This window comes from Medicago sativa, chromosome 6 (genome assembly GCF_051527215.1).
Source record: "Medicago sativa cultivar Bolivia chromosome 6, Bolivia_mono, whole genome shotgun sequence".
Lineage (NCBI taxonomy): Eukaryota > Viridiplantae > Streptophyta > Magnoliopsida > Fabales > Fabaceae > Medicago > Medicago sativa.
The window spans coordinates 96,560,193-96,632,281 of record NC_140754.1 but is presented as its reverse complement, the minus strand read 5'-3'; the positions used below and the strand labels follow the sequence as shown (position 1 = coordinate 96,632,281).

At 32.5% G+C, this 72,089-nt stretch overlaps 5 protein-coding genes, 1 long non-coding RNA gene and 3 pseudogenes across 7 annotated transcripts in view; 6 read left to right on the top strand and 3 right to left on the bottom strand.

The window, feature by feature from the left end:
• LOC146918617 (4-coumarate--CoA ligase-like 6) overlaps positions 1 to 3,654 on the top strand; it is a 3,825-nt gene extending 171 nt beyond the window's left edge. The window contains exons 1-6 of the mRNA XM_085720252.1: positions 1 to 947; positions 1,549 to 1,738; positions 2,398 to 2,543; positions 2,655 to 2,722; positions 2,856 to 2,958; positions 3,076 to 3,654. The exon at positions 1 to 947 is cut by the window's left edge and continues 171 nt beyond it. Of these exons, the coding sequence (XP_085576378.1) occupies positions 1 to 947; positions 1,549 to 1,738; positions 2,398 to 2,543; positions 2,655 to 2,722; positions 2,856 to 2,958; positions 3,076 to 3,189 (1,568 nt within the window). The 3' untranslated portion in view covers positions 3,190 to 3,654. The remainder of the gene's footprint in view (positions 948 to 1,548; positions 1,739 to 2,397; positions 2,544 to 2,654; positions 2,723 to 2,855; positions 2,959 to 3,075) is intronic.
• Positions 3,655 to 4,011: 357 nt separating this feature from the next.
• LOC146918616 (uncharacterized) lies at positions 4,012 to 5,163 on the bottom strand. The gene has a single exon (XM_085722074.1). It carries the CDS (start codon positions 5,161 to 5,163, stop codon positions 4,012 to 4,014), a length of 1,152 nt encoding a protein of 383 aa, XP_085578200.1.
• A 13,228-nt stretch (positions 5,164 to 18,391) lies between these two features.
• LOC146918615 (aspartic proteinase CDR1 pseudogene) lies at positions 18,392 to 19,836 on the bottom strand (annotated as a pseudogene).
• Positions 19,837 to 31,525: 11,689 nt separating this feature from the next.
• On the top strand, positions 31,526 to 34,903 carry LOC146918614 (uncharacterized). The gene is made up of 2 exons (XR_015014350.1): positions 31,526 to 32,015; positions 34,614 to 34,903. It is a non-coding gene; the product is annotated as an uncharacterized LOC146918614 (long non-coding RNA).
• A 3,868-nt stretch (positions 34,904 to 38,771) lies between these two features.
• GGT4 (gamma-glutamyl transpeptidase 4) lies at positions 38,772 to 43,012 on the top strand. Its single transcript, XM_085720250.1, has 7 exons — positions 38,772 to 38,956; positions 39,959 to 40,296; positions 40,959 to 41,477; positions 41,596 to 41,831; positions 41,942 to 42,206; positions 42,340 to 42,477; positions 42,561 to 43,012. The coding sequence occupies exons 1-7, from the start codon at positions 38,854 to 38,856 to the stop codon at positions 42,831 to 42,833; spliced, it is 1,872 nt and encodes a 623-aa protein (XP_085576376.1). The 5' UTR covers positions 38,772 to 38,853; the 3' UTR covers positions 42,834 to 43,012.
• Positions 43,013 to 44,450: 1,438 nt separating this feature from the next.
• LOC146918612 (uncharacterized) lies at positions 44,451 to 45,355 on the top strand. The gene is made up of 2 exons (XM_085720251.1): positions 44,451 to 44,690; positions 44,797 to 45,355. Exons 1-2 carry the CDS (start codon positions 44,451 to 44,453, stop codon positions 45,193 to 45,195), a joined length of 639 nt encoding a protein of 212 aa, XP_085576377.1. The 3' UTR covers positions 45,196 to 45,355.
• Positions 45,356 to 48,875: 3,520 nt separating this feature from the next.
• Positions 48,876 to 50,487, bottom strand: LOC146918611 (F-box/kelch-repeat protein At3g23880-like; annotated as a pseudogene). The gene is made up of 2 exons (XR_015016283.1): positions 49,212 to 50,487; positions 48,876 to 49,059 (listed from the first exon to the last, which is right to left on the bottom strand). The product of XR_015016283.1 is annotated as an F-box/kelch-repeat protein At3g23880-like (transcript).
• A 15,547-nt stretch (positions 50,488 to 66,034) lies between these two features.
• Positions 66,035 to 67,991, top strand: LOC146918610 (F-box protein CPR1-like). The gene has a single exon (XM_085717460.1). The coding sequence runs from the start codon at positions 66,751 to 66,753 to the stop codon at positions 67,972 to 67,974; it is 1,224 nt and encodes a 407-aa protein (XP_085573586.1). The 5' UTR covers positions 66,035 to 66,750; the 3' UTR covers positions 67,975 to 67,991.
• Positions 67,992 to 69,042: 1,051 nt separating this feature from the next.
• LOC146918609 (uncharacterized) lies at positions 69,043 to 71,306 on the top strand (annotated as a pseudogene).
• The last annotated feature ends 783 nt before the right edge of the window (positions 71,307 to 72,089 follow it).

Genomic DNA, 72,089 nt, shown 5'->3' with positions numbered 1-72,089 from the left:
TTCCAACTGACCCTTTTCTTGACATTGTTTCCTTCATTTTTTCACACCCTCATGATGGGGTTTTAGCCCTTATTGATTCTTCATCTGGGTCTTCCATTTCTCACTCAAAGTTGTTACCTTTAGTCAAATCCATGGCTTCTGCTTTACACAAAATGGGTGTTTCACAAGGTGATGTTGTTTTGCTTCTACTTCCAAATTCAATTTATTACCCTGTTATACTATTGGCTGTTCTGTATTTAGGTGCTGTTTTTACACCATTGAATCCTCTTAGTAGTGTTGGCGAAATTCGTAAACAGGTTCAAGAGTGTGGTGTGAGTTTTGCTTTTACTATACCTGAAAATGTCAAGAAACTAGAGCTATTAGGTGGCATTAATCCCATTATTGCTGTGCCAGAAAATGAGAAGGATTTGAGGAATGAGTGTTTCTCAAGTTTTTTTAACCTTCTTTATGGTAAATTTGATTTGCCTCAAAGGGTAGTTATTAAACAGGAAGATACTGCTGGTATATTGTATTCATCTGGGACTACAGGTGTGAGCAAAGGAGTTGTTTTAACTCATAGAAATCTTATTTCTATGGTTGAGCTTTTTGTGAGATTTGAAGCTTCTCAATATGATTACTCTTGTTCCAAGTGTGTGTTTCTAGCTGTTTTGCCAATGTTTCATGTGTATGGTTTATCGCTCTTTGCTGCGGGATTATTGTCGTTGGGCTCTACAGTCATTGTAATGAGGAAATTTGACATTGATGAGGTTATTAGGGTGATTGACAAATATAATGTTACACACTTTCCTGTTGTTCCACCGATGTTGTCGGCATTGACAATGAAGGCAAAGGGTGTTAATGGAAGTAAGTTGCAGAGTTTGAGACAGGTCTCTTGCGGTGCAGCGCTTTTGAGCATAGGAGTTATTAGTAGTTTTGTCCATGCTTTCCCTAACGTTGATTTTATACAGGTAAAGAACCTTTGAATAGAATAGTCTTAATTAGAGAATGCAAGTAATGCTCCATCGTTTATATGATTGCTTGAGTTAATAGTTATTTTTCTTTGTTATTGTTGGTAGTAGCTAAATGCTGATTATTTCATTTAATTATGAGAGAACGTGTGAGCTTTAAAAATTTAATAGCAACTGTTATATAGGGCCTGTTTGGCTAAACAACTTATTTGGTGCTTATAGCATAAGCGCTTATCATAATAAGCACTTCTATATACACATACATAAGCTATTTCTATAGCAAAAAATAAAATAAAGTAAAATTGTTTTTGTATATGTTAAAAGTCGTTTTCATAAGCTATCTTGGATAACTTATAAAAATAAGCTGAACAGAACTAAGGAAAAATGTCAAAAAAGCTATTTTCATAAGTTCTCCCAAACAGTCTCGCAAAACTTATGCCAGTAGACAAGCTCAAACAATTTGTTTTCATAATACTCTTTTTGTGCCATTGATGTTCACATCCACAACAAATTCTAGATCATAAAAGTTGAACTTTATTTGTTTATGATAATAATGTTGTTTTCCTAGATTATTAATAGCTGTAAGATTGTTTCTTTTCAGGGTTATGGAATGACTGAGTCGACTGCAGTGGGAACACGTGGCTTCAATACTGAAAAGATTCACAACTATTCGTCAATAGGGTTGTTGGCTCCAAACACGGAGGCAAAAGTGGTAGACTGGAACAATGGTACTTTTTTGCCCCCAGGCAGCTGCGGTGAGCTTTGGTTGAGAGGGCCTTCTATTATGAGAGGTAAAAAATCTGTATTTTTCTGAATAGATATTAAAAAGTAAAACACGGGAGTAATATAAAGGTCTTGTCTATAGTAGCCAATCTTACCCTAGATTTGCATGAGGTTGATTCAATGGCTGGAACCTGAACGTTAGTCACACCACTGCAGCAACTCAAACCTTTATGTCAAAACTACCTCCCCTTTACTATATTTGCTCTATATTTGTTATCGCTTAACTAAAGGCCTGTGTCCTTGAGAAATATCATGTTAGTTTAGTAGACATTTTATTCTTCTAGAGTGATGCTATACACTCATCTGTTGTTGTAGTGCAACTATTGACGCGAATTCAGTTGAAAGATACATATACATCTCCTTATCAGTGTTGTAGTGCAACTATTGACGCGAATTCAGTTGAAAGATACATATACATCTCCTTATCAGTAAAATGTTAATGAAAGTTTTCTTTCAATTTAGTTTAGATAGCGAACAACAACAATCAAGGCCTTTTTTCACTAGATGGGAAAACTGAAGTAAATTTCTCTTGGAGTCAACTGTTTCATTGCTATAATAACTTTTGTTTCTGCCTTATTCCTTAGCCTACCTGTACCTTCTTTTTTCTTGTCTTGCTGCTATTTGTCCAATTAAAATTGTTAATCAAACTCTTTCCTTTAATTCTCAGGATACTTGAATAATGAGGAAGCTACTATATCAACAATTGATAAAGATGGTTGGTTACATACAGGAGATATTGTTTATTTTGATCAGGATGGATATTTACATTTGGCTGATCGCTTGAAAGACATTATCAAATACAAGGGATTTCAGGTATCTACTTTTAGGTTTATTAAATTTTATAAAGAAAAGTGATGATAGATTAACGAGAAATGCAGAATTTTACTGAAACAAACACTTTGTATGACACATGATCTGTTACAGATTGCTCCTGCTGATCTAGAAGCTGTGTTGATTTTGCATCCTGAAATAGTCGATGCAGCCGTTACAGCGTAAGTATATGAACACTTCATTTATGTCTTCGCTTCTACAATCTATAGAAAATGCAGTCATTCCTAATCTTCTAAAGTGCCTCTTTGGACATTTGATTATAACCTCAAATGTTACATCATTTTTCCATATTAGTGCCGAAGATGAAGAAACTGGGGAAATTCCAGTCGCATTTGTTGTCAAGAAGGTTGGAAGTGTACTTTCTCCGAAGCATGTGGTCGATTATGTTGCTGAGCAGGTTCTTCTTTTGATTGGACAGACATGATTTTTATGATATTTGAATTGATATTACTACTTGAATCAATGTCATGCTTTTCACATTTTAACCCTTTATTTTATTTTTTTCTTCTGGCAGGTTGCTCCATACAAGAAGGTCCGGAAGGTGTTCTTCACCGACAAGATACCAAGGTCTCCGATTGGGAAGATCCTCCGAAAGCAGCTCAGGCATTGCTTGACTTCTAAACTCTAGGGCATTTTTTTAATGCGTATAATGAAAAATTACCAAAGAAAGACAATACATGGCGGGTTACCATAACATGAAATTGGTGGACTATTGAATTTTTTAGTACATGCATCATGAGTACATCTTTTTAAAGGAATGAAGAACATCGTGTCTAAATATTAAGATACCAAAATTTCTATTCTGCACATTTTATTTATTTACTTATCAATGACAGAGACTATAGAAAGTTCAAAAACCAGAAGGAAAAAAAAAACCATCAATTACTCTGCCCCGTACACCTTTAGTCAGTTATAGTAAGAGATCCTTGTAAATGCACTAGAGAAATTACTTTTGAACTCTTGATGCATGGAAGCTCACAAGAATAGTTATGTGTAAAATTATAAACACAACAATATTATTTGTGCCTGTTGTGTCATACTTTTCAATTCAGTGGTTAAGATTTTTGGTGGTGGAAGGTGCTTTCACTTGAAATCTTTGATAAGGTTATTATTAGAAGTTAATACCTTATTTTTCTTCAGGCAAAGAAACGTCCCAAGTAATCAAAACAAATGATATGACACTAATAACAGAATCATTCAGGATTCAGCAGTGTAATAAAAGGAACAAGGATCACTCGTACTTGAAACAATCAATTCTGAGTCGTTGGTTTACAATACTTGGAAAATTTCTGTCGGTACAACTGCGTTCAAATTAGCTATTGAAACAAGATGTCAAGGAGTTAGAGTCAAACCTGCTAGCCAATAAGGAAAAGAACACGCTAGGGCACAACAGTCACTTGAACCACAAGTTATTAGGAACCCTAATGACAAAATCAGTTGTAACTAACTCTTAGAGTTTGTTATGATGAAAAATAGATATAAACATATAACAAATAATTATAGAATTATATCCTTCATCAGCTTGAGAGTTGGCTTCTGATTCTCTGGCATGAGCAGCTACCAGACCAGCCAAGATTTCAGGATTGTTCTCTCGAAGAATGGAAGGGAAATTCTTAATACAATCTGAATTAGTAATGGACTTTTCCATCCAATTCTCATCACTAGGGGGTTTGCTGATGATCTTCATAGCATACAAGGTCTTGCTGTTTAAGATCTTGTCAGATGTTGTAATCTTAAAGCAGCTGTCAGAAGCTCGTTTATATTTCCTCAAGATCTCCAACAGCCTTCCTTGGTGGAAGATCTCAGATAGAAGCTTTGCACAAGGTACTTGCTTCCTTCCCTTGTTAATTCCTTCCTTGATAGCCAAGCACAGATGATGCATGATGTATCTAGGAATGTTTATCATATCAAAAGTGGCCATGAAGTACAGAGCCAGTTGATGATCCTGATTAGGTTGATCAGCTCCTCCTCCTCTTTGAAAGAAGCAATTAGCGCAAAACTTCAAAAGCAGCCTGTGACAATCCTCCATTTCAGTAGTCTTAGCCTTTGGGTTTCCTTCGCAGAACAATCTTACGTAGCTTTCTAACAGGACATCATCCTTGACATCCCATTGAAATCTACCTTTAGCAGAAACTCTGCATTCTTTTGAAATGGCTTTTTCAGTGATGGTAACTGGAATACCCATCACAGCTGATCTTATCTCCATGTCTCCAAAAGGTTCCAAACCCATCTCTTCTCTAGTCTTCCCTTTCAGACTAGGATCTCTCTCTACAACCTGCTCTTCTTCTAACTTAGCAGCTTCACAGTCGTAGACTTCCGCCCTTAACCAAAAATCCTTTACTAGATTCTCATATGTTGGTCCATTAAACATACGGAAGTAGCCATATAGCTTTTGAGGTTTGACGTAGGCTTCCATGTTCACCTTGTATCTCTCAAGAGAGGTGAAGTCAACTGGTTTCTTTATTTGAATCTTTAGAGATTCAACCGGAATGGTCATGGTCTTTGGTTTGATTACAAATCCTGGTTCTGGAGCACCATGTTGTTGTTGCATGCTTGAAGTAGATTGTGGAATGTCTTGTGGATTGGAGCTTGATGACGCCATTGAATGATGATGATGATGATTTAGGGTTCTAAGGTTGAAGATTGCGCTTACTTCGCAAGAATAGGTTTGAAAGAAAAGTGTTTGTTGTGAAGTGAGTAGTGTGTGAATTGTCAATGTGTTAAAAGTAAAAACGATTGCAATTCAGTAAAGAGACAAACAAACATAACATTAATGACAATTGGGGCGCGTGAAAGTATTTTCAAAGCTATTAAATCATCATTGCCCTTTTAAGTTATACACCAATACAGACAGGCCACGTCAGAAGTTCTCAGAGTAACTGCCAAGTTAGTGGGCCATTATTTACCAAATAAAGTAACCTCCAGCGTTTCCACTAACTCAGCTATTCAGGAGCATAAAATCCAGCTTCTGAACTTCAGATGCTGACGTCATCATCAGAAGTGTATTTTCCTCAGAACCTCAATAAAGAGCTTCTGATGGACCATAGCTTCTGAACTGGCTTCAGAACCTAAAATCCTATTCAGGAGCAAGCAATCTTTTAATCAGACACAAAGTGCATGTTCAAATTTTTTCTTATAAAATCAAATCTTTCAACAGTTAAAGGCTTAGTAAATATATCAGCCCATTGATTCTCAGTATCAATGAATTGTATATCTAAAATTCCTTTCTGAACATAATCTCTGATAAAATGGTGTTTGATTTCAATATGCTTAGCTCTTGAATGCAAAATTGGATTTTTAGACAAACAAATAGCAGCAGTATTATCACAATAAATGGGAATATTGTTAAGAATAATCTGATAGTCTTCCAACTGATGTTTCATCCAAAGTAGTTGTGTACAACAACTTGCAGCTGAAATGTATTCTGCTTCTGCTGTAGACATATCAATAGTTGTTTGTCTTTTGCTAGCCCAGGATATAAAATTATCACCCAGAAATTGACAATTGCCACTGGTTGACTTTCTTTCAACCCTATCACCAGCATAATCAGCATCATAGAATCTAATTAGCTTATAATCTAAGGATTTCCTATAAAGGAGTCCAAGATTAGTTGTTCCCTTCAAATACCTGAAGATTCTCTTGACAGCAGTCATATGAGATTCTCTAGGATCTGATTGGAATCTTGCACACAAGCATACACTGAATAAAATATCTGGCCTAGATGCAGTGAGGTATAACAAAGAACCAATCATACCTCTGTACAACTTTTGATCTACTTTAGCTCCTTCATCTTTTTTGCTTAAGGTGCACGTAGGATGCATTGAAGTGTTCATAACTTTACAATCTTCAAGCTTGAACTTCTTCAGAAGCTCCTTTGTATACTTTGATTGATGAACATAAACTCCATCTTTACATTGATTGATTTGAATGCCCAGGAAGAACTTCAGCTCTCCCATCATGCTCATTTCAAATTCATCCTGCATTAACTTAGAAAATTCCTTGCAAAGAGATGCATTAGTAGAACCAAATATTATATCATCAACATATATTTGCACAACAAGAATATATTTCCCAAGGGTCCTTCTGAAGAGTGTTGTGTCAACCTGTCTTCTTTTAAAATCATTTTTGATTAAGAAATTACTTAGTCTATCATACCAAGCTCTGGGAGCTTGTTTCAAGCCATATAGTGATTTCTTAAGTTTAAAAACATGTTCAAGATACTTAAGATCCTCAAAATCAGGAGGTTGTTTGACAAACACTTCTTCTTCAATGACACCATTAAGAAATGCACTCTTGACATCCATTTGATATAATATTATGCCATGATTAACTGCATAGGAAGGAAGTAACCTGATTGCTTCCAATCTTGCAATTGGAGCAAATGTTTCAGTATAGTCAATGCCTTCTTGTTGACTATAACCTTGTGCAACAAGTCTTGCTTTGTTTCTTGTTACTTCTCCTTGCTCATTCAACTTGTTTCTGAATACCCATTTTGTTCCAATAATGTTCTTGTGCTGAGGTTTGGGTACCAGATCCCACACATCATTTCTTTGAAATTGATTAAGCTCTTCTTGCATAGCTAAGATCCATCCATCATCTGAAAGTGCTTCATCAACTGTTGTAGGTTCAATCATTGATATTAGTCCAATCATTGAATCTTCCTGTCTGAAGTATGATCTTGTTCTTCTTGGACTATCTTTGTTTCCAATGATTAGCTCCTCAGGATGTGAACTCAGGATGTGAAGACTTGTGCTTGAATGTGTTTCTGGGAGGATCTGCTTGATCTGAGCCATCTTGTGCTTCATCAGAAACAGCTTCATCTTGAGCTTCTGATGTGGGTTCAACTTCTGGACTATCTTCAGATTCAGCTATCTGATCAGGTTCTGGAGTACTTTCAGGAACCTGTATCTCTGCAAAACTTTCATCTTGCTTTAAAGTTTTATCTTCAAGCTCTTTGTCATCAAATTTAACGTGCATAGATTCTTCAACACAAAGTGTTTCTGAATTATACACTCTGTATGCCTTTGACCTTTCAGAGTAACCTAAGAAGATTCCTCTTTGGGCCTTGGCATCAAATTTCTTTAGGTAGAGCTTGTTATTCAGAATGTAACATGTAGATCCAAATTGATGAAAGTAAGAGATATTGGGTTTTCTTCCTTTAAAGAGTTCATATGTTGTTTTCTCCAAAATAGGTCTGATATAGATCCTGTTCTGGACATAACATGCCGTATTCACTGCTTCTGCCCAAAAATGTTTTGCTAAACTGTTTTCATGAATCATGGTTCTGGCCATTTCTTGTAAAGTTCTATTCTTTCTTTCTACAACCCCATTTTGTTGTGGAGTTCTAGGAGAAGAGAATTCATGGACAATTCAATGTTTTTCACAAAAAGCTTCAAATGACTCGTTTTCAAACTCTCCACCATGATCACTTCTGATTTTCAAAATCTTAGTTTCCTTTTCAGATTGAATTTGAGTGCAGAAACTACTGAATACATCACAAGCAACATCTTTACTCTTTAGGAATTTTACCCAAGTCTATCTACTGTAATCATCAACAATAACCAATTCATATTTACTTCCATATAAGGATGCAGTGCTAACTGGTCCAAATAAATCAATATGAAGTAGTTCCAAGGGTTTGGAGGTTGAAACAATGTCTTTAGATTTAAAAGATGATTTCACAATTTTCCCTCTCTGGCATGCACCACAAAGTGCATCTGAATGATAGTCAATGTCTGGAAGGCCTTTGACAAGTTGTAACTTGCTGAGCTTAGAGATTAATCTCCAGTTAGCATGTCCCAACCTTCTGTGCCACATCCATTTCTTATCATTCACTGACAGAAGGCAAATCACCTTCTGGTCAGCCAGTTCAGAAAAATTGATTTTGTAGACATTTTCTACCCTCTTTCCCTTGAACACAATGGATTTGTCTTCTTTGTTGATTACAGTACAGTTGGCTTTTTCAAATAACACATCATAACCATTGTCACAAAATTGACTAATGCTCAAAAGGTTATGTTCAAGACCATCTACCAACCAAACATTATTAATTGAGGTAGAGGAATTACCAATAGTTCCTGTACCTATGATCTTGCCAGACTGGTTGCCTCCAAACTTCACATTTCCCCCCTCTTTCATTGTTAGGCTGAGGAACATGGATTTCTCTCCTGTCATGTGTCTTGAGCAACCGTTGTCTAGGTACCATGATTTTTGTTTCTCCTTTGCTCTTAGACATACCTGCAATATTGACATTTTCAGATTTAGGTACCCATTGTCTTACGCGTCCTCTCAGGTTAGTACTAGAAGTTTTACTCTTCACTTCTTGTACCTTGTGCTGTGAGTTGGGTTGCTTCTGGTTAACCATCATTTTAGGTTTAACAACCTTTGGTTTTGGTACTTCAGAAGCAGTAACTGTCTTCTTCTGAAACTTAGACTTCAAAACCTCAGATTTTGGTTTCACCAGACTCTGAGGAACAGGTTCTGATCTCTTTAGAATCCTGATCTTTGAAGTCTTGGAATCAGAGTTGATCATAGCCTTTGGCTTAGAGTTCTTTGGCTTTGAAGTAATCTTAGCCTTAGAGCCAGAAGCTTCAGGTTTTGATTGAACAACAATTTCCAACTCAGCACCTTCAGGTACAAAGAAGGTTTTCAATCCTTCCCTGATACATTCACAACATGCTTTGAGATTGATTTCATTAGGTTTCCCTCCTGAAAAACCAATCCCTCTGCCACTGTTTCTGTAAATGCTGTAAATCATTGAAGCAACTCTGCTTCTGTCAATACCATACATGATAAAATCTTCAAGAGCAATTTCATGGTTGCTTAAAGGTTTTTTAGTACACTTTTCTTGTAGCTTCTGACACAAGAACCTAAGCTTATCTTCGTAAGTTTTACAAATGAAGTCAAAGCCCCTAAGTCCTTCTTCAGAAGCTTTCAGATCCAATAGAGTTGATTTTTGCTGTTTTACTAAATCAGCATATTTTTCTTTTAAATCCTTCAACTCATTGGTTCTTACTTCAAAATGTGTAAGAAGTTCTTTAAGTGATTCAACAATTTCATCTCTGGGAATTTTAGAATATACCTCGTTTTCATCTTCAGAATCTGATTCTGATCCAGCTTCTGAAGTTGTTGTAGCTACTAGCCCAACAGCTATCTTTTCACTTTCATCAGCTTCGTCTTTATCAGATCCAGATTCACTTTCCAAATCATCCCAGGTTGCCATTAAACTCTGCTTAATCTGCTTCTTGAATTTGCTTGGTTTGAATGTTGACTTCTTTGACTTGTCCTTTGACTTTTCCTTCTGAAGATCAGGGCAATCAGCAATAAAATGTCCAGGCTTCTTACAGTTGAAGCATCCCTTCTGATCTTCTTTCCTTGAGCTTCCTGAGTTACCCCTTCTGGTCAGAAACTTTCTGTTCTTCTTGGCCAGATACTGAAGTCTGTTAGAGAGCATAGCCATCTCAGCAACATCTTCTTCAGAGTCTGAACCAGATGGTTCTTCTTCTTCTTCAGATTCAACTACTTTGAGAGCTTTTGATGACTTGCCTTTGGATGGAAGGGCTATTGATTTACTCTTCTTAGTAGACTCATGTTCATTAAGACTTAACTCATGAACTTTGAGAGAACTAACAAGATCTTCGACACTTAAAGTGTTTAAATCTTTAGCTTCCTCAATGACAGTCACTTTTGGTCTCCATCTAACAGGCAAACTTCTGAGTATCTTGCTCACATGATCAGAAGCAACATAACTCTTCTTCAGTATTTGTAGTCCAGAGACTAAGGTTTGAAACCTTGAGTACATCTCCTCAATCGTTTCATCATCCTTCATCTTGAACAACTCATACTGATGAACCAACATAAGAGCGTTTGCTTCTTTGACCTTCTTGCTACCTTCATAGTTTGAACAGAGAGAAGCAAACATAGCTTTAGCAGTCGACTTGTCACTCATCTTCATATACTCTGCTTTAGGAATAGCAGTGACAAGTGCTCCTCTGATAATATGATGCTTCTTGTAGAGTTTCTTCAACTCAAGAGTATGTTTCTTTCTATCAACAGCAGCTCCTTCTTCATCAAGAACCAAGTCACCAACACCATCTTCAAGTATATCTCATAGTTCTTCATCTAAACTCTTGATATAACTGTAGAAGTTGGTTTTCCACCAAGAAAATTCTTCAGCATTTCCATTGAACTTTGGAATCTTTCCAACACTGGATTTCTTACTGTCACTGTAATCATAAGCCACAGTATGATGACTACGACCAGGAGTAGGAATAGGAGATTCACCAGACATGTTTTTCTCAGATCTTTTTCTGTTACACTGTTAAGTGTTGAGACAACATACCAAGGCTCTGATACCAATTGAAGGTGAGAAAAACACAAGAAGGGGGGGGGGGGGGGTTGAATTGTGTTAGACGATTCTCTGTTTTCTCTAAAACTCAGAACACTTAGGTTCAGAAGCTTGAAGAACTGCTTCTGAAGAAAGTGGTCAGGAGCGTATGCAGCGGAATAAAGACAGAGAGAAAGGAAAGAAGAAAGACACAAAACAATTATACTGGTTCCTTCCACAATCCGGAAGTAGTCCAGTCCCCCTTGCACTTCCAAGGAGATTTCACTAGAATGTAATATCTGATTACAATTGCTCAAGCACACAGCAAGAGACTTCCTTTGCTCAAGCACACTTCACAAGAGTCTTCCTATGCTCAAGAACACAATCAAGAGACTTCTATGCTCAAGCACAACTGCAAGAGACTTCTAAACAAACAAGATTACAAAAATAATGTTTGAGGTTGAACACTTGATATACAATCAGAGGTGCTCACAATACAATCAGATACAGACTCTAAGACTTAAGAATTTCTAAGATAAGAACTTTGAGAAACAGAAATTCTAAGTGAATGCAGAACAATTTCAGCAGAGGTTTGACACTTGTAAAAATGTTGAGAGTCTTTCGTTCAACATTACCAAATCTCTAAGTCTTCACTCCTTTATATAGAGGTGTGAAAGAGACGTTGTGAAATTGCCAGCACATCAAAAGAGTCGTTGTTGAAGCTTGATCTTTCACCAATGATCTTTTGCCTGATTTGGTTGTTGTCCTATGAAGAACCAATTTGAAATCCATTCCCATTGTGAAGGAACGTCTTTGCAGGCATAGCTGTTATTCTGGAGCTGTTTTCTTGTCTTGTGGTGTGGACACAAAACAGAGTAGTGGAGAAGGTGGTTGTACAGTTCGTACATAGTACAATGTCAACGCTTTTTGAAGATAAGCTTCCAATGCCTTCAAATCTTCACCAAAATGACCGTTGCAAAGTTCCACTAGTCTTCTGCAGTGTTTTCGAATTCAATAGACAGCTTTTGAAGTGTTGATCCTTGAATCTTCAGCTTGTGGTGATAATTAGCTTCTGATGAGCTTCAGCTTCTGATGAAGTCGCTTCTGAACTATCCACTTCTGATGAACTTCAGCTTCTGATGACTTTCAGCTTCTGATGACGTCATCCATCTTCAGGACCACTTTTGTCTTTAGGAGCACATTGTCTTCAGGAGCACTTGGTCTTCACGAGCACTTCTCTTCAGTCGCTTTAAAGCTTTCTTTTCTTGATTCCTTAGCTCTCTTTTTGTTCTTCAGAACCTTTATATGATGTACATTTTTAACTATGGTCCTGTACACTTGAACAAAAATTAGCTAGTCCAATTTACAATTTTTAATACCTTGTTATCATCAAAACTCTTTAAGGTTCATTATTAAACACATTTTGTTCCAACAGGTAGTTCATAAAGATCCCTTTGTACTTTCAATTAATTTACTTAAAAAGTCATAATACTACCCATCATATAAGTTTTTTTTTCTAATGTTCTTATACTTTTTTTTTATATTTAGTTCAGAGTTCTCTTATGTGATTTTGTCTTTGCTCTCTCTCTTACTCTATCATCTATGAAAACCCATTTTTGTTTTAAGTTCTTAAGCATCATTATGTTTCCTATGTTAAGGTTGACAACAAATATATTATAGGCATGATATTAAAGTATGGAATAAATATACTCCTATAAGATAGCTTAATTAACATTTGCATCCCATGGGATGGCCTTTTCTCCTTGATTGTGCATGTAACACAAAGACGTTATGTTAGTGATGATGAATAACGAGCCAAAAAAGCCAAAACAAAATGACATAGATGTTTATGTACGTCCATTTGGAAAATGATATTGATGAGTATTCCAATCAAAAAAAATTAGCTTTGAAAAATGTAATTTTGCATCATCAATTCCTTCCAGCATACGAGAACTTATTTAGGTAAGTGTTAAGGGACATAAAAGTGTGTCACATTTGTGAAGAAGACTTGTATTAACAACAACTAAAATATGGAAGAAAATTTCTCTGTCTTAGGCATAAAAGTTTTCGCAGATGCGATATCTGATATCATAGGTTGACAAGACGTACAAAGAATTGTTTGAACGTTCATTTTAACTTTCTTACCATGTGTATAAGATTTATGTTAGGTCTACAAGGTAAAAGGGTATAACAAATATTTACCCCAAACCTGTCATAAGTTGTGAAAGCAAGAAAAAAAATAAGAGAGTTAAAGTCTCTTGACCGTCACGTCTTGATGTAGTAACTACTACATCTGTCTGGCTATTCGTGGAATTTCACCTAAAAACATTCAACATGACGTTAATAGACTATGCTTATTCTTCAATTCTATTTGTAGCAAAGTCATTGATCCTCAAAAGTCGGATGAGTTGTAATATGAGGTTGTTAGTATCATGTGTCAATTGGAGCTGTATTTACTCTTTGATTTTTTGATACCATTGTTCACTTAATTATTCATCTAGTAAAGAAGATTAGAGTGTGCGGTCCTGCTTATTTAAGGTGGATGTATCCAGTTGAGCAATATATGAAAACCTTGAAAGAGTGTTCAGAGAATCCACATTATCCTTTATCGTCTAGGGGGCTTCTATGGTGCAGTTAGAAAACTGACTTTTTTGAAAAAAGTTATTTTGTTTAGTCAATAGTATAATTGTCGATGTCATGTCAGCTAGTGTCCTGCTGGTGGACCACTATAAAACTAAATTTTACCTTATTACATACCAGTCCTCTTACAAAATATTAAGAAGAATTTCAATCTTAGTGCATAAATGGAAATCCATGTTTAATTTTTATTTAATCAAGGATACAATTGCAATAAGTAAAGATATAATGACATACCTTATGGGCAAATGTGCAATACACCATATAATCTGACGTGACATTGATTAAATACACAAATGCTCAATGATTGACCATTTAACTTCACCAAAAAGTCATTCTCATGACTTCGCTATAGAATTTTCCAATCGGTCTATTGTTGAAAGGTGTACATCAGATAAGATAAGAAACTATTGAGTTTTGTTCAAACTACATGTCAGGAGTAAATGATTTATGGCTGCACATTTCTTGTCATGATAGAGGATGTGAAGGTATGGATACTAAAGGTAAAGTCATTATAAGCAATGATGGGGGTGCTTCAAGAACACTTGTGCGTGTCTATATATCAAGCAACAATCCTGATGTTGAAAAATCAATCCAGATGTCTAGTCTTACATTTATGCTTGCAAAAACATTTTTGAAACAAAAGAACCCTCGAGTGAAAGATATATGGTTACCAAAAGAATCCCGATGTGTGGATCAATTTTAACAATGAGTTATGATGGTACAATATTTTAGGTATGTATGATTATGAATGTGTTCTTTCTTGTAATTATGTGCTAGTAAATATGTAGAAGAAGGTTATCTACTTGATTGTCATGTGTACTACACTGTTGAATAAGTTAAGAAAGTGGTTATCGATGTATTTTATGTGAACGTTTTAATTGTGTGAATGGAGTAAATGATTACTATGAAGTTATGTTGAAATGTATGCTATATGATATCTATAGGTATACTCTTAAGTATGAAAATTGTAGTAAGTGAGAATATTAGGATTTATTCTTGTAAGGTGAACTCTTCATCTATATACGACAGACACTACAACATTTTGACTCTACCGCAACATCTATATTCTTGTAGTAAATTAGAAGCAATTGGTTACAGAAATTCGAGACTTATTATATCAATGTATACTGCATAGTTAAACACTCATAAAAAAAGAAAATGAACACAATAACCAATACATATCAATGCAAACAAGGATATTACAAATTAATATTAGGAACACATACAAGCATTCAAGAATCAATATATTGACCATCATCATACTAAGATATGATATATATGGAAAAATTAACTATAAATATTAATGTTCTTATAAAATTCTTGCATGAAGTATAGCATGAAATCATTCATCACAATTATCTAAAATTTCTCAAATTATGCAATTTTAACAGTTTTTTTTTTTAAATAGAAAGGAAAAGACACGTGCAAGAAAATTATTGAAATACTTAAAATTAAAAGTAGACTTACAAAACCATCATACATTCAAATTGCTTATTTAGCTTCTTCAACATCTTTCATTATAACAATTGTGAATCCATTGCTCTTGTTTATGACTGGATCATAATCAACCTATGTAATTCAATCAAACAAACACAAAAATAAAAACAATGAAAAAGAACATGATATCATGATCATATGAATTAGATTAATTAGTGCAAAGATAATGAGAAGAAGAAAATTTATAGGAATATAGCCTCCAAGATAATATGATTGATAAGCGAAGATCAGGATACTATTTACGAAGTTAACCTATCTCAAATCTTTTCCAACGAGATTACCATTTAGAAAATCTAGTCTATATAACATTAAAGTGTTTAGTTTAAGTCATTCAGTTACTCACACTTAGTGACTTAAACAAGGCGATTAAGGTTAAAAGTATATAAGTTATTTGTTTTTGAGATTTAATGATTAACATTTTGAAATATTTTTGTACCAAAAAAAAAAAAACATTTTGAAATATTTTCTGTTTAGTACTCTAGTATGACTAGAAACTTTAAATTATTTATTAAATTTTATGTTACTGAGTTTTTACTTACTATGTTTTTTTGTTGTTGTTACGTTTTCAGATATAGAAATGCAAATTTGAGGATTGAGGGGTATACGTAGCTGGTCAACCGTCAATGGTTCGGTCAGAGCCGGATCACGTCTAGAGTTTTAGGACTTTGATGTCATATGTTATTGTACAATTTTTTTTTTTTATATAAGTTGTGAACTTTTCGTTAAAGTCTTTTAAAGTGATTCAAAACTCATATTGAAAAAATATTCCATTCAAATTTTTAATCTAAATTTAGGTGTTACAATTCTTTCTTGTGAGCCGCCGCCCCTGTTTTGCAACTCCAGTTTCTTCTCCTTCATCCACCAAAAAGATTACACATTCATTTTTTTGTTTTTTTTAATGGCAATATAGATATAGATAGATAGAAAAACCGCATGAGTTATAACAATATACAAAAGGGGAGCCAACAAACAACTCTCCACCAAACCTCCACAAAAGGAACAACACAAAACCCCACAGGCGGGGCCAGGGCGAACCCAAAGAGAGGAAGCCCCCAAAAAGAACAAAAGCACCAAAAGAAACAAGAATGCACCAAAAGCCGATAGCCAACCAAAGCAGCAAGCCCAACAAACACCTGCAAGCACAAAGAACAACAAGAAAAACCCCAAGGCCACACCAGAAAGGAAAGGGAGATACAACCCCACCAAACCCAACAGGAAGCCCCAAGCAAACAACCACCACAAAACCCTACCGACTCAAACACAGGACGGGTTGCACCTCCCACTCATAGAGAGAGTAGGGACTGGCAGAGCACTTAGCCTGGAACCACTTCCAAGCTAAGAGTTTAACTCTATCCACCACTGGCTCCTCACGGAGTAAACCACCAGCAAAAATTAGGTCGTTCCGGGACGCCCAAATGGTCCAAATAACAGCATGTCAAACAAGAAGCAAACCTAACTTAACTTTCCTCCCCCTCCTAACCCCGTAAAGCCTGAAACTGCTGGGGGAGCCCCAGAGACATCACTAACTCCCAACCCAACCACCTAGAAACCTGGTACCAAACCGGGAAGAAACAAGGACAGGAAAGAAACAGGTGCACCGCAGACTCAGACGGACTATCGAAGAAGACACACCCCACCCCACCGATAGGAAGCGGCACACCGCGCCTAATGAGATTGCTATGCGACGGGATCCTATCTAGGAGAAGTTGCCACGAGAAAACAATCACTTTAGACGGAGCCCAAGATTTCCACACCGAGGAGACCCCTTGCAAAACCACACCCCCCAAGGCGAATCAAACCACGTCAAAATGTAGCAATAAGTCCAAACGGGTATTAGAGACGTACAACTACAAAAGAAATGATCTAATAGAAATTGAAGCAAATCCACACACACATCAGATGCACTGTCCATCGAACCTGAGTAGGGCGCGAAATTAGATATCAAAGAATAGTGTTTTGTGAGCTTTGTGTTCTTAAGTAACAAAATAATGAACAGACGGCCAACACACCGAATGATTCATGTACCAAAAAAAAAGTGATTTGATGTTGGATACAGGGAGTTTCTGACTCAATCAAAAAGGTTTAGACCTCTAAATGATTGTTCCGATCTCATTTGAATATTCTTACGTGCTCACATATGTCTTTCATTTTTTTTAATCAGCAAAATATATTAGAGCACATGTCAATTGTCAATATATATTTTTTATTTTTTTGCATTTAAAGAGAAATAACACTCGTACATGTTTATTGTAGAGAAAGAAATTATAGAATCAAATAATGAATGGTCAAGGATATTACAGAAAAAACACATAATTTTATCAAAAATAACAAAATTTATTTAATTCTTTGATATGTGTAAATTCCTCGAAAGCGACAAGTATTGTGAACGGAGGATTATCTTTCACTATGTATTTATGATGTGATTTCTCTATCTTTCACATACACATTTTTTTTATATATGTGAAATGATTAACGTTTCACTCATTTTGAGACAACGAGAATAATACTTCAATTTAACTTGAGAGCAATGCATGTCTAAATTTTTTTATTGTGATTATTTTTTATTGGGAATTAATTTATTAATTATTTTTTTATTGTGATTATTGATAAATCATAAGTCCACTTATATATATTTTGAATGACAAATATATATTATATAAATAAAAGAGAGAAATCTCATGCAAGAGTATAATCATATATAGAAATTAGAGCATAAAAAGTACTCAAGTCAAGTGATAATAAAACCAAATAATTTCTCCTATAGAAAAACAAGAGCGAAAATTAAAACACCATCAGAAAACTATCTAAACTTACATCATGAACACGCAACCATAGCCGAACAAAAGGAAGACTGGGAACATAATCCCTCCCCCCAATCAACAAACCCAAAGACAAATCTACACAAGTCACTATCAAAGCCAATACAGAATGGGTTCATGATCTCACACGTAAAAGTCAACTTATATAGTCAGTAGTGATTATTAAGGTAATTAATTAGAATTAGTCAAATCTTAAGTCAACTTTGAATTGGTGTAATGTCTTAAAAAAAACTCTTAATTGGTGTAAACTAGTTTTTTTTAGAGGTTGTGGGTACTAGTTTTACCGATGAATATGCAATATTAAAAGTGTGCTTATATGATTTATAGAGTGGTTAATAGTGATATTTTTTTTTGGAAAGAAGTAGTTAATAGTGTTATTAGTGTATTCTTCTATTACATTTTTTTTTGTTGTTGAAAGAAGTTATACATGAAAAACAATTGAGATTTGAGGCTTCAACGTGACAGTAAGAACTAAGCGAAGGGTCACAACGATGATGCTGAATATTTACCAAAACAAAATGTGAATTATATATGAAATTAAAAAGAGATGAAATAAAATGCAAATTATTTTATTACATATTCAAGGATGAAAGCAAACATAATGTAACCAAAAAACATAGACTTCAACCCTCATTACACTTCGGTACAATCTATAGACTTAAAAGACACAGTTTTTTGTTGAAGGTCATAACCAACCAAGAAATTTTGTTGAGCTAAGCTTCCGAAGATGGCACCACCGTTAGACGGAGCAAAAGCAAAGCAAAGAACATCTCTAGCAACTTCGATAAACGTATTAGTAGCATACAGCAAAATATCTGCACCTTTAAAATGTGCGGTCACATAAGGAAAATCATATTCTTCATCTGACGACGAATTATAACATAGACTGAATTGTTGATTAGGATCATCAACACGTTCTAGTGTCACCAAATCTACCATTGCTGAATTCAATTTAGTATAAACATCAGGTGGTACAAATGTCACAATTGTACTTGAATCAATTATGATGTTACCTTCTTCAACACCTTTTGAGGACCCTGGAAATTCTACTCTTTTGTCTCCAACACTAAATGCTTCTATTGTCAAATAGTAGAAAAATGAAGGGTCTTTTTTAACTATAGGAGTTGACAATACATTGTGACCAGAAACGATTGCGGCATCTCCAAAATTGAGTTTACTCGACCCCATTGACATATTTTTTAATATAATTGACATTCGCACCAAACAATAAGAGAATTTACCACCAATTGACGGTCCCAATTGTGTTATTAGAGATGTGGGTCCACCTCCAAGGCCAACTACACCAGAGCTTACGCGTTTAAACGACCCTGTATTGTTAGTTCCACATCCTATAACAGTTTTAGGAAATGAAATAGGACGGCCATTGGTAGATTCTAATGTAAGAGTCTCAACACTAAGATCTCCTTGTGAATGTGATTGATTGCCATAATTAATAGAATATTCACAATTTTTTTTGTCATTGCAAGAGATATCTTTCACAGATTGACATAGTTTAGACGAACAAGAAATGTTTTTGTAACTTGATGACTTTGATGGATTAAACTTAGGAGGGGTTTGGTTGTAACATTGTTCACAAGGCTCGCATTGTAGCCATACAATGTCACTACCTGTATCGACAATACCATATGACTTAATTGGTGGGGTACCAACTGAATAGCTCATGATATAATCACCCTCGTAGGAGATTACAGTTGATTCAGGTGTGCTTGCGAGAGAATTCTTGTAGAAGTGACCGACACGATTGATGGAACGACGTACTGCATTGACAACATGTTGGTATTTATTTTGTGTAGGCTTGTAAAATGGTGATTTTAACGAGTCACGGTGTATAAGTTCAACACTAAAACCATTCCTTACAACTTGAGAAAAAGAAATACTAAAACAAAAGGAAAAGAAAAAAAGGGTAAGAAAGGAAAGTGTGTTCATTGTTGTTGCCACAGAGAAATCTGGAGAGGTTTGACGATGTGAGATTTGTTACAACTTTTAAGCCTTTTTATATGGACTTTGTGACTGTAAGAACGACTAGTAGATAGACGCTTGAAAATTTGTGATTAATGCTACTACATTTAATGGTAATTAATTTTCAAATGGAATTTGGTAATGGTGGGGTAATTAATTTCCATTTGATGCAATTGCATTTAATGGTAATTAATTTAACTTTTGGAATTCAACGACAAATTTTTGACAATAACAGAAAAGGCAATAATATTTTTGATAATATTAATATTATATTCACAACAAAACGAAAAAATCCTTAAAAAAAACAAAACGAAACGAAAAAAAAAGGTAAGTGATGAAACTTTTCGAATAAACTTAACTACGAAATTGTGAATATGCTACTACCATAAACAGAATATGTTAAACAAAAACTATTCTTTAAATAAATGTTAAACAAATACTAATAATAGTTGTATAATAATTTTTTTTATGACGGTGCATATTACTATTTTTATAGCACAAATATCATTTTCACTTTGACGGTGCATATTACTATTTTTATAGCACAAATATCATTTTCACTTTAGCTAAAATTTTCATTATATGAGTATAATTTTCATTATATGAGTATAATTTTGATATACTATTGTTGATGAAAAAAAAAAATAATGCAACGTCAACCAATCATAATTACATAAATTGAGTAAATCAACCAATCTCAATTAAAAAATGTTGATTTTTAATTGAGTAAATCACTAAATTGGTCCCTGTCTTTGTACCAAATTCTCAAATTGCTCTATGTCTCTATTAATAACTCAAAATGGTCCATTTCTTTTTCAAACTTTTTTCAAATTGTTCCTCGACTCTATTAGTTGTTTTGTATTTTAAATCATTAAGGTATCAAATAAAATCCAAAAGGCATTATATTATTAACCACTAAATAATATTCAAAAGACAATGAGACACTAACATTCAAAATACAAAACAACTAATAGAGTCAGAGACTAATTTGAGAAACGTTTGACAAATACAAGAACCATTTTGAGTTATTAATAGAGTCATAGACCAATTTAAAAATTTGGTACAAAGATAGGAATCAATTTGATGGTTTACTCATTTTAATTACAGAAGTGTAATTTATAAGTCAATAACTGATTTATTATAGTTACACTCCATAAATTTTCGGTTACACACACTTTAGACAAAAATACCCTTAATGGGTATTCTAGCGTATTGTTTTTCATCTAAGTGGTACAAGTATACGTCAATTAAATCCACACTTACGGAAATACTCCATCCGATCACTATTATAAGCAAAATTTTACTTTTTAGATACATTAAATAATTAATGTATCTATATTATAATAAAGACTAAATACATTAATGATTCAATATATCTAAAAAGTGAAATTTTGCTTGACCGGATGGAGTAAACGTTTATTTCACGTATGTATCACTTACTTTTTCACATATGTTTTCTCACTTCACGTACACCTATTCTTGCGTGAAATTGGTATTCAATTCATATTTCATATAAAGCAATGATATTTGAACAACCATTTAGTACAATCTATTTGACAACCATTTAGTACATATTTCATATCTAAGCTTAATTGCACTTTTCCACCTTATCTTTTGCTAATTGTGCGATTTTGCACCCTCACTTTTTTTTTAGCGATTTTGCACCCCATCATTTACCAATTGTGTTTTGTTCAAAATCATCATTAAAAGAGGGAAAAATGGGGAAAAAGATATGATGCAAAATCACTCAAAAAAGAAGAAGAGGGAGTGCAAAATCACACAATTGACAAAAAGATAGGGGCAAAAGTGCAACTAAACACAAGAAGGTCCATCTAACCAGAAATGGGGCAAAAAGATGGGGTGCAAAATCGCTAAAAAAAAGAGGGGTGCAAAATCACACAATTAGCAAAAGATAGGGGGGAAAGTGCAATTAAGCCTTGAATTTATTTTTAGGAACAAAGGTTTTCTCAGTATTATGATTTAATTTTAATATATTTTGGGTGTAACTGGATTTTTTTGGGGTGTAACTAGAAAACTCTAAATTCATACTTACTTCCTAAAAAAAAAAACACAGGTTTTCTCGATATTTAGGCGTCAACGTTGCAGATCTGGAGACATGAATATTTCAGTCACTTTAATTTTATCATATAATATTTTTGTAGGCTTGGAAGTTGTGAGTTTGTTCATAGATTCATCCTTTACATTTTTAGCGGTATCAGTATTGAATAATGTATTCTATCGATTTGAATGAATGAAATATCATTTTGTTTTTGTAAAAAAAAGATACATACTTATTTTTTTTTATAAATTTTAACGAGTGTCCTTGGAACACTCTTAAAGATCTTAAATAAGTTTTTATGAAAATATAGTTGACTTTTTAAAAGAATAATGTTTAAATTTAAAATCATTAAGGAGTATCTCTCGGAGATTTGTTAGCAGGACTTTTTTTTTATAAGTTAATTGCTTATTATCAAAATTTAATGATGCGTAGTTTTATTTTTATTTTTAAGGAATGATTATAGTAGTTTATTGTTGAGGGTATTTCTAACATGGGTCCGTGCCCTTAATATTTCAACAAATAACTATTTATAAAAAAAAAGTAATAAACAAGACCATATTTTCTTATTTTCCATGAAAACCGGTAAAGGTTATTGTCCCCTTTTTCTTATTTGATTTCTTCAATTTAATTGCAATTAACATTTGGTCTTCACAGTTTTTTTGCCAATCATAGACATTGATAAAATCAAGTGTACGTATTTTTCAAATGGAAAAAGAATTATTTAGGAAAAACCTTGCATTAAATTATATCATCAGAATAAAAGTTGGAAAGTAATATATTTTAATGTTTTTATAACAATAAAAAATAGCACAAGAAAAAAGCGCACCATACAAGTATGTTCCTTTTTTTACTCATATAAACAAACTATCTTTTCCGCTAAAAAAACATATTCGTTTTTTTTTAATAATTTTATTTAGGTGAGATTTTTTTTTGGTCATATCTAGGCATGGCAACAAAACCCAGACCCGTGGTTACCCACCCGAACCAAACCCAATTTGACGGATTTTCCCCGTTTTGACTGGGTTTGGGTATGAGTATGGGTTTTCCCCGATTTCAAAACACGGGTATGGGACGGGTAATGGGTCTATAGGTACCCACCCCGAACCCATACCCAAACCCGTCCCAAATGTAAAAAATTACTTTATGTTGATATGTCATGTTATTTTGTTTGATAATTGTGATGTTAATAAAAACTACCATTGATATTTAAAGGATCAACTAAATCATTCCATCTAACAATGTTAAAGTGAGTGTATTGTCGGATAATATATTACAACGTTGCTCTTGGGGATACAAAAAAAACTTCTATTTTTTATTAAAATTAATTATTCAATGCGGGGATGGGATTCAATTTCTCATCCCCGTTGGGTATGGGTAGGGTAACGGGTAAGTATTTGAGAATCGGGTATGGGGACGGGGAAGGTAAAACCCGTCCCCACCCCGCCCCATTGCCATGCCTAGTCATATCTCTCTTTATTTAGGTGAGTTGAGTCCAAAGAGAAAACCTCAAGAATCAAAAAGAGATTACAATGTATTATCCATCGAGGATGTCCTAACGCTGGTATTGAGAATCGTACTCACACTTTAATGGGGGCTGGAGTCAATTTATTATCAACTAAATCAACATATATCGACAATATAAGCACATTCTCAATCATACTACATATCTTTATATTTTTATCTTTATCTTTATAATAAACATTTGTCTTACATTACATATAAAGTACACATGACGGTCTCTCATTTCCTACCTCATTTCATGCTATGATATTTCATTTTTATAAAACAAAATATTCAAATAAATATTTAAAATTGTCCATGATGATTATGGTACCATTCTAAATTAAACGTTTTTATATCAGCATTTACACAAAAAATCAATTATGTCTATATTTGTTTTTTTTTTTTGGGTCAAGTTATGCCGATATATGTTAATTGTGGGTGATTACTAATTTGTTAAATAAATGTCTTTCAAGTGGTACTAACATGTTTTCCTAATTCAACTTTCAATTTATGGATTTCTCCCATTTAGTATCAAAAACATATATTCTTGCTCAATGAAGATTTGGTTCAATTGTCGTGAGTTTTGCTTTTACTACTAACGTGAAAACTTCTTGATGGCTGGTACGTAAGTATCTCGATTAGAGCTCAATAAATCTCAAAATCTATCCTAATTCAGATGAGCCCTTGGAGTCTGACTCACTAAACTTTCACTTATAAAAAATAAATAAATTAAAAAGAACAAGTTTTCTTTGTGAGAAAAACATCCGCAATGCAAAATATATTCTTTTATTTATTTTCAAATGTATTTGGTAGTTTTGAATATGTCCACCAACAAGCATATTTTTCTTTTGGTGAATTTTAATGGAATGCTTACTAACAAGTATATATACATCATCGTTCATAAAAAAATAAATAATACACATCATCGTAAATATAGATATTTTCTTCAATTTGATGTAAATATGATTTATTTTCAATTTAAATGACTGAATAAGTATACCACTTCTTTTTACGATCTCACCCCTTAATTAAGGGAATGTTTAATATGACGTTTCTTTTTACCATTTCTTTTTTACTTAATTAAAAAAATAGCACATCATTTAAAATGTTAAATAAATTGTAACAAAAAAAAATGTTAAATAAATATGTAATTTATCAGCTCAAGTAACACATCAATATTTTTCCATGGTTACTTTCCAGCAAATACCAAAAGTCTTCTCATGGATAATCACATTAGGCTAAGAGTAACCACAAAGATGAAAATTGACACCACATCTCGGTCCTAATCTTTAACGCACTAGGTATATAAGTCATCTCATTTATATACTCTTGCATCCAATATGAAGTTTTAACTCATATATGACATATTAACATATCTCCTTTACATGTGAGACTTTGTACATTTGTAATCTGGTAACATAACCAAATAAGATTAGAGAAAACATAACATGCTATAAAAGTGGGTTGGTGGTGATTTAATGGATGAATGTTTTTATTCTTTTCATTCATGAGAAGAGAGAAAGTAAATTAGAAAAAGATAGAAGACAAAAAAGCAATTCAAACATGAGAGAGATGATAAGAAAAAAAAGAAAAGTTTGTGCTTTGTCTATGAGAGTATATAGAATAGAGTGAATTCCTGTTGATTTATGAGTTTGTTGAAGGAGTTCGAAATTTTTTAGTATATATTTTACCAAAAAATTAAACTAAATAAATAATGTCACATTGTTTTAATAATAAATACAACAACCCTTTATTTTGTCAAATTAGCAAAACACATGCAATTTTTTATTGTCAAATCCAACCAAAGATCAAAAGTGAATGAATTTGAAATAATAGAGGTTAAATAAAAGATATAGCATGAAAGTGAATAACAACCAATAACTAAAATTTAAGATAAAAAATTAACAAATGTCATCCAATACCTAACAAAGTAGTTTATCATAATTTTGGGATAATGTTCAGACTTTCAGATGAGCCTACATTGAGTTAGATCACCATATTAGGTCAAAAGCAACCATATAAGTGAGATTGCCACACGACATCTTCACAAAAAATCTTAAGTCATTAAGTCTAGGTGTTTCCTTCACAAAAAAAAAGTCTATGTGTCATCTCATTTATATGTTGTTCAAAATCTACTATTTTATCCAATGTAGAACGTCAACTCACACTTGATACATTAACATATGTTAATCAAGTGTGTGACTATCCACACTTGATAGTGATTTCATGCTGACAAATTTATGTTTATTTATTTCATGATAATAGAGAAAGGAAATTAAAAGGAAAAAAAATAGAATACGAAAAAAGAATTTGAACATGATAAAAATGATTAGGGAAAAAAATATATGTAGCATGCTTTATCCGAAAAATTATTGGGAATAAACTGAGTTGCTGGTAATTATATGGGTTTGTTGAAGGGGTTGAAGATTTTTGTGTAATTATTTTACCAAAAAATTAGACTTAATTAACAAAGCGTCACATCATTTTCAAATGTCTAATAAGCATGTGCTTTGTCAACTAACATAACACATCTACATTTTTCCATTGTAACATCCCACTAAAGACCAAATGTAAAGTAATTTTAAATGATAAATGTTGAATAAAAAATGGCATGAGAGCGAATGACATCCAAAAACTATATTTAAGTTAAAAAATAAATAAACAAATGACATCTAAACACCAACAAAATAGTTCATCTTAATGTCGGGACGACACAGGGAGCCTATATTGTGTTTGATCCTCATATTATGCAAAGAACAATCACACAATGGAGATTGACACCGCATATCGACTTAAAATATCTAATAAGCTTATGAGCATGTATTTTTTTCCACTCAGCATAACACTTCTACATTTTTCAATTCTTAGATCCCACCAAAGACTAAAAGTAAAATGGTTTGAAATAATAGATATTGAATAAAAAAAACAGCATCAAAGCAAATGACATCCCTAAGCTATAAATTTTAAGATGAAAAAATTTAATAAATGATATCCAAAACTAACTAAATAGTTCATCATAATATTGTGTCTTCTGAGGGAGCCTATTTTTTTTTTATATAATTAGTTTAAGCTAAGATCAACCACAAAAGTAAGATTCACACCACATCTTCATCTAAAATCTTAAGACATTATGTACATAAGTTATCTCACTTATATTTTTCTCACCATCGACCATTGAATTCAATGTGAAACTTTAACTCACATATGACACATTAACATCTCTCTTAAATGTGAGACTTTTTGCATGTGTAATATGGTGACATCCAAATTATAAGGACAAACTGAGACCTAACATGAAAAAGAAATTTTTTACATGAGATAGATGGTAAGGAAAACAAGTAAGGGGTGTGAGCTTTAACCTTTAAAGTATAGCAAATGGATTGAGTTGCTTGCAATTTTGTAGGTATGTTGAAGGATTAGGAGATTTTGGGGTAATTACTTTACGAAAAAATAGACTCAATTAAAAAAAGTCACATCATTTTAAAATTTCTAATAGGTATATATTTTTGTAAACTCAAAATAATACATTTATCTTTTTTCATTATCAGAATTCACAAAAGAGCAAAGTCAAAGAATTTGAAATAAGGAATGCTGAATAAAAAAACAATGAACTTGAATGAAATTCAATAACTAAAATTTAAGATAAAAAAGTTAAACAAATGACATATAGAAACTAACAAAACAGTTCATCATGATTTTGGGACTTCTAGGGGATTATGCATAGAGTTTGATCACCATCTTAGATTAAGAGAAACCTCACAAGTGAGATTGATATCATATCTTCGTTCAAAACCTTTAGGCATCAGGAGTCATCTCACTTATATGATGTTCAAAATCTATTATTCCATCCAATACAGAACTTTAATACACACTTGATAAATTATCATTCAACTATCCACCTCCGTAATTACATGACGTATTTAAATATGGTCAATTGAAATCACAAAATGTTCAAAAAGTTTGGTTGGTGGTGGTTTCATGGAGAGGGGTTTATGTTTCTTTCTTCCATGAGAAAAAATAAAGAAAATTAAAAGCAAAAAAAAAAAATCAAAAAAGGAATTAAAACACAAGGGAAGATAGGCGTAAGAAAAAAAGTATTGTGCATTTTTTTTTTTGTGAGAGTATAAAGAATAGTGTGAGTTGCTGGTTATTTTATGGGTTGGTCGAAGGAGTCCAAGATTTTTGGGTAATTATTTTACCAAAAAATTTGATTCAATTAAACAAACATCACATGATTTTTTTTAAGGAAAACGTTACATGATTTTAAATTGTCTAATAAATATATATTTTTGTCAACTCAACATAACACATCGACAATTTACCATTTTCACCTGCCACAAAAGTCCAAAAGTGAATAAATTGAAATAATAGACGTTGAATGAAAAAAAAAACATATGGAAGAGAATGTCATATAAAAACTAAACTTTAAGATGAAAATAAACAAATGACATCCAAAAACTAAAAAACCGGTTGATAACAATATTGTGATTTTCGCATAATCCTACATTGAGTTTGATCATCTCAACATACAAAGATAATCCACACACGTGAGTTTGACACCACATCTTAACCTAAACCTTAAGAAATTATGTATATGGATCATATCACTTATATGTTGCTCAACATCTACTCTCACATCCAATGTGTAACTTTAGCTCACAGTCAACACATCAACATATCTCACTTAAGTATAAGACTCTCCGCAGCCGACATTTGTCACTGGGATTCACCCATGCTTCATTTGCAAAGTCGAACCGAGTTATAATATCATCATTGGACCTTATGGAAAGAGCCAGCAATGGTGTTAATCTACTCTTTAGACATAGAGCAACCACATAAATGAGAATAATACATCTTCATCCAATGTTTTAATTACGACGAAATTCTAGCCCGTGCTTGGCACGGGTGTCTGTACTAGTACAAATATAATTAGTATCATATAAGATATAAAATGTTGAATTCGTCTCGATGAATATTTTCAAAATACGCCATATACAAATATACTCCTTTTGTCCCATAATAATCGAGTCATTTGCAAAAAATTGACTCATTTCACTTTTCATACAATAATAATTTTTTTTCTTCTAATTATAGCTCTAATTAATACTAATTTCATCACTCGTTCAAAAAAAAAATACTAATTTCATCATTCCCAATTCAATATATTTTATTTTGTATTTATAATAAGAAGGAATACACCAATTCTTAACAAGACACCAGGCACGGATGAACGTTGTGCATATTGGGGTCACTTGACCCCACTTTGTGGTTTTTATTTCAACCAATAATAGCATAATTTGATATCTTGACCCCACTTTAAATTATATGTTGACCTCACATAACCAAAGAAATACATTAAAGGTAAAACAATGTCATATATGTAAATTAATTTTAAATTACATTTGTTAAAAGAGTAGTATTACTCTCATACTTTCTACTTCATTTATAAAAAGTGGATTAGAGTTATCACCGTTTACTATTATGGATTGAGAACAAAACATTTCCATTTAAGCGTTTTTTAAAACAATTGGCATTTCAGTTTTAACTTTTAAAAAATGATTGATTTTTCGTTAAAACAAAAAGAAAATGCTCTTAAAAGGATAAAAAGAAAATTAAGGTAGCCCGTGGATTTATTTTTAGATTGAATTTACGAATCCAAGTTTAAAATTGAATTTATTTTTGAATTGCTTTTGATGAAATATACTAGAAATTACTAGAAAACATAGATGTTCGTTCTTTTGAATACTTTTTTAATTCAGATGAAAGGACTGATCTCTCAAGAAAGTTTCTGGATATTATAAAACTTCTTTTATCCAACGTTGTATTTACTTTTGAAGTTAGCATTACTAAAAAATAGCACAAGAAGTACTCAAACATTACTACTATATGTGACGACTGCAATTGTCAAAAGTAGTTTCTTTGTTAATGATAATATTGTCATTATTTTATTGGTTATAAATTTGTATATTTTTGCATAAGTATTTATGATAAACAAGTTTGACCCCACTTATTGAAATTCCTGGATCCGTCACTGCAAGACACTCAAAATTCCCTCAAAAAAAAAAAAAAACAAGACACTCAAAATTATTTTTATCTCTCTCTTTCACTTATACATTTTTCTTAACATGTGTGGAATGAACAAAAAACTCAGTTAAAATGGGACAGAGGCAGTAATTAGTATCATATAAGATGTTCATTCGTTTCGATTAATATTTTCAAAATAATCCCTCCCTTTCAAATTGTATTTGTTTTGGGATAAAAAATTATACCAAATATAAATCGTTTTGCAATATAATATAAAATTGTTCATGTTATTCCTAATTTGCCCTTGCCTATTCCCTTTTTCCTACACTTTTTATTTGGTCAATTCATTGTACCAACACAAAATCTATAATTCATTGTTCCCAAATAGTTCACGGTTCCCATATATTCAATTGTTCCAACACAAAAATTGTGATTTCTTTTAACTCACTCTCCACAAATATATTCACGGTTCCCATACATTCTGTGTGATTTAAATGATTCAGCACTGCTTTTCACTGCCTTGGACTAATTTGGGACGGTGGTAATTTTTGAACAAACTTACAACACACACTTGTAATTAACATACAACGGTAAAATACGTATAATGCAAAAATATCAAAGTGATTAGGATATTGACCTTGTCATTTTTTTTTATTCCTGTCTTTAAATTTACCCTTCGTCTCAAATTAAGTGAGTTAATTGCTTATTTAACACATATAAAAACAGATGTATAAATGAAGGAGAGAGAAAAATAATTTTAAATGTTTTTGTCAAATATTAGTGTACTCTTCATTGTCATAAATGTAAAGTTGAATATATTGAATTAAAACTATAAAAATAATATTAGTTAGAATTATAATTAAAAAAGGAAATTAATATTGTATTAAAAAAATAAGGTCGAATTTTTTATGATATTTTTGGACTTGTTTAGGACGTTAAAATAATATCTCCAACATAAAATTTAAATTTTTCGACAAGAGATGAATTAATAATGAGTTTTTAAAGTTCCATAAACTCAAAAAATCAAAACAACAGAAACCTCGATTTAAAAATTGAATTTTGAGATTTTTTTTTACACGAACCTCTACAAAAATACATATAAATGATTTAAAGAGGAAGTATCTTTTTAATATACACAACTATTAATTATATGGTGGTTTTAATCAAAAAATTACCATTTGATCTAAGGTGATCACGAGAACGACGTCCAACAAGTTTGTAAGTGGTTAAAACGCCGGGGTACCAACAAAAGACACTCAATGCTCAAATCAATATAAGAGCTAAAAGTTCAGAATTCTTAGATATTAGAAGATCATACCTTGAAGTATTATTGAAAACCTCTTTTATAGAGTTAATGTTACTATTCCTATGTGATCATGGACTAGTCGTTGGTCGACAATTACAGTAGATGGACTTCTTAACTGTCGACCGTGGATCACTCATGGAGGGCAAGAGGTGTTATAATCCATAGGGTATTTGATTCTTATGTCGTTGCAATTATTCTCCTGTTTAGGATAAGGGTGCAAATAACGTTTTTGAGCTTTAGTGGACTAAGCCCAAGTTGGACTCTGTATTGACGAGTAAGCCCAAGTTGTAATCTTAATATTGGTGGGGGATGTTAATTTTCTAGGGATTAATTTTAGCTATTGTGTATTGTTCTTTGCTTGTCGTCTTTTGGTGCGGTTGCTTCTCTTCATTCCTAACTTGCCAAGTTTGCCATGATTCAGTAGATGTACAAGTCAGGAGCAAATATTGTGCTTTACTGTTCTATTTGTTTGATTTGCAGAAATTATGTACTTTACTCCAATAGTGGGTAGTGTTCTACACATGGTGTAATTTATGGCTATTATAACTTCTTGAATGAACGAAATATTTCCTTTAACCAAAAAAAAAGATAGATCAGAACACTATTAGGTAACTGCTCTTTACCCAACACATTTTGCTCGTGCCCAAATAAAATACCAAAAATACCCCTGCGTTAGTTAACTAACGCATATGTTAAAATCTGCGCATCTTAACATGCGCTGCGTGTAACAGCCCGACTTTAGCTAGATTTATTTTATTATTTATTTATGTGTGTTGTGTGTGCTATTATGTGATTATTTGCATCTGTGTGTATTTTTGGTTGGGAATTGTAGAATTCGGTGTAGAAGGGTATTTTAGTCATTTTGGACTTAGGGGCATTTTGGTCATTTTGAGAGTAGGGGTAATTTTGTAATTTTGGTTGAGGATTATTATTTTGAGTGTTAGTAAGAATGTTATTTTACCAAGTTACTAGAGAGAGTGTAGTAATTATTTTATTTACCGGTAAGTGACCGTTAGTGTTGTAATTTACCATTAAGTGAGTAGTGACATTTTGGGTGTTAGAATAGAAATGGGTTAGGCCCATTAAGGTTGAGAGATAAGCCCAATTGAATAGAGCACATATATAAACTCTAGTTGTTGGTGAAAATTAGGTTTTCACAACATTTCACATTTCATTTCATTGGAGAAGAGAAGAGATAGAAGCTAGAGAGTAGAACAAGATCAAGGGCTAGAGCTAGAGGAGGGGATTCATCATCTAGGAGCTAAATTGAGGCTTGAATTAAAGATTCTTGGTGTTAGAGGTAAGGGGGCTAGTTTTTGATCATAATTTCATCATTTTTCATTTAAACCCATTTTTATGAAATTGATAAATTGAATCCATTTGCTCTGAATTCATGCATAATTGTTGCTGTTATGATTGAGAACATGATTTGTATGATAATTGCATGTTAGTATGTGAATTAACATGTTGAAATGTGCATTTGTGGGTATATTGTGTTCTTGAGCAATTTTGATGAAAAATGAGGTTGTGATGTTGAACTGTGCATGAATTTGTGTTCATTAGTTGTTGTTAGATGTGTTGTTGATGAATTGATGCATTGGGTATCATGAATTGGTGAATTATGATGAGATTTGTTGCTGTTGTTCAATTTGTGAAGTGGTGTTAAGTTGTTCATGTGAAGGACCAAAATGAAGTTTTGAAATATGATGTTGTTGACTGAATTTTTGATGTTGTTGGATGAATTGAACTTGGTAGAATTTCTGTTTTCATGTTGTGATTTTGTTAGTCGAATCGTTTGGGAGAAAACGGGATTTTCGTGTGAAAATTCGAGTGTTAACCGTTTTGAAAATGAGTGTGATGTGAGGTTTTGGAAAATGATTTTGGGATGGTTGAAACTTGAATTTTTCTGTACCTTATGATAGAGCTATGTGTTAGGAGAATGTAGGCGAAAACGGCATCGAAAACGGGTTAACGGTTTGGATTTTACGCGCGAAAACGTGAAAATTGGAAAATATGATGCTGTCTGTCAAACTATGAATGTGCCACGATGCGGGACCAACGTGCCACGATTCTGCCCAGAAATTTCAGTGTTTTTGACTCTGGAAAAATCGTGCCACGATGGGAGACCCACGTGCCACGATCCTGGCTGACAAGAAACCTTAAAAATTCATTTTTCTTCAATCTAATTGCTTCCAAACTTGTTCCAAAGTGTATGGGCTTTATCCTAACCATCTAGGGATGTTTTATGAAGGAATTAACTTTGTTTAAAGAGGTCTATTGAGTTCTTATGTTGCTTGGCATTGAAATGGACTAGTTAAGAGACGAACTTGGTGAATCCTATAATTCGTTGTGTTTGGCCGATGAAATGCTTATGTAACCTCTACTGCACATATATGTGACTTGTGAGAATACATGACATAGACAATTGAGCTTGTAGAATTGATTTTGGTTCATAACTTCTATTATTTTTAAATGGTGACTTTTGGAGACGAACTTAGTAGAAATGAATCTTGATGCACTAAAGTCTTATGAATCGTTTGTGAATAGGTCACATATGACTAAGTGGTTGTGCCTGAATGATTGTGGAAGGTTGAGAATGATGTTTATCATAATTTGTTGTGTTATTCCATTTTACTTGATTTATGTGATGTAAATGGAAATGAATTGTAAAAGGATGTTGATGAATGTTGATGAATGTTGATGAATGTTATGTGAGATGTGATTGTTGAATGTATGGGTATGATTCTTGATAATGCAATGTTGTTGAGTTGTTGAAATGTAAAAGGAGGTGTACTTTTACATTGTTTTGATAGTTGTTATGTTGGAGTTGTGCATTATCGAGTCATTGCTATATGTCCATGCATCATACCATGTTGTTGTTGTTGTTGTTGAAATGTAAAAGGAGGTGTACTTTTACATAGTTGTTGTAAGAGGAGGTGTACTCTTACATGTGAGAGGAGGTGTACTCTTACATAGATGTTCAGTTGGCATCTAATGACTGTTGTTGATTTGGTACCACATGCATATATGTGTCAAGTCTAGGCGCATTGCATATTGAAATATTATCTCGTTGTTGCATGTGAATGGTGATTGTTGATGATAAGTGTGTTAGATGAATACATACTTGTGACATTTGGAAATTAATGGTTGATGAGTTGTGACATGATTGAATATGTGACTTGACGAATTTGTGTATTGGTGAAATTTGGTGAATGTTGTGATTGTGTGGATGGGTGTATAGGTACATAGGTGGATTTTGTTGATGGTTGTGAATAGTTGATTTATGCTCTAATTGCATGTCTTATTTGTTTGTACTTATACACTTGGTGAATCTATTTGATGATAATTGATTGGATGATAATGATGAGGTGAGAATTGTATATGTATATACATAAGATGTGGTAATTTCTTTGATGATGATGATTGATTGCTTGCAAATTGAAATGATGAATTGTACTTGCTGAATTAAGCATGCTAAATGAGTAATGAGTTAAGTGATGTGATCATTGATTGATGTTGATAAATGATGAGCTTTTGTTGATGACTTGATTAGAGACTGAATATGCATGCTATGCTATGATAATAATGTGATAGCTTGAAATTTAAGTGATGGGGGATAATAATGATCATGTGATGCTAGTGTTCTAGGAGGAAGGGTTATGTATATGTGATACGTGTATGATACACTTGTTGATATGAACTTGGAATGATGATATGAAATGGTTTGAATGGCATGAGAATCATGAAGACTGTGAATACATGTATGATTTGTTGTTTTGTATTCTTGAATATGTCTTTCATTTCCAATGTTCATGATAAATGTTTTTCGTGGATTATGATTAATGTAATACTTACCCCCAGTGGTTTCGACCGCCTACCTGTCTGTATGGATGGGTAGACGTTGTGCAGGACTAGACGCTTGGTGAGTTTGCTTGTTGGATGTTTGGACGACGGGAGCTTTCTCCGTTGTCGTGTCAGTGTCGTAGTATCTAGGCTCTGATTAGGCTTAGTGTCTATTTGTGGTTTTGGATTCTGTTGCTATGTTGTTGCTATTGTCCACTTGTCGAACTTGGAATATTTTCATATGAGGATATATTTGACCATGGCATGTATATGTTGAAGTTTATGATTTGAATTCCGCTGTGACCGTTGAAATATTATATATATGCATGACATTAGTTGGTTTTACTTTGAGACGTAGCGTCTATTTCTTGAATATTTGTTATATTCGCGTGTTTTATCGCTTTAATAGAAATAGGGCGTTACACTGCGCAACTTAACTCACGCTGGAATCAACACTTTCCTGAGTTGACTAACGCTGGAATTAACACTTACATGAGTTAACTCACGCAGAGGTATTTTGAAAAGTTCAGTTGGGAGCGAGCAATATTGTTGGGTAAAGAGCAGAATTCACACTATTAATCTATTATGTTTTTTTTTACTATTATCATAATAAACATGATGATCACTATAGATTATTATATTCTCTCCGGTCCTATTTATAAGAGAAACTTGGGTCTGAAGGTGAGAAAAACACAAGAAAGGGGGTTGAATTTTGTTTTTTTTTTAAAAATTCTTCGTTTCTCTAAAAACTGAACACACTGATCAGATGTTAAGTGAAACAACTTCTGAAGTGATAATCAGAATCTGAACGCAGCGGAATAAAACAGAGAGAGAGAAGAAGAAAGACACAAAGCAATTATACTTGTTCCTTCCACAATCCGGAAGTAGTCCAGTCCCCCTTGCACTTCCAAGGAGATTTCACTAGAATGTAATATCTGATTACAATTGCTCAAGCACATTGCAAGAGACTTCCTTTGCTCAAGCACACTTTGCAAGAGTCTTCCTATGCTCAAGAACACAATCAAGAGACTTCCCTGCTCAAGCACAACTGCAAGAGACTTCTAACTAAACAAAATTACACAAAAAATTGTTTAAGGTTGAACACTTGATATACAATCAGAGGTGCTCACAATACAAATCAGATACAGACTCAATAACTTAAGAATTTCTAAGATGAAACTTTGAGACACAGAAATTCTAAGTGAATGCATAACAATTTCAGCAGAGGTTTGACACTTGTAAAAATGTTGTGAGTCTTTCGTTCAGCATTACTAAATCTCTAAGTCTTCACTCCTTTATATAGAGGTGTGAAAGAGACGTTGTGAAATTGCCAGCACATCAAAGAGTCGTTGTTGAAGTTTGATCTTTCACCAATGATCTTTTGCCTGATTTGGTTGTTGTCCTATGAAGAACAATTTTGAAATCCATTCCTTATCCAAAGGAACATCTTTGCAGGCGAAGCCGTATTATGGAGCTGTTTTCTTGTCTTGTAGCGTGGACACAAAAACAGAGTAGTGGAGAAGGTGGTTGTACAGTTCGTACAATAGTACAATGTCAACGCTTTCGTCCAAAATTGCAAGCACATGCCTTCAAACACCTTTGAAATGACCGTTGCAAAATTCCACTAATCATTTGCTGTCCTTTAATGAATTTCGATCCATGACACAACTCTTGAATCCTTGAATTTCTCAAATTCAGTTGATCTTCAACTTATGGTGAAATGGCTTCTGATGAGGCAGCTTCTGATAATGTAGCTTCTGATGATGACGTGACACTTCTGGACCTCTTGTCTTCAGGAGCACTAATCTTCAGGAGCACTTATTTCGTCAGGAGCGCTTTTAGTCTTCAGGAGCACTTTACTCACTTCAGGAGCAGCTTGACTTCAGGAGCGCTTTTTCTCTTCAGGAGCATATTGCGTTCAGGAGCGTCTAAGCTTCAATTTTGTTGATTCCTTTTGCTCTTTATTTGCTCATTCAGAACCAATTAATGATGTAAAAATATAGTTGTGGTCATGTACACTTGAACAAATATTAGCTAGTCCAATTTACAATTTTTAATACCTTGTTATCATCAAAACTCTTTAAGGTTCATTGTTAAACACATTTTGTTCCAACAGGGTCAACAAACATTTAGTTAAAAATTCATTCCAAATAACTTAGTGAATTGCTCGGATGGAGTACTAATTTATTAGATAAAGTACTCCACAACACACACGAGATCCATCCGAGCAATTTTATGTTTTTAATGAATTGCTTGATCATTACATTATTGAAAAAGTTATGGTTGGACAGGGACAATGGTTGGACAGATAAGAAATGATAATTTAAAAAATGGTTGCTGAAAAATTAATTTATACTTTATTAAGGTTATGCCAGATCTATGTACGAAATAATTTGGAATGGAAGAAACAGTATATTTTTTCTAACAAAGCCAATACAACGGTGCAGCTATTGGAAAAGGTTAAGATGTACTTCCTTCGGTGGTTGAAAGCTATAAATGTGTGCTTTCCTTTTGGTTATCATATGTGGTGGCAGCCTCCCCTTGTTTGTTTGGGGATTGAATGATGTTTTATTTTCATTTATAAACATTTGACTCCACGACTGTTTGATGTAACTTTCTTTTGCTTCTTTAGACACTCCTTGTGCTAGGGAGCAAAACTATTTTTTTGTTAATATATATCTCATTTTATCTTGTTCAAAAAAATTTGTCCCTTAAAAAAATTATTTAATTTGTCTACACATTGACTATGTAAAAAAATATATTTATACATCTATCCAATCAAATTATTTCATCATCCTAACACATTTTTTTTTCACCATCATGTCACTTTAGCATAAAATTTTCGGTTCAAAATAAGTGTCATTTTAACTTTTCAATATTACATTAATTAATTTATTTCAAGTTCGCTCCACATTAAATTTGTGTATATCACTTTTAAATTATTATATTCAACTAAAGATTTATGACAATTGTTAATGAGAACTGAATTCGATTCCTGAATCAAACAATGTTTGACCATATTCCACTTACCTCCTATTCGAACTCCAAATTAGGAGAGTGTCCTTTCCGTGAAAACCTAAGGTTAATATAAAAAATAAACAACGAATGATGTATAATTGAAATCGTTGGGGGCACTAGTTAAAGAAGGAAAAAAAATGTTGCATTGAAAATAGTTTTTTTTTCTCTCTTAAAAGTTAACTGCATACTTTTCAAAATATCATTAAGTAAACTCTGTTTTTGTAGGACACTTTCAAATTAATCATTAATTCTATTAATATTTCAAATTAGTTTATGTTTTTGTTAAAAGTTTCACATGTGACAAAAATATAAAGACAAATACCTAATTGAAAAACTTTTGATAAAAACAAAGATGAGTTCAAAATATTAATTAGGGTTAAATATGTTTTTGGTCCCTATAAATATGCCAACTTTTCATTTTAGTCCCTCTAAAATTTTCCTTCAACTTTTAGTCCCTATAAAATTTCCAATCACTACTTTTGGTCCCTATTTTTAATTTAATTTTTGTATTTTTTAATGAAATTGTGCAGAAATGTGTAAAATATTCTAAAAAAATTTCCTAAAAAAAAAAAATTAGAATTTTTTAACAAAACATAAATTAAATATGAATTTTTAATTGTAAAAAATATAAAAATTCATAGTAAATTCATGTTTTGTTAAAAAAATTCTGAATTTTCTTTGGTGTGATTCTTATAATATTTTGAATTTTTCTGGAAATTTTTATTAAATAATATGAATTCTACATATGAGTTTACTTTAAAAGAGGGAACAAAAGTGAAGATTGAAAATTTTATAGGGAGTAAAAGTTAAAGGAAAATTTTAGAGGGAATAAAACGAAAAATTGACATATTTATAGGGACCAAAAACTTATTTAACCCTATTAATTAAGTCAAAAACTAATTTTAGAATGACTTATTTAAGCAACCTCGATGTAATTGTTTACTCAAATATTATTACTGATTCTTAACATTTTTTCTTTATATAAAAAAAAAAAACTACTCGATTTGAACTTGGATGGTAAACTAATCAAGTACATAGATAAGAATGAATAACATGCTTCTTTTGTAAACAATACCAAAATTGGAACTGTTTTTTATTTTTTAACTGCACCAGAATCTGGCCGTACTAGAAAAAACAGAATGAGTGAATCTTATAAAACATACATAAATATCTATCCTCAAACACATAAAAAGTCAAACATAACAATAACAAGTAACCACTACATAGTAAAACACTCACCTTAATCTCTTCAATAGAATCTTCCTCAGAATCAGATAATGGATTCTCCTTTGTTGGGACCAAATCATCATGTTTCTTCCAACAAATTCAACAGAAAGTTTTTCCTATGTTTCCTTCTCCTTTTTGTTGCTGTCACAACCAGTCAGTTCTCTTTTCTCTTGTTATTTGAACTTTACTTTTACTATTTTTATTCTTATCATTATTATGAAGATGTTTTCATCAAAATATGCTTAATATATGAATATATAATAATAACCTCATTTGTGCATATTCATGATTTATCATTACCATGATTACTGTGAAAGTGATTTAGAATAGATATATGAATTTAAAGATGATTGATTTTGAGGTAATGAGAAAATTGATTCAGAAAACCAACATGATGAATTTGGAGAGGCAAAGTTGAGTTAAATTAGAGTGAAGGTTCCTGATTTTTATAGTCTGTTTGTTTTGGCTTTAGAGATATTTCAAAGTCATTTAGTAGAAACAAACAAGAAAAGTTTCTCTGGTAAAATGGGCTAGGATCTATGAAGCACGGACACTCCTTAGATCAGGCGTGTCTCGTCGTGTCCGACATCGATAAAATACATACGATTACGCTGAATTACGTTATTTTCTCAAAATTATTATATGTGTCGGTGTTTGTGTTGTCTCCAGTGTTTGTGTCTGTGTCCGTGCTTCATAGGCTAGGATGATTAGTTGGGTTTAATGAGACCAAAATTTGTAGAGGGGGGATGAGGGGGTAAATTTTGAGGGTTTTTATGAAACACCGACACTTGAGACTGGAGGTGCTTTGCTTCTGGTGGCGACATGTTATAGTCAATGTCGTGTCTTTTACCTGTGTATGTGTCGGTGTTTCATAGAGCCTTATTGCTTAAGTGTTTGCGACAGGAAAAAGGGGTTTGTGGTATAGAATGTTAGTGCACAAATATGGTGTGCAGGATGGAAGAGTGGACAGGGGTTGGGAATGAGCTCATTGTCATTGAAGGACATACAAATTTAGAGAATGGGGTTGAAGGAATACCTGATAATTTTTTTCGAAGCTGAAAAGCGGCTGAAGAAAGATCAGTCTTTTCGTTGTTTGTTTCATTTATTTATTTACTTTTTCAACCTTATCTTATGCTAAATGCAATTCTTTTCCAGTTGTTGGGCTAGGAGTAAGAGGAAACACAAGTTTTTGGATATTGAAAGGGACAGAAAGATATAACGAGGGAAAAACAGCCAATCAGGCACATGTTATTGAATCGGAACTTGGAGTTGTTGCAGCAGATGATGCTCGGTGTTCTGCAGTTGGTGTTTCAATGCTTAGGCTTGGTGGACATGCTGTTGATGCTGCAGTGGCTGCTGCATTATGCGCTGGTGTTGTTTTCCAAGCTTCAAGTGGCATTGGAGGCGGTTCTTTTATGGTTGTGAAATCTTCTTCTAGCTCCAAAGCACAAGCTTATGATATGAGAGAAACCGCTCCTTTAGCTGCTTCACAGGTTTGAGATTAACTATTTCTGCTACACCATTTAAGAGGTTGAAACTCATGATTAAAAATTGTTGAATCGATTTCGCAAAATTAAGATACATTGTATGATTGCAGATTCTGTATATGTTTTTCCGAAAGAAATAAGAAACTCTCCACTAGTGGAACTTTCCTCACCCTCCAATATCACTTCGGATGCACACATTTGGTGAAAAACGTGAATTTTGTACTGTCCGGAAGTACGCTTCCGAAAATAGTTGTGGTGTTTTTAGAAATGTAGCGGGTGGAGAAAGTTTCCCCCACTGTCTTAATGTCGGTAGACTAAGTCATATCGACTATATCATATAAATCTTTGTTTCTTGTTTTTCCTTCTCTTCCCTTTGATCTTTTCTGTTGTTTATTCATCTATGTTTACAAATTCTTAATTCATGTTGTGGAAAATTTCTATGACACGAAATATGAAAAAATTTGAATTTAACATGACATTTTCTTGTTATGTTCTTTGAGATACTGCCATTAAAACTTCATTTCTGAAAAGAACGAAACATCCCACGCTTTGCAACTTACTTGGACATATTGAAAGCTAGCAGATAATATATCATTTTGATCATTTTCCTTTGCAGAAATCTACAAAAATGCAACTTACATTTGTGTAAATGTTTACTGTAAAAGCAGAATATGTATCAAACCGATCCCGAAGCTAAGTTCTTAGGTGCCTTGTCGGTGGGAGTTCCTGGTGAGTTAGCTGGCCTTCATGCAGCCTGGTTGAAACATGGAAGATTGCCATGGAAGACCTTATTCCAACCAGCTATAGGACTTGCGAAAAATGGTTTCACAGTGTCTCCTACACTCGAAGAATACCTAGCTAATGATGAAAAAAAGATAATGAGCGATCCTGGGTTAAGAAATATTTATGCACCTAATGGAACTTTGTTAAAAGGAGGGGAGATGTGTAGTAATATAGAACTTGGGAAAAGCTTAGAGATATTGGCCGAGGAAGGGCCACAAGCTTTCTACAATGGAACCATTGGTGAGAAGTTAGTAAAGGATGTCGCAGAAGTTGGTGGTATTTTAACTGTGGAGGATTTACGAAATTACAAGGTGGAAATTACTGATGCAATGACTGTCAATGTAATGGGATATACTATACATGGAATGCCACCTCCTTCAAGTGGAACACTCGCTCTTTCTCTGGTTTGTACATTGATATCCCTTCTGTACTCGATGATATTTCCATGTTGTTACGTAGAAACATGACCTTATCCTATATTTGTATGCTTGTATTGTATATTCTAATGGTTAGTATGAACAGGTCCTAAACATCTTGGACAGTTATGGACGTCCGGATGCGGCAAAGGGAAATTTAGGTATTCATAGACTAATAGAAGCTTTGAAACACACGTTTGCTATCCGAATGAACTTGGGGGACCCCGACTTTGAAAATATTAGTGCAACTTCATCCGAAATGCTTTCCAAATCTTTTGCACAAACTATTCAGCGCCAAATACTCGATAACACGACATTCCCTCCAGATTACTATATGGACAGGTGTGGTATACTCTGTTGGTTGAAGTAATTTAAATTTCAATGAAAACTATACGTTTTGCTTGATATGTTGCAAACTAACTAAGTTGTTGTTTTATATGCATTGCATGCAGGTGGAGCCAACTTAGAGATCATGGAACAAGCCATACATGTGTTGTAGATGCCGATAGAAATGCGGTATCACTGACAACAACTGTAAACAGGCATTTTGGAGCGGGGATTCGTTCTACTTCAACTGGTATTGTCGTCAATGATGAAATGGATGACTTCTCCACACCTACTGATATATCTCCCGATAAACTACCTCCAGCTCCAACAAACTTTATTGAACCAAACAAAAGGCCATTGTCCTCCATGACTCCTATTATCATTACAAAGGTATTGTTTGCAGCATCTTTACTTGATGTGATATAGACATAAGCACACAATTTTCGCATGATAAAGTCGTGAAAAATTTATTACAAGATTATCTATGGTTGGATTCATACACTTCATTTTGTTGCTTTGGTAGGATGACCAATTGGTCGGGGTAATTGGCGCAAGCGGTGGAATGAGTATTATTCCAGCAGTGACTCAAGTATTTCTTAATCATTTCATCTTAGGAATGAAACCTTTAGACGCCGTTCTAAGACCAAGGGTCTATACCAAGGTTCTAACTCCTTTGTATTGAAATAGTTTCTTTATGTATGATGCTCCTAACTACAATCTAATTGTGATCTCTATCTTATGTAGCTATTACCGGATACAGTTTCCTATGAAAACTTGATTGATCGTGACGGTGGTCACATCGAGCTTTCAGAAGAAAGTAGGCTTTTCCTGAAAGAAAGAGGTCATCAACTGTGTGCATGTCAAGGACAATCTATTACTCAACTTATTGTTCATACTCCCAAAACACCTTTGAACATTAATAGGAAAATTGGTGAAAACATCGATTTGCATGTAAAGCGCGGCACTCTAACAGCAGTAAGTGACCCAAGAAAGGGCGGTTGTCCAGCTGCAGTATAAATAAATCAATTCATCTATTGTTTAAATCGATCAATTCATATTGATCAAAAATGTCAATATATAAATTCATTATTTAACCGGAACATTTGTCCGGTCATTGTTACAATCTATTCATGTATAGTGCTTTTTCGAAGCTATTTCTGGAAGGATGAATAAAGTGTTTGGATTAGTTCTTTTGAGTGCACTTTGTAAATTATTTAATACTTGAGTATTCATATTAAGTTTCTTTTGTAACATTTGAGTTTTAAATTTAAAAAAAATTGCAACTTTTATTGGTTCATGCTAAAGAAAACAAAATCAATAAAGAATTTTTATTTGATTAAATGTGCCAAAGTAAAAGACAAATTACATGGATTTAGTCAAGAATCTAATTTCAATCAAAAGCTGCTGCAGCTTCTAAGGTTCATGCTCAAACTTTGCACCTTAAAGGAAACACTAGAGTGCATTTCACTCGTTTTTCACCGTCTGATGATTAAGATCACTAAGATAACGCCATTTAGCCAAAAAATTTACAAAGAAAACTAAAACATAAAATGGTCGAAAACACATCAACCATAAATACTCTAATCCTTTTTCCGTCTCTGATCATCGTCACCTTGCTGCTCGGGCCACCATTGCTTTGCAGCCGTCACCGGAGGTCGCTCCGTTACAGGCCAAGTTTCTACTAGTGTTTGCATCCGCCCATGGTTCTAGTTTTCCTAACTTAGCATTTGCATCAACACAACCTGTTTTCATACTTCACATCATAAAGCACATGTAATGGTTTTCATGCTTCCTTGACTTTTTATTGTCAATATCTTATTAATTCTCCCATGCTTCTTATATAATGAAAATAAAAATAAATTTCGGGCATTAGATTTCTCAGACGATAGAATCCTCCAAAGGTAGACTGCAGTTGCCGCAAAAACATTAGAGGATCCGGATCCTTGGTATTGGTTAAAGACAATCTTTCAGACATTGGTATTGACTAAGGTTCATACGATGATAATCAACATAACTGGAAAAAATTCCATCCAATTTGGATTGTCAATCGAACTCGAAAAAAAAAACCAGAATGACATTAATCACTACATGTGAAAACCTTCCAAAACTCATCATAGCCTAAGTCACAAATAATAGGCTGCCAAAAGACTACCAATTTATATGATATGCTGAACAACTATTTTCCTTCTATCTGACATGAATATTATATCTTGATCATTAGATTAATGTGACAGTGAAAAATTGGCAGCAAATGAAGTATACCAACACAATTAATGTAAAAGGTAGAAAATATATTCATTAGCATTTATCAAAAAAACATTACATATTATGTAATATCCAACAATGAAGAATTTGGTCCATGTCCATTTTGATAAAAGCTTGTGTGATTCTCACTTCTTGTTCATGTCCATTTGCCTAAGCTATTTTTTTTATCAGGAACTAGAAGTGGAATTGAAAACACACCCTTGCGTCAGTCACCTAATCATCACCTAATCAAAGTAAATGCAAATAGTTCATGCAAAAAACAAACTAATCATCACCTAATCAAAGTAAATGCAAATAGTGCATGCAAGAAACAAACTAGCATAAATACCATAACAATGCTTCGTACTTTCTTCATTCACCATTACGACGATGAATACGATTTATTTTTTCATATGCTTATGTTTACTCATACCTTTTACAATAGGACAGTATGAGTACTTTGTTTTACAAGAGCAGTGGCCATTAGAATATTGCATGAATAACTATTGTACCAAACCTCCAGAATATAGCTTTATAATCGATGGATTGTTTCCTAGCAACTTTACCGGTGGGCAACCAAGTCAATGCAATACAGGGACACAAGCAGGGCAATCACTGTCACCACAAGATGTAAGTAACTTGATCTCTATAAAATTGATTTTTATAAATTTGCTTTATAATTTTTTTGCTTTAGTCATCTAAATTTTTTATAACTTGATTTCTTGATATTTTATAGGTTTCTTCGATAAAGCAAGGTCTTAACTACGCGTGGATCAATTACAGTGGTGACAATTTTCAGTTTTGGTCTAAACAATGGGATACTCATGGCACTTGTTCCTACGCAGACTACAACCAGTATCAATTTTTTGATTTGGCGTTGACGATTTACTTTCGACACCCGCTTTTCACCATACTGACCGATCTTCAAATCAAGCCTGGTCCAACGGCCAACTATATAACAAGGGAGGTTGCGAATCTACTAAAAAGGGTAACTGGTTTTTACCCACGACTTAGTTGCTATAATGGCAGATTAGTAGCAATTGGCATTTGTGTGGATGCAAATGGAGATGGAATAGATTGTAATCCCTTCAATAATAACTGTGGAAACAGCTTTCTTTGGTGGGCGCCGCCTTAACATGGTGTAATAATTGGCAAGGTTCAAATGTGTTACAATAATTAATTATCTTAATTAGTTGCTCTTTTCCCTATTTTCTCTAGTTCTATGCAATGATTGGTAGAGTTTGTTGCCAACTTGCATTTAGAATTGAATAATAATCATCGAATTCATGACAAAATTCTTTATCTAATTTTCTCATTCAATATTCTACTTGAATAATCTCTTCTATTATAATTCATTAGAATCCCTACTTGAGACTTTAGGTTTTATCGGTTCGTCTCTAGAATATGTTTTTCTGTCTCAAAATGCAAGCAAATAAATCACTCTTGAATTTTGGATTAGAAAGTGAGACAAATGAAAACTTATGTTTTTGCTTCAACCTAAAACATCAGCAACTCTTTATGTCATATCATGATGAACTTGATATTATCATCTCTCCTCCATCTGGAAGTGTGTATTTGTTGTTTAATATATCTTCATTAAACTGGGAAACGATACGGGATACCTTTCCCATTAACAAAGATACTTTGTACACAGTTCAATATATCTGCATTGCATTTTAAAACAGTCTTGTTAAGTTCACACCAATTATGACATGCTTCATATCCTGCTATGTAAATACACAGTTCATAAGTAATATACACTTGATCAATAGGAAGTCTATTCAGTAACTTTATCCAAGTTCATAGACAACTATGAGTGTTTGGATCCTCTAAATTTATTACCTTCTCTTATATGAAAGAATCAAATTCATGACTCCACTTATCTCGTAGCAATCCAAATAACCCTGTTTGAAATATTTAAATAATTATGTAACCATTCAAACAATTATGTCTATAACTCATAAGTAAATATTTATCATATTGGTGGCTAGAAGAGTACTGTTCCATTAAACAATGTTTGTGATGTGGATTAATCAAGTTAACTAATAATGCCAACATTATTTTGTATGATTGATTGATTGATTATGAATTTATAAGGTTTTTAAATATTTCTATTCAATTTTTGGAGGTTTAGAATTGATCAAATCATGAAAATATAGCACTTTTGCATAAATGTTCCAAAAGCATTTTACAGGAAAGATATTTGAGTCTCAATTTATCTAATCAGTGGACATATTGAAATTCTGCTCATAAATGTCATTTCATATACTATCTGTTTTTAGTTCATATTCAAACAATGCTATACTTATTTAAGTAGTTAATTTTCAATGTGTTGGTTTAGTTCATATTCATTTGCATGAGTTTTCGTAACTTTTACAAGTTGCTGCAAAGTGTTTTGCAAAATACAGTGGTAGGTAGAACACAATTTGCATGAATTTTTGTAACTTTGACAAGTTGCAGCAAAGTGTTTTGTAATACTCCCTCCGGTCCTTATTATAAGAAACAATTGACTTTTTTGGTTCATAGAATAATTAATGTATCTTGTTATAAATATAGACTAGATACATCACTTACACAATGAACCTAAAAAGTCAACTTTTTCTTATAATAAGGACCGGGGGAGTATCACAAAACCGAAATCGGGTATGCTTTCCAATCCGTCTGTCCAATAAATGCAATGCTGCAGTGTGTTGTAGAATAAAGATACAATTGATATAACGTGGCTTCCGCCGACTATGAGTTGGGTAAGGTTGAATATAGATAGTGCTCGAGTTGGTTGTGGTGGTTTGTTCAGAGTGAGTAATGTTGAGTGGCTTTGTTGTTCTGGAAAGCCGTTTGTGATGTGAAGTGCTTATGTTGCGGTGTTGTGGGGTGTATTGTGAGGTTTAATAATGGCGAAAGAGTGCGAGCGGAAGGCCCAACACCAACAAAGGGTCTCTATTATATTTGGTTTTCCGTAAGTTTCATGTAACATCTCAAAATTCATCTCCGTGAGTTCTTCAAATGTACTTGAAGGTTGTGTAGACTTTAAACGAAATGTCAGATACAAACAGCCCCAAAACACAGAACAAGACGCAAGAAACATCGACGCTTGAACCAACACAGCAGCTCCAATCCCATGCCAACAAAGATAAAATCCTGCAAATAAACTCTCCTTCACCAGAAACTGAAGTGAGAAAAAATGCAGCCCACTTCAATATAAATCGATACAAGCCGAGCCACCAGAGCAACGTCCTAACCACAACCGAAACACTAGAACTGTGCAGGAAAGCACAGAAAAACTGCCATGACTGAATTCCAATACCCCATCAGCACCTACTGAAAAACTGTGCATTTGTAATTGTTTTCCACTAGAAAGGTATAAGCTAAAGTGTAACCAAAATAGAATATAAAAATTCCTCTTCAAGACTAAACCAAGTCAATCTGGAATACGTTCTGGCACCATAAGTAATACATTATGGGATATGGATGAAAGACGGATTTATTTCAAAAATAGTCCAAAAGAGCGAAGATAGTAGCAAAAAAATGTACTTAGTTCCCAATAATGACTCAAAACTGGGAAAAATTGAACAAAACCAACGAAATTTAGTTGAAGCCAAAGAAATGCACATTGAAGAACAGTCCAATAATTTAATCACTTGCAAAAGAAGATAAGAAAGTAGAACCTGAAACTGTAAAATACGAACAAAGAAACAATAAAAAATAGTGGCAACAATGATATACAAATGGAACCAGAAATGAGGAGGCAGAGAAGGAGAGAGACCCTGCAACCATAGCATGTCAAAGAGCATTGTCCTGCACCGATTTTGTGTCGGTAAGTAAAAACTACGTATTAAATGTGACTTTCTCCAAACATACAAAACAAAGCTACCCTCGAGCATTAACAAAATTCAATCAATCTGTCTAAAAATTAGACATTAAGAAATATACTCCCATCACATATTCGATAAAACCTCCCCACTTTGACCGCAACTACACCGTACACGTTACGCCACCATAATTCATATAACTACAACTTCCATGCAGGCCACAAATCATCACCAATCTCCTTGCATCAAAAGACACTTTATTTTTCTTCAAAAGACACCCAATTGAAACACTCTATCTTACTGCTAAAAAGCCGCTATTCGACTAAAAAAACACAAGCACGTGTTACAAAAGGATACTGTTGTAACAGAACAATGAGGAGACATTGAAGTCAAAAGTACCTAAATAGTCACAAAGTACATATGTCTGATCTATTTTGTCGCAGTCTTCCAAATTCAATACATCTAAGCTCTCGGCTACATGTACATATATTATCACATTTCATCCAAGCTACAGTTGGCTTGAATGAAGTTTGAGTTTTTGTGATTTTCAGCCAAGCCATTTGTTAGTAACATGAATTACTATAGTATAATAAGTTAGGAAAACTATCACAGAAATTCAGCTACAAGGTTATATAACACGAAAAAAGTTGCTGAAAATATAGTTATGCCATAAACAAGCATTAAATGAAGCATTTCTGGTTGTATAAATTCCAAAATTCAGAATGGATTTCAGAATAAACTACTGGTCTTGAGGGAATTTACTGAAACTGATATGAATCTTTACAATAATGGGGACATGAAGGAGGTTAGTTGATTTGAACTAAGTACTAACCCATCATGCATGAACCAGACCAGTTCATTATCTGGATTTGGAATACAAAAGAAAAAAAATAAACAAGAAAACTAAACATAGTGGCATGGATATTGCTGGCAGAATGTAGTGAAAGTTCAAATGGAGATTTGTTACTCGTTAGGTTATCATGTTTTTCATATAGAGGGCATCCAATAAAGCTAAAAGATCATTCTTTTCATTCATACAAAAACAAAGATTACAAGCACAAGGTGTGCAAGTAAAGAAAAAAGATATAAAGATTACAAGAAACTCGATACGGAAAGCATCCCACACAGAGAAGCTACAACACACCAGCAACTCCATCAGATCGCACATCATTCGCAACGGCACAAAATTCCTGCAAAACAGTACCAACAGAAGATACAGATCAAAGTGCCCACAATGCAGCCAGACCAGCATACCCCACACCAATACAACAAATGAAATCAGAAAAGTTGTTTTTATCAAAATAAAACTGATAAAGCAAGACCAAATGGCTTCTTAACTTACTTGACCATAATTGTGATGTACAATTAATGACTTATGTCTCCAATTGGTCGAATTTTTCCTTGTATATTATTATCCGAGCAATATAATTCGCTTCTTTGAAACCAACTTCCTCAATCATTTGGGTTTTTAAATCAAGCCAAACTAGTTCTTTATCTTTTCTTAGGAAGAATATTTCTCCTTTCATTCCCACTCCGAAAGGACGCTCAACACAAGACAACGGTCCAATAATAAAGAGTTTGGTCCATGATTCCTCCACACCAAGCTCACCCAAAATTGAAATGTAAAAAGTAGTCGTCTCTTTATAATATGAGATCAATGTAACGGACCCATTTAACACCACCAAGTTTATCCATGCTGCAAATTCAAAACAAACATCTTCGTCTGAGGGTATGAGAGTTACGAAGAACATCTCATTGCTCAAGTAAAATGATACCACACAATCAGCGGCGGGGCTATCTTCACACAACCAATGACACACTCCATCCATGTAGACTTGGGTTCCCGCTTCACAATACAAAGAAGCTGGCATGTCGACATTAAGTTTCCTCCACAAGTTACTTGTTGAGCTATATATCTCCAAGAAGGGGGATGAAGAAACTAAGCCGCTAACGACAATTACATAACGAATGACCTTATAGTCATTTATAAGGTCATCATACCCAAATCCATGAAGATAATACAAAATAGAATGACTTTCATCGGATTGAACCGGACTGGGAGGAAGGAGCTTGATTGTTTGGATAGTTGGGTTCCACAATGCAATTTCACCATGATACTTATTTTGATAGAGACAAAGTGTGCCATTAATACTACGTACCAAAACCAAATATACTATCCCAAATGAAATATTTTTTAAATGAATCAGAGATATCTAATTTGAATTTATTCTCAAACCTCTCACCGGAAAGAGAATAAAGACCATATTGACGAAATGTTTTGTCGTGAACGAGGATAGATGCTCCGTCGTAATAAGAATTAGATAAGAGATTGTTGCGGAACATGTTCATGAAGCAAGTGTTTTCAGACAAGAGAGACCATGATTTGCAAACACATTCAAATCGCTTGAAAGATTTAAGAGGCAGTTTGGATAAAATAGAAAATGCAATATCATCAGGTATATAGGTGTTGCTCACCTTCATGTTTGTCGCAGAAGTGATTATTTGACGAGACTGAACTTGTTGTATTTTGTTCGGTTTGGAAGAAGTGATTATTTGATTGAGATCGGATTTCGAAGAAGTTGATTTTGATTTCTGCAGTGTTTGTTTCGAGTTGGAGATTGGGGAGGTTGGGTTTGGGTCGCAATAGCAGTGACACAAAAGGAGACTTCGGGCGATGAAGTGTTAATAGGGTAATCTCTATTATATATATTTGCACTATTTTATTTTGATAGTACACATGGCATCCTTATATTGAAAGGTGCATTTAATGTTTTGTGTAATTGATACATATTATGTGATTTGTGCAAGACTTATGTAATTAACATGATTATGCAAGTTGACTAAAAGGCTTATAATGACAAAAAAATAAATGGAATATTTTATTCAAATTATTTTTGCTATTTAATGTGTTACTAATTTCATTACTAAATTAATGGCATAATTGATGTGACTTACTTGCTTCTTTTTTCCTATAAATATTGTTTGTCCGTCTCAAACATCTTCACATCATTTAGAATTCATACTAAAATTTTAAAATTATTCTCAAAATCTCTCTTTTATTTTATTGAAACACTTTTCTTCTTAACATATTTTTTTCATCACTCTAATTTCAAAAATTGATTCAATTTATGATATTACTCCACTACATGTTGTATATATCCATGTATTTTGTTCAAATTCACATATTCATCCTATGATACCCTCGAGTTCTAACGACTTATGACAAGATATGTACCAATTACATGTTGGTACATAATTCTTAATTATCATCCAATCAAATTGTAATCAACACATCATCATATTAAGTTAGCCAGTCTTGAGTTTTTTTTTCCTATATATAGTCAATTTGTCTTTCATCATTTGTATATGCATCTTCCTTTCGTACAAATTGTTTATAATATCATTTATTTGAAATGCAAATATTTCTACCTCCTGACCAATTCAATTTTATTGATTTCATTATTATCAAATTGATTTAGGCACCTTTTTTTTTCCTTCCGAATTTTGATTCCCTTTTATAGGTTTAGCTGTCGGCTCTGTTAATTTTAGGGTTTTCATCCCCATATATATTTACACCTTCTGAAAAAGTTTGCTTCACGTTTTAATGAATTTCATTATTTTTCTATTAATTTGAAGCGACGTAATTGAAAGACGTTTTGAATCAGATTTCTTCATTCCAAAACTAATTTTTTTTTGCCACTATTAATAATGAGAGATATGTGAAAGGCATGTCAATGTTTTGTTCTTCCAACGTTGAAGTTGTGCATATAAAAGAGAATTCTTCCTTAAAATAAACAGAGAATTCTCAAGTATTTTTGGGTAACATATTAGTTGATAGTTCTCAAGATATTATATTTTTATCTTACATTTTTGTGGTGCAAACTATTCATGTATGTTGTAGAACAAGACCGACCCCTGCGAAGATGTAGAAAATTTATTTTAGTTATTTTTTTTCAATGAATTTTATCTAAACCTCACTATTTTCTTTATTATTTTCATTTGCTCCTATTCAAAAGAACTGATTTAATTTATTAAGTTTTTTCGTTTCTATTGTCAATCACTCATTTTCACTAAACATGGTGTTGATATATATTATTTCACATAAATTATTTTAACATCAAATCTCATCCATTCATTTCATTTGATAAATTAATTCACATGCATCAAATACTCTTTATCACCTAATCAAGCATTCCATTTTTATCTCCCCATATTTATTTATTTCTGCCATCAACACATACTCAAACTTCTTTGTTAATTTTTTTACAAATTGCATGATAAAACACATACTTATGGTTGTTTGAGTCACTCATCAACATCGATAATATTTATTTGCCTTTATTTCATACCCATATTTTTTTATTTATTTTAAAATTATATTAAAAAAAAGACAACAATCTCGGCTAAACTATCAATATCTCTATCCGTATCCTTATCTACATCTACAATCTACATCTACATCTACAATATAAACAAGTGAAACCATTTTCATTCAAAAGTACATGTGGCATGTTATAGTCTCATTCTAATTAATTGTCAGGCTAATTAATGCTAGAAAAATTCAAATTTTCATTACATGGTATATGCTTAGCACCTGGTATTTCAGTCTCAACACATACTTCCATATACTGCCTCTATTTTAAGAAATCATTCGATTTATTATTATGATCAAAATGATATCTAGAAATTTAATTGCCTGATATCAAATCAAACAAGAAACTGCCCATAAAAAAATCAAACAAGAAATTATCAACTTCCAATTAATGAAATTAAATTCAAATTATTCAACACTTATAACAGTCCTAAAAAAGAATGTTGACAATTGGTCTAATTCAAGACTATCGTTGAATTGTTTCTCATCTATTAAAATCAAATTAAAACCAAAATAAAATAGTGAAAGGTAATGATTCTTTTTGTCACAAAAAGGAAATAAAATAGCTCAGATCTTTATCTCCCATCCTATTCTCATCACTATTACTATTTTTCAAAAATGGTTTTGAGAACGGTAAGAAGATCAAGAACACCTTTAGTTCCTACAATTTCATCAAATTTTATTGTTGATTGCATCAGACCGTTCCCCTTCATCATGGTTTGTGACCATGGTTTAGGATTTTATTGCTAATAGTTGGATTTTTAGCTGTACAGGAGAAAATTTATTTTCCCATTTATTTGTTTACGGATGACCATATTGCTACTCAATGTTCCTCAAATTTACAAAGAACTTATCGGATTTATAACTAAAGTATATCTCAGTTTAATCGACTTTAATTCCTTCCAGTTTGGTTGTGTTTCTTCTAATTGGGAGGAAACTCAACATTATTGAAATTTCTTTTATTGGTTTTGTTTACAATGTGTTCATTATTTTGCAGAGACCTTTATAATATTGAGAACAAAGTAGTTTCCTATCTATATATTCAGTTCAAGGTCACGCATCCTATATTAACTGTCAGGGCCAAACTTTAGTTTTTTTTGGTAATTTGTCATTTACTCATTTTATACCACGAATCATATGTAATAAGTGTGTATTTTAGTCTTTTTAAGGCTTTTGTTTATTTTTCTTCTTTGTGTTGTTTGGATTAGTGTTACATTATAAGAATTTTGAATTAGGGTTTCATTTTTCTTTGTTGCAGCTTCTCTTCTGGATTCTTAAGTTTCTTTTTTGACATATTCTAGATTCTTACGTTGCAAAAGTTTTTGTGAATTTTATTACTATGATTATTTCTGAATTTTGCTAAAAAAAAAATCTAAATTTTTATTGCAACTTTATTTCTGAATTATGTGTTCTCACGGAATTTCATATATTTTATTTTCAGTATTAAATAAATACAAACATTTGAAGAAAAAAAATTCCTCTTTTATTTTTTTTGAGGGAATTCCTCTTTTATTTAAATGCAGTTTTGGTCGAACCAAACCGTACACCATCGATTCAGTTTGGTTCGTTTTCACTTTTAAAAATGATAAAACCCAAACCTCATTTGACTTTGAAGAGCATGTAAATGGTAATTTAAAAAAATCATTATAACAATCAATATTTTGAATAAAACATGTTTACTCAATAATATAAGTATTGTACTACCTCTCATACAAACAAAGTTGTAAAGAGTGTATATACACATTAATCAAAATATATCTATTTTAAAAGGGGCACTAGCCAACAAATGTGTATTTTTTTTTTATGTTAATTTTAAACCGAACCTCCACTAGATAGAACTAGAAAATTAGGTGTAGAACATATACAGTGGCTAGACCTATGGGTTTTTAGATGCAATATTGCACGTGTTAAAGCAACTGAAAGTAATAACTTCTTATTGAAAACAACTATTATTTATTTAAAAACTACACATTTAATATAAAATGCACAACAATTATTTATTACTAAGACCCATTTAATATTTTTTGAAGTGTTGAGTTTGAGAGATTTTTTATTTTTTTAGTTAAATGGGGTTCAATTATGAACCAGCTGCATCACTTTATAAATGCATAAATAAAAGGAAACAAGAACAAAAGGAGTTGGGGGATGGACCAAAACCTTCTCAATAAAGCTAAACAAAAAGCTGAGGGGCAGACACCAAACCAAGAAAAAAGTAAATAACAAGAAAATAAAAAGTAAAGAAAACCAAAAGAAAAATAAAAGGAACGAACTAAGAGAAAGTCCTTGAGTTATTCTGGTAACATATATACTCCTAGAGTTTGAAAGATTAAATCTTATTAAGTATTAATTATAAGAGCAAGTGACATATACATAGAGACTCATTTAAGCAACCAAAAGGAGAGGTCCATTGTGGATGCTCTAACAATCGATTAACTTATTGATGAAAATTTTTGGTCGAAAATAATACAAAATAAATGCTTGCTGAAATTATCAATTTTTAAATATTATTGTTATTATTATTATTATATTATTATTAATAATAACAAATATTGATTTTTAATGTTTATTAGATATACTAATTAAATGTATCAATTAAGTTTGGTAACTAATTTTATATTTGATATTTTTTCGAGTTATCATGAAATTGGTATAAAGCTTACATCACCAATTAGCAGTGACTAATCTTAGTTGGAAAACCTGTGGGATACATAAGACGAGTTCTCTCATCTCAGCCGAATATTTTCCATACACATGAGGCAGAAATTGAACTGCTATCCACATAGTTACGAGGCTCTAATCTATTATCAATTTGACCATTTTTTCCTAGGGTCATAGATTACATGTTAATTCCAGGTGTTCGTACAACCGGTTCATCCTTCAATATTCCATTGAAAATCAATGAAGCATTGATACATGAATTTGAAAAGAAAATACGAGACCTTAAAATCGATATGAAGGCAGCAGAGAGAATCAAACACGAGACCTTAAAAGTAGTCCCAGGCCAAAACAAGTGGGTTAGATCAAACTTATTCATTGTGTTCCCTTATTGACTTTGTTTATCCAAATAATTTGGAAAATATATAGATCTCCAAAAAAATCAAGAGCGAGGGATACTTGCTCAAACTTTGGACCCATTTGAGCACTTTAACAATATTATTCTATCGTTATTTCTAGAAAACGAGAAGGAAAATATTAGCTTTGATTTGGTTTGTCAATCTGACCAAAATAAAAAGCTACAAAGCAAATGGTATTCAATTGAGTTCTTGAATGATATTAACAGTTGCATATTTCAAACCACAAATTAAGATTTAAAGTTGGATGTCCAATAATATTGATGAGGAACATATACCAAGGTATTGCGTTTCAAAATGAGAAACCCCACATCTTCATCCAAAACCTTAAGACAATATGTATATTACTCATCTCATTTATATGTTCATAAATATCAAATCTTGCTGGCAATATAGAATTTTTACTCACACATGACAAATTAGCATTTTTCCCTTAAACATGAGACTCTCTATGTCTATGATATGATGAAATAGTCAAATAAGGCCAGAGGCACAACATGGTAAAAAAGGTGGCTTGGTGGTGGTTTCATAGAGATGTGTTTTTTTTTCTCATTTATTTTATGAGAAGAGAGAAATTAAATTAGAAAAATTATTCGAACTAGAAAGAAATGACAAGGAAAACGAGTGAGTTGTGGGTAGTTTTATGAGTTGATTGAAGGAGTTGGATATTACTGAGTAATTATTCTACCAAAAATATTAGACTCATTAAAAATGTCACATCAATTTAAAATGTACAATAAACATGTATTTTTCAACTCAGCATAACACATAAATGTTTTTCCTTTGTCATATCCCACTAAAGACTAAAAGTGAAGGAACTTAAAATAATAGAGGTTAAATAAAAAAAAGTTATCGCCTTGAGAAATAAAAATTGCATGAAAGCGAACGACTTCCAAAATAAAATATTTAACATAAAAAAATTAAACAAATGACATTCAAAAGCTAACAAAACAAATCATCATAATTTCGGGACTGCAAGTGTAACCTACATTGGGTTGTATCTTTGCATTAGGCTAAAAGAAACTAGACAAATGATATCGACACCACAATTTCTTCCAAATTATTTAGGCACACGTTTGTGAGTCATCTCACTTATATCTTATTCAATATCTACTATTCCTTTCATTGTAGAACTTTAACTCTTATTTTACACGATAACATATCTCCCTCAAGTGTGACATTCTCTGTGTCCGTAATTACGTGACATAGCCAAATAAGGTCAAACCGATGTACAACATGATCAAAAAGGTAGATTAATGGTAATTTACTAAAAGTGTGTTTTTGTTCCTTTATTTCACGAGAAGAGATCAAAGAAATTAGAAGATGAAAAATAAATTTGAGATTGAGAGAACTGATACCGGTTAAAAAAAATAAGAATTGTGTATTTTGTCCATGAGGTTATAAAGAACGAAGTAAGTTGCAAGTGATTTTATGAAATTGTTGAAGGAGTTGAAGATTTTTGTGTAATTAATTTACCAAAAAGTTAGATTGCATTAAAAAAACTAATTTACCAAAAAGTTAGATTCGGGTAAAAAAAACGCAACAACATATAAAGAATTTACTAAGCACATATTTTGTTAACTCAGCATAACACTTAAGTGTTTATCTATGGTTAAATTCCACCAAAGATCAAAGGATAAGGAATTTAATATCTTAGAGATTGATTAAAAAATATTGCATGAAAGTGAACAACACCCACAAACATAAATTTGATATAAAAATTAAATAATTGGCATCCCAAAACTAACGAAACCGTTTATCGTAATGTTGAGAGTTCTAAGGGTGTCTACAGTAGGTTGGACTATCACATTAGGCTAAGTGAAACCACACAATTGTGATTGACATCACATCATTATCCAAAACCTTAAGGCATTAGGTGTATTGGTCATCTTACTTATATGTTTCTCAACGTCTACTTTGGCATCCAATAATGTGGAACCTTAAGTCACAATTTACACATGAACATATATCTCTAAAGTGTGAGACTCAATGCGTCTGTAATTTATTGATAGTCAAATAAGGTTAGGCGAAGGCACAACATGGTTAAAAAAATGGATTAATGGTGTTTTTGCGGAGGGAAGTTTGTGTTCCCATCTTCCATGAAACGAGAGAAATAAATTTAGCAACAATAAAATTAAATTAGAATATGAAAAGAAATTTGAACATGAAAGAAATGATAAGGGAAAAAAATAGTGTGTGTTTTATCCATGGAAGTATCGGAAATATAGCGAGTTACTGACAATTTTATGGGTCAGTTAAAAAGTGTTGGAAATTTAAGAGTAAATATTTCACCAAAAAATAGACTCAGTTAAAAAAACGCCACATCTTTATAAAATGTTTAATAATCATGTACTTTTTCAATTCAGCATAACACATTTCTATTTTTCCATTCGCATGTTCGTTCACCCAAAGACTAAATATGGAGGTATTTGATATAATATTGATTGGATAAAAAATTTGTATGAAAGCAAATGACATCCAAAAACTTATACTTGATATAAAAAGTTAAACAAATGAAATTCAAAAACTAATTTTTTTTTTTTTTTAATGTTTAGAGTTCTGAGGGAGTCTACAATGGGTTGGACCATCACATTTGACTATGAGAAACTCCACAAGTGATATTGACAGCACATCTTCGCGTAAAATCTTAAGACATTAGGTATATTGTTCTTCTCGCTTATACGTTACTCAATGTATATTATTGCACACAAGTTTAACTCACTATAATGTTTAGAGTTCTGAGGGAGTCTACAATGGGTTGGACCATCACATTTGACTATGATAAATTCCACAAGTGAGATTGACATCACATCTTTGCGTAAAATCTTAAGACATTAGGTATATTGTTCTTCTTGCTTATATGTTACTCAATGTATATTATTGCACACAAGTTTCATTCACATATGAAACATAAACATCTCTCCCTTAAGTGTGAGACTATTATGTATGTGATCTGGTGAGATATCACATAAGGTCAGAGACACGACATGGTAAAAAAAAAAAAGGGTTGGCGGCAGTTTCATAGAGGGGTGTTTGTTTCTTTCTTTCCTGAGAAGAGATAAAGTAAATTATAAAAGAAAAGAAGATTAAAAATGAATTTGAACTTGATAGAAATGAAAAGAGAAAAAAAATAAGGAGTGTGCGTTTTATTCGTGAGAGCATAGGAAACATAATGAATTGCTGGTGATTTTATGGATTTGTTGAAGAAGTTGAATATTACTGGGCAATTATGCTACCAAAATATTAGATTTATTGAAAATATGTACATCTATTTAAAATGTCTAACGAATATGTATTTTGTCAACTCATCATACATATACATTTTTCCATTGCAAAATCCCATGAAATACCATAAGTGAAGGAATTTGAAATGACAAAGGTTATTTTTTTTTGTGCATGAAAGCTAATCACATTCAAAAACTAAAATTTAAGATGAAAAATTAAACAAATGACACTCAAAAAATAACGAAACAAATCATCACATTAGGCTAGGATCCTACAATGGATTGTATTATCACATTAAGCTAAGATCAATCACAGAAGTGAGATTCACATCCTATCTTCTTTCAAAGTCTTAAGGCATTATGTATATGAGTCATTTCACTTATATGTTTCTCACATCTACTCTTACATACAATACGGAATTTCAACTCACACTTGAGACATTAACATCTCTCCATTAAGTGTTAGGATCTTTGTGTCTGTAGTCCACCACCAAGAACAACTCTCGATCCCCCACAACGTTGAACCCAGATGTGATACCGCCGTTGGGCTTTCTGTGGGAGCCTACGTTGATGTAGATCGACAATTTGGATAAAAAGACATTTTAGCCCGTGCTTGGCACGGGTGTCCATGCTAGTAGATGTAATTCCTTCAAAAAACATAAAAGGGTAATAGATGTAATGATTAGTCGTGATTTATGAACCAAAACAGAGACGTATATGGATACGTATCGGATACCGATACTCCATGGATACTTGCGGATACGTATGATATTTAAATGACAAAATTACCCTTACAAAAATTACCCTCATTAATGATTAAAATTATATATATTATTTCAAAAAAATAATAATAAAACAATATTAAAATAAAAACTCCTTGAATAAGAACTCTTCACATTTTCTTCTCCTTCTTTCGTTTCATAATCAAAACTGTCGCATTCCATGAAATCTTCACCAAGCCACCATAACTATAAGAGGAGTGTTATTTGAACAACCTCTTGACAACTTTTGGGGACAACCATAATTTGCAAAGAAAAAATAGGTATTTGCACGAAAATCAAAGCAATAGAGACAGGGACGGACCTGAACAAGGCATGGTGTGGCACCTGGTGTGGCAGGTGCCACACCAGTTCAGGTCCAATACTTTTTTTTTTAATTTTTTTTATCGGCTCATTGTATAGTTTTACTTATATATTAGGCCAAATACCTCCCTGGGTCCTTTAAGTTTCACGTTTGTAACAGATAGGTCCTTTAAGTTTTTTAGGTAACAGACAGGTCCTTTAAGTTTCTAAGGTTTCAGATAGGTCCTTTAAGTTTCGAGTTTGTTTCAGATAGGTCCTTCATATCAACTCCGTTAAGGACCTATCTGAAACTTTAGAAACTTAAATGACCTATCTGTTACCTAAAAAACTTAAAGGACCTATCTGTTACAAACATGAAACTTAAAGGACACAGGGAGGTATTTGGCCTATATATTAATACAAACACCTAATTTTTTTATGTTTATACACGTGTCTATATTTTTACTCATATTAATACGAGGACATATTTATTTGTGTAATTTATATACGTGTCTATATTTTTACTCATATAAGAGAATCTATTTTTTTTAATATACATGTGTTTATATTTTAACTTATATATTAATATGGGGACCATTTTTTTTAATTTATACACATGTCTATATTTTTATTCATATATCAATACAGAGACTTTTTTTTTATAATTTCTATGCAATTGCGACTTGCTTTCAAAAAAAGAGCGCAACGCGCTCACTCGTCCATATGCACAGACATCCTGCTAGAGCATTTGACATCTCTTGTAATCTATCTAGAAAAAGATGTTCTTAGAACAATTAGTAATGATACGATTTTATTTCATTTTCAACAAATGGAAAGTGGATTACTTGTAATCTATCTAGAAAAAGATGTTCTTAGAACAATTAGTAATGATACGATTTTATTTCATTTTCAACAAATGGAAAGTGGATTATTTTCTTTGTAATTTTGGTTGTTACAACTATTTTTAATATAACTTCTTATTAGATTTAATATTATTTAATTATTTGACCAAAAAAAATGTGCCCCACTAGTATTGAAAGTCCAGATCCGCCCCTGAATAGAGAGATAAAGTAAAAAATAATGTGAGTATGAAAGAGAAAGTTGTAGCAAAAGTTGTCACAAAATGGATGTTCAAATATCATTTCTCTAACCATAATATGACATTATGCTAGATTTATTCCATAACCCTTTTGTTTAGCGAAAACATCAATTAAGTCCACATCCTTTGTTCTATGTTCTTATACTTAGCAACAGGGGCGGACCCAGGTGTCATTGAGGGTGTGCACCTGCACACCCTGAGTTTTTACTATTTGCACCAATTATCTTACTTGTATTGCTATTTGCACACCCTAAAATATTTATTTTGCACCTCACTCAATAGACCAAGACTGAATCAGACTCACGCCTCTCATATTGACCAATGACATTTGATTTTTAATGCTATTAATTTTCTCTTAAAAGGGCTTTTAATGCTGTTAATTTGGTATGCTTTTATTTTCCCATAAAAGCCAAAACGCAAACATGAGTATTGCGCTTATTTCCTAAGGCTATGACTTTAATTTATCATCTGCTATACCAAATTTTGTTAAAAAAAAAAAAACCTGCTGTACTATACTAAATCAAGTACATTTTTTGTTACTTGCAAATAAATAATATAATGTTAACTATAAAAAATAAATAAATCTTTCCACTTTCTCATTTTTGGTCATTTTTTATTCTTTTTGTTTTGTTTAAGAAGACTATGATTGTCATTAATTGTATATAATGTAAATGATATTCTTCTGAATTATAATGATAGATAATTTTTTCGAGGTCTTATAAATACTTGAATTTACAATTTGTTAAAAATAATAAAATTCAATGTGATTATTTTTATTGGGTAAAAGTAACAAAAATTTAAATTAGTAGTTTAAATAAATTATTAATAAGAAAAAGAGTTTAATTTTGATGCAGTGATCGTAAAATTATTTTACACACATATTTAAAGATATGATTTCGCGTCAATTAATGAATATAAAAATTCATGGTTTTCAACCATATAAAATAATGTGGAAACACATCGTTAAATACATGTGTAAAATCATGTTACACTACCGCACATATTAATTAAATTCTAAGAAAAATGACATGATAACTCATATATATATATATATATATATATATATATATATATATTAATTTTAATATTAATAATAATAAGTAATGAATTAAAAAATTCTGCACCCCCTGACTCGGGGTCCTGGATACGCCACTGCTTAGCAACCCATATCGTATATCTAACAACTCAGAATATGTTTCCGGAAAGAGATAAAAGTCAAAACTCAGACAAATCTGCAATGTCAGACACCAATTCACAACAAATGACGAAGGATGATGAATATGATGTTGAAGATATGAATATTGCGTTGAAGATAATTTAAAAAATTTAAAAATTAAAGGACATTTTCATTTTTTATTTCATAGATGATTATGTGGCTTTTTTATTTTTATTTTAAATTTAAATTACACTCGTGACATATACTAAGATGAACATTTAGGATTTTTTTATGGTAAACTCATTGGTGCGGTGAAGTTTTGGCTAGGTACCGACATCCTATAGCTTGTTGGAAAAGTTCGTTCAAAATTTGAATTTATTTTTAAATAAATTAATATAAATATATGACATGTCATTGAATAATAGGTACATATCAATCTAAACTTTAGAGGTACCATGATGTTCACCATCCATTTGTTTTTTTTGTGTTGGCCGGAGTTTGAACATCAAACCTTGCATATATTATGCATTGTCCATATCAACTGAGCTATGTTTCATATAATAACATTGCATTTAAGCCAAAATATTAAATATAGTATTTTAAAATTAAACCTAAATCAAAACAGGTGACATTTAGCTATAGTTACCACGACGGGTGGAAACATCCACCCCTTTGCATGGGTGTCCACGTGTAATCTTTTTAGCCTGTTTTGTTGGTGCTTTCATTTTTTCTCGGCACCTTGATTTTGTAAATATTCTTGGTTGGTTGACCTTTTGCACATCTTGTATGGGATGAATCAAAGTTGTTTATAATATATCTCATTTTACTATGTTGAAAAAAAATTAAACCTAAATCAATTATAGCTTTGATATAATATTAAATTAAATTTATATTTATTTTCAATATACTCTACTAATTTAAATGAATAAATATGATATCATATTTTGGTAAAAACAAATAACTTAAAAAAGCCTCAATTTTTTTTTTATTTTTAAAAAATGGTGTGTGCGCGCCTCAACTACTCATTACCTACTCATAGTAGACAATACATGCAAAACAGCTTACCATTTGTATGCAAAGTGACAGTGTACTTATAAATTATGTGCCGGTGGAAGACATTGCTACATAGCTATTGCTTCATCATTCACAATCCTATTTTCTCATGTTACATCATTGTTGTATACTTATATTTTCATAACTCACAATCTCAATATTATTCCACCACATTGACACTTTAGAAATATCTTATAGTTATTTATAGAAAACTTAATAATCCGACAAGGAACAAAAGTTGTCTTTGTGTTTAAATTTTCTTGGATTGTGGCAGAATGTTGGTTTTCTAATTTGCTTGTTTTAAAAGATTTTCGGTTGTTATTGGCTTCCAATTTATGATTTCTATTTTTGGACTTCATAAAAGTCTAAAGAAGCATTCCTTAAAAAAAGTCTAAAGAAGCATTTTCTTTTGCTCTTAGGCTTTGAGAATGTAATTTCATAAGTAGCTTAAGTTTTAGCATTACATCACTTATTAATGTCGGATAGTTATTTCGAATTTCATCCAAGTGCTAGACCAATACAAAATGGAATCTAATTATCTTTTTTTATTTTATTTTGTAAAGGTGCTAGATTGAAGAGATCGAACGTAAATGAAGCACTATATATTATTAATTCATTTGTCTCAAATTTATAATTTTCTTTGAAGAAAAAATTGAGATCGAGTGTTAATTAAATACTATATATTATTACTTCATCTGTCTCAAATTATAAGTCTCTTTGGAGAAATTTTTTATCACAAATTATAAATCGTTTTACAATACCAAATGTGCTATATTTTCATGATTTGATCACTTCTAACCTCCAAAAATTGAATAGAAATATTTAAAAACCTTATAAATTCATAATCAATCAATCAATCATAAAAAAAATGTTGGCATTATTAGTTAACTTGATTAATCAACATCACAAACATTGTTTAATGGAAACACTATGCTGGCCACCAATATGATAAATATACTTATGAGTTATAGACGTAACTGTTTGAATGGTTACATAATCATATAGACATTTCAAACAGAGTTATTTGGATTATTACAAGATAATTAAGCGGAGTCATGAATTTGATTCTTTCATAGCATAGAAGGTTATAAACTTAGAGAATCCAAACACTCATAGTTGTCTATGAACTTGGATAAAGTTACTCAATAGACTTCCTACCGATCAAGTATATATTATTTTTTTGTTATTCAACACTTGAGAACTGTGTATTTACATAGCAGGATATGAAGCATGTCGTATTTGGTGTGAACTTAACAAGACTGTTTTAAAATGCAATGCAGTTAATTGATCCTAAAGGTATATTGAACTTCTATAGATGATAATATCAAGCCCATCATGATATGACCTAAAGAGTTGCTGATGTTTTAGGTTGAAGCAAAAACATCAGTTTTCATTTGTTTCACTTTCTAATCCAACATTCATGAGTACAATAAACAAAACATAAGTTTTGATTTGTCTCACTTTCTAATCCAACATTCAAGAGTGATTTATTTTCTTGCATTTTGAGACGGAAAAACATATTATAGAGACGAACCGATAAAACTTAAAAGTTTCAAGTAGGGATTCTAATGAATTAGAATACAAGAGATTATGCAAGTAGAGTATTGAATGAGAAAATTAAATAAAGAATTTTGTCATGAATTCGATGATTATTATTCAATTTTAAATGCAAGTTGGTAACAAACTCTACCAATCATTGCATAGAAGATATTACACCATGTTAAGCCGGCGCCCACCATTAAAATTCTTTTCCACAGTTGCTATTGATTGGGTTACAATCTATCTGATATCCATTTACATCCACACAGTTGCCAATTTCTATCAAGTGACCATTATTATAGCAATTAAATCGTGGGAAAAAACCAGTTTTTGTCTTTAGTCGATAAGCAACCGTCCTTGTTACATATTTGGCCGTTGGACCAGGCTTGATTTTAAGATTGGCCAGTATGGTTATTAGCGGGTGTTGAAAGTAAATCGTCAACGCCAAATCAAAAAATTGATACTGGTTGTAGTCTGCATAGGAACAAGTGCCATGAGTATCCCATTAATTAGACCAAAACCAAAAATTGTCACCAACGTAATTGATCCACGCGTAGTTATCAAGATCTTAACTACGCGTGGATCAATTACATTGGTGACAATTTTTGGTTTTGGTTTAAACAATGGACTACTCATGGCACTTGTTCCTATGCAGACTACAACCAGTACTGATGTTGATTAATCAAGTTAACTAATAATGCCAACATTATTTTGTATGATTGATTGATTGATTATGAATTTCTAAGGTTTTTAAATATTTCTAGAAGTGATCAAATCATGAAAATATAACACTTTTGCATAAATGTTCCAAAAGCATTTTACAAAAAAGATATTTGAGTCTCAATATATCCAATCAGTGGACATAATATAAATGTCATTTCATATCATTGGATTGCATCAAATACTAGCTTCATTTCATTAACTATCTGTTTTTAGTTCATATTCAAACAATGCTATACTTATTTAAGTAGTTAATTTTCAATGTGTTGGTTTAGTTCATATTCATTTGCATGAGTTTTCGTAACTTTTACAAGTTGCAGCAAAGTGTTTTGCAAAATACAGTGGTTGGTAGAACACAAGAAGCTAAAGCATCACCTAAGCAGAAAATTTATTTTCTTTTCCTTCATGGTTGTCTTCTATTATGCACATTTGATTATTAGTGCATTTATTAAATATCTTTTAGATAAATCAAAGTTATAATGCATTAATTATAATTTTTCATACAAATCATACATGGGACAAATCTTTCGGTGTGCTCATTCTCAAGGTCTCAAGTTTGATTTTCCCTTTGTCAATTTGAGTGAGCTAGTTTAACTTCTTAAAAAAAATGTATTTTATCTTAAAATAAATGTATTTTATCTTAAAATAAATTATTGAAAATTAGCGTTTGATAATGTATTTTGACGGATTTGAATATATTAGAGGGGATATGAACTATTAGTCAAGAACATACACATCCTTTCTCTAAAAAAAAAAGAACATACACATCCATAACATTCAATTATTTAAACAACTTAATAATATTTTCTAAATATTTATGTAGAGCTTTGGAGCGTAGGGGAGAGTCATGTTATCAAATATCTCGATACCAAGTTGCTAGATGTAACTCGTAAACTAATCACTAATTTTTACATAGTAGAAAATAAGTTGAGATCCTCTACATTTCAATTTGGTCCCTATGATTGACACATCATCAGTTAACATAATTTTTTAACGGTAAGGACTAAACTGATAACATATGTACACATTCAGGGACTATTTTGTAGTTTATCCTGAGTCAGAGACTAAAGTGACAGCGAGGTGCAAAGTCAGGGACCAAAGTGACTATTTACTCTTTTCTTAATGGCAATCCCCTTTTATTGTTATAAATAGAGAGAATCCTTACTCGTAAAAATATCCAATCTCATCAAGAAAAGCTCCAAAGGTCTACATATACCATAGAAAATATACTTAAAAATAAATGACCAATTGTGTAATTTTGCCCAAAAGATAATATAATTTATTTTTAGATTTCCTATAATTTTGAGAAAAATAAAAATAAGCGTTGAATCAAAATCAAAAGTTAACCTACTAAAAAAACGCTAACCTATTTTTTTTTTTTTTTTGAGGCATCTATAAACTACGTACTTTGAAAACAAGAAACAAATGATAACAAACTCGTAAACAACAAACAAATCGATAACCTGGTTAGTGTGTTTTTCTTTTTTACTATTTTTTGTGGTTTGGTCCAAATTCCTCCTAATTTTAATTCACTGTTTTGTTTTTTTATTTAGCTTTACCATTGTACTGTAATTCGTTTCATCTTGATGGAGAATAAGAAGAAATCTGCGACAAATGAAAGGGTAAGCAAGTATATACCTCATGATATTGCCTTCTCTATTCTACACAAACTGCCTCTTAAGTCTTTGAATCGATTTGGATGCGTTCGTAAATCATGGTCTCTCTTGTTACAAGACACTCGTTTCATGAACATGTTCCGCAACAATTTCATATCTAACTCTCACCGTTATCACGACGGAGCACCTATCATGCTAAGGGTTTATGATGCTGATCAATCGGAGCAAGATGTTTTGTATTTTTTTTCTGGTCAGAGGTTTGAGAATAAAATCAAATTAGATTGCCCAAATCTATTTGAAGAAGATTTTAACAATTTTCAGATTTTTGGTCTGGGTAGCAGCGATGGCACTCTTTGTCTTCATGAACTAATTGAACTAAATTCTTGCAAAATTACATTGTGGAACCCAATTACCAATCTATTCAATCCCATTCCTCCCAGTCCGGTTGAGTCTTCTCTTCCAGACGCTGCTAAGGTTATTTTCACCGTTGTTTCTTGTCTTCATGGCTTTGGTTATGACCGTGGTACATGTGACTATAAGGTCATTCGTCGTGTACACTTACGATGTGATGACAATCTTGAATACGTGCCATCCAAAGATATACTTGGAGATGCACCTTTAGACCCCATATGGGAGATATATAGCTTAAGAAGTAATTCATGGAAGAAACTTGATTTTGACATGCCGGGTTATTTATATTGTGAGGAGGGCATCCAAGCGTATATGGATGGGTTCTGTCATTGGTTGTGCAAACATAGATGTCAAATGATACCATGTTTGGTATCATTTGACTTAAGCAATGATGTGTTCTTCAAAACACCGATACCCTCAGACGTTGATGATTGTTTTGATGTTAAAGCAAAGTGGATAAACTTGGCGGTGTTAAATGGGTTCATTGCCTTACTCTCATATAATGAAAAAACTACAACTTTTCACATATCAATTTTGAACGAACTCAGCGTGAAAGAATCATGGACAAAACTCTTCGTTATTGGATCGATGTCTTGCGTTAAGTACCCCATTGGAATGGGGACAAAGGGGGAAATATTCTTCATAAGAAAAGATAAAAAACTAGCTTGGTTTGATTTGAGCACCCAAACGATTGAGGAGCTTGCTTATAAACCAATGTGGCTTAACTGTCGGATAATAATTTACAACAAAAGCATATTTCCGATTGGAGGAATAAGTAGTTAATTGTTTTTCTTTTTTTCACAAAGTAGTATATGATTGTGGTTATCACAATTATTGTCAAGTAAACTAAGAAACTACGTTCTATCTTGCTTTTGCTTTTTTATTTGGAATGTTTACTCTCAATTTATTTGCAAACTTGTGTGGTTTCTATATCAATAAAAAGATTGATCTTTTGCCGTTACCGAATGACCTCTAGTTTTAAACTTATGTGGTTTCCAATCGCTTTCTATTACACGAGACCAAAGACGATGGTTAGCTCACGTTTGGTCTAGTTAGTTAGATCATCAATGAGATGAGTTACAAATCTGTTTACTTCAACTCATTCAGTTCTGCTTGAGTGTTCTTAAATCATATCACTTTAAACTCATCATTGCAATAAAAAACAAAGCAAGGAAGTTTTGCATTGCTGAAGGAAAGGCTCATAGTTTTGTTTATTGCTTTTTTGTTCAATTTGCTGGTTCCAAATATTGGCTTCAGCAATTAGTTCCAGTTATATTTCCTTTTTTTCTTATGCTTGATTTAGGTTATATTTTAATGACCATTCTTGCAGTTTTGTATAGTTATACATACAGATTGAATTCTTATTAATAGTTTCTTCCATAGTTCAATATAGTAATATCTTCTAAATTTATATGAACAGTCTGTATAAGAAAACCGTTGTGTTGAATCTGTTTTATCAAGTTCCTTTTCTCTGATGATTTGGAGTTATTACCATCAAAGGAATAATAGAAAATGGTCATGAAGTTCTCTACGTGCTAATGTTACTCTGATCTCTATTGTTCCTTTGTTGCTTACAAACATTGATCTCCGACATGTGTTTCGTGATAAAAATCAAACTTCAAAGATCAGCCGCATTTTCCCCACAATTGGTTCGTGATTGTTATTTTCATTTCGTTATCAATGTGTTTTAAGAACTACTATGATCACAATCAACATTGACATGTACTAGGAAATACTAATAAGTTAGACTCAATGTATCCTTACCTCTTTGTGCTATGTGTGGAAAAATTTCTCTTATGATACAAGAAAAGCTGAAATCCAATCAACGGAAGCCAATTCATATTTCTAAGAATGGGCCAGCTATTTCCCACTCGTTCTTTGTCGATGAATGTCAGCTGTTCGCTCGAGAAAAATCCTTTTATGCAAGACTGGTCTAAGAAGTTATGTTCTACATAAATTTCGCCAATGCTTTTGACCTTAAACCGAATGTCCACAAATGGAAAATACCTTGAATTTCTTATGTTATCAAGAGTCAGTTTTGTTTAATCTGTAGTTTCTGCCATGCCTATTTATTCTGCTGCATAACCAAGATAAGTTTTAAGTTAAACTACTTTCTGATAAATACTTAAAGCAGGAGCATATTCATCATATAATATTAGAGAGTATGGCTATTCCTACATATTTATCAAAACTGTAGAGGCCGTGTAAACATGTCTTGAAAGACTGTCATGTTCAATAATTGGGCTCAAGATGTTGCGTAATATTTTTGTAGTTAGAATTTAAATGTTGATTATAGTTCTTAAAATTTGAGCGCACAAAATTTGAAAAATGACTAATATGTTCTCGGTATTTTTTTTTTTATGAGAAGAAATAAACCATCTATCTTTCTGTAATTTAATCTTTAAACCATGTAAATAAACTAATTTCTATTAATTTAAAGTATATATGAAATTCATCAATCTAGTCTTGGCTATTAAAATGTTAGAGACTAAAGTAACGGATTTTCATATACTTTATAGGGAAATTGATAAATTTCATATACTATAAAGTTTTTACTATGTTTACATTGGTTAAGGACTAAAAGAAATTAGATTTGATATTTATTCGTAATATTGGAATAAATTCAAAATCTTGAGAACTAACATAAATTTTTGAAAATCATTTTTAATATAAGAGAGAAAAATTATAATTTATGATGTCAATGTCTTATCTTCCGCTGATAAAGTTAGGGGTAGCTTGTTTCATTACTCTTGGAAAAACACCAGTAAAGTTCATTGCAGTTACTAACGCTCTCGAAACTAATTCAATTGTGTGAGACAAAGGAGAGTGGAATTACGTGTGTAGGGGTGAAATTCGCAGATCTACTATTACGATTTGCAATGGAAAAAAAACTTTGTTTGCAACAAAGGGAAATCCGATCATATTGCCTTATCCATTCTATCGAAATTCTCTCATAAATCTTTGAAGAGATTTGGATGTGTTCGTAAATCATGGTCTCTCTTATTTCAAAATACTAATTTCGTGAACATGTTCCACAACAATTTCTTATCTAACTTTCACTGTTGTTCTTATTGCGACGGAGCTTCTCTACTCTTACAATTGAATGAATCCTATTATAAAGTTGTTTTTTATTCTCTTTCTGGTGAGAGGTTTGAGAATAAAGTGAAATTAGATTTCTCAAATCCATTTGCAAACCTAAACAATTTTCGTATTTTTGGTTTTGGTAGTATTAATGGCACACTTTGTCATATGATCATTTGGGCGAAATTATATTGTTGATTCCGGAAACCCAGGCAATTAAGATCCTTCCTCCTAACTACATTGATTTAGTTTAGTGGTTGTGGTTTATTCCAGATGATGCTAAGGATTATGTTGATGTTAATATTATTTCCCATGTTCATGGATTTGGTTATGACCGTGTTTTAATTACATTAAAGTCATTCGATATGTACATTTTGTTATAGAGCCATCAACATTATACCCTGGTTACATAGAAGACATAATGTCTCTATATTGGTCGGGAAAAATATCCTTAGGACCTTTATGGGAGATGATATATAGTGTAAGAAGTAACTCGTGGAGGAAACTTGATGTTAACATGCCGTTTTCTTTACACTGTACTGAGGGAACGCAAGTCTACATGGATGGAGTGTGTCACTCGTTGTGTGAAAAAGATGAAGAAGATTACCTTGATGAATCATGTTTGGTGTCACTTTACTTGAGTAATGAGGTGTTCTTCATAACACCCATACCCACAGACTTAGATGATTGTTTTGATGTTGAAGCATTATGGATAAACTTGGAAGTGTTAAATGATTTCATTGCATTGATCTCATATCATGAACAAACTACTACTTTTCACATATCAATTTTCGGTGAGTTGGGTATGAAGGAATCATGGATCAAACTCTTCATTCTTGGACCATTGTCTTGCATTGAGTGTCGTATCGGGGTGGGGACAAAGGGAGAAATATTCTTCGAGTGAAAAGACGAAGAAATAGTTTGGATCTAAGTAGCCAAATGATGGAGGAGTTTGGTTATAATGCAAGGGGTCGTTCTACTCGAATACTAATATACAAGGGAAACATTCTCCAAATGGAGGAATAAGTAGTTAATTGTTTTTCTTGTTTTCACCAAGATGTATATGATTGTGGGTTTTGAGATATTACATTTTATGCAAACTTCCTTGTCAATTGTACATATCACAATTATTGTACGAAATCAATTGATCTTGCTTTATCAATTTTATTTTGAATGTTTAGTCTCTTTCCATTTACAAACTAATTTGATTTCCATATAATTAAATATAATTAATGTTGGATGTTGCATTGATTTTTTGAATTTCATACACAAGTGCTTAAAAGTAGACTATTATAGCGCATGCTCTATTTTACTCTTTACCAATTTTCTCTTACCTGAATTTTGAAATTGGGTTAAGTTTCACATTTGTTACACTTCATACATGGGTGTTATAAGCTTTTTTAATAAGTGGTGTTATAAGCTAATTTAAGTGGAACATTTCAAATATATATGCTTAACAAATTGTACATATTGATACTATAGCTTATAACCGGTCACCATTATTATATATTACACACAAAATTGTACGTATTTTGGTCTTCTTACTTCTTACTTATACCTAACTTTACATGTAGCTTTTTCAGGCTATACAAATTTTAACTACATCTTTTTTGTACTGATATTCTTTTGCAGGAACGGTTGCTTGTTGAAGAAGTTATCCCTCTTTTGATCACTAGTGATATAAATGCTATGCTGACCATGCTTCCTTCCCATCAAGAGATCAAAGCTGCAGTTTTACCCTCAGACTTTCTGGGATACTGTCGAAGATGACGTGATTAAAGAAGTCTTAGATGTTGGAACAAATAATTGTCTTGCTT

Coding starts and splice junctions, on each gene's coding strand:
- LOC146918616 (XM_085722074.1), bottom strand. CDS start 5,163: ATGGCGTCATCAAGCTCCAATCCACAAGACATTCCACAATCTACTTCA.
- GGT4 (XM_085720250.1), top strand. CDS start 38,854: ATGGATTCTCCTTTGTTGGGACCAAATCATCATGTTTCTTCCAACAAA. Junction 38,957..39,958: donor TTTTGTTGCTGTCACAACCA/GTCAGTTCTCTT, acceptor ATTCTTTTCCAG/TTGTTGGGCTAGGAGTAAGA. Junction 41,478..41,595: donor GAACACTCGCTCTTTCTCTG/GTTTGTACATTG, acceptor TAGTATGAACAG/GTCCTAAACATCTTGGACAG.
- LOC146918612 (XM_085720251.1), top strand. CDS start 44,451: ATGAATACGATTTATTTTTTCATATGCTTATGTTTACTCATACCTTTT. Junction 44,691..44,796: donor AATCACTGTCACCACAAGAT/GTAAGTAACTTG, acceptor GATATTTTATAG/GTTTCTTCGATAAAGCAAGG.
- LOC146918610 (XM_085717460.1), top strand. CDS start 66,751: ATGGAGAATAAGAAGAAATCTGCGACAAATGAAAGGGTAAGCAAGTAT.